Source organism: Macrotis lagotis, chromosome 1, assembly GCF_037893015.1.
Source record: "Macrotis lagotis isolate mMagLag1 chromosome 1, bilby.v1.9.chrom.fasta, whole genome shotgun sequence".
In the NCBI taxonomy this organism is placed as follows: Eukaryota; Metazoa; Chordata; class Mammalia; order Peramelemorphia; family Peramelidae; genus Macrotis; species Macrotis lagotis.
The window spans coordinates 380997889-381069977 of record NC_133658.1 but is presented as its reverse complement, the minus strand read 5'-3'; the positions used below and the strand labels follow the sequence as shown (position 1 = coordinate 381069977).

The 72089-nt window shown below is 33.9% G+C and overlaps 1 pseudogene; it reads right to left on the bottom strand.

The window, feature by feature from the left end:
• Nucleotides 1-70133: 70133 nt before the first annotated feature.
• On the bottom strand, nt 70134-71137 carry LOC141518085 (large ribosomal subunit protein uL10 pseudogene; annotated as a pseudogene).
• Between the last annotated feature and the right edge of the window lie 952 nt (nt 71138-72089).

Below are 72089 nucleotides of genomic sequence, written 5' to 3'. Positions count from 1 at the left end.
AAGCTGGGAGAAGAATACCTATGAGGACCATCTGTCTCAGAGGACCATGGGTGAACCAAAAGACAAGAGCAGAGAGTCAGCACAAGGACAACAGCTGTGGGAAGCCAGAGAGCCTGCCTCAGCCATAAATATTTCGGTGAGTGGAGGGTGTGAGATCCAGCCAGGGGAGAGGAGCTACAGGAGGTTGAGTTCCAGCACAGAGTTTCAGAGCATTCTTGGAGAACAGCTGGGTTGGGGATCTGAGCTCCATACTTTCAGTGAAGCCCTTTACCCAGAACAAACAATAAACAACTGCCCCTAAGGTTAAGGGTGGGCAACAGAGTTCACTAAACTAGAAAGAGTTTAACTTCCTCCCCCAGGGCTCAGCATATTATTCAAGGTCAACTTAGACCATGCTGCTAAGGTTTCCCAAACACTCCAGAAAAAGAAACCAGTGCTACCTATTGATTGGCCCTTGGAATTACTAAGTCACGTGACAGCCAGACCCCCCCCCTCAACACAAGATTCCAGAAATATGAAGAAAGGCCAGCGATAAGGGAGCCCATAGAGAAATACTTAGAAGAAATAGATTCTAACCCAGAGAGATCTAGCACTTCCGAGGAGAACATGAATTAGTCTCCAGCCTAGAAGGACTTCCTTGAGGAAATCAGGAAGCAGTTTAAAAATCAATTGAAAAATTTGGAAAATAAACTCAAGAGAAAATTAACACCTTGCAACAAGAAAACAAATCCATGGAAAATACAATTGGACTAATACAAAATGAGAATAACTCTCTAAGATCTTCAATTGGGCAAATGCAAAAAGAAAATGAATTTCTCAAAACTACAATTGGACAAATGGAAAACTCCTTCAAAAACAGAATTGATCAACGGGAAAAGGAGTTGCAAAAGGTAAATGAAAATTCTTCTCTAAAAAAATGGAATCAGTGAAAACTAATGACTTCATGAGACATCAATATTCTATTAAACAAAACCAAAAGATTGAAAAAAATAGAAGAAAATGTAAAATATGTCATCAGCAAAACCACTGACCTCAAGAACAGATCAAGAAGGGACAACCTGAGAATTAAAAGCCTTTGTGAAAACACTGAAGAGAAAAAAAGCCTGGACTTAATATTACAGGATTTAGTGATGGAAAATTGCCCTGATATCAGCAAACCAGAGGGCAAAATAGTTATTGAAAGCATATATAGATCCCCTCTGGAAAGAGATACTAAAATGGAAACAGCAAGGAATGGTGTGGTCAAATTCCAGAAGTATCAGATAAAAGAGAAAATCTGCAAACAGCCAGAAAGAAACATTTTAGATACCAAGGAGCCACAGTAAGGATTACACAGGATCTGGCAGCACCAACATTAAGGAATTGTAGACCCTGGAATGACATATTCCCAAGAGGAAGGGAGCTTGGAATGCAGCCAAGAATCCACTATCTGGCAAAGTTGTGTCTTCTCTTCCACAGAAAATTATGGACATTTAATGAAATAGGAGACTTCCAATGTCTTCCAATGACAACACCAGAGCTAAATAGAAAATTTGGAGATCAAACAGGAGGCTCAAGAAACACACAAAAAGGTAAAAAAAAAAAAGAAAGGGAAAAGGAAAAAAACTGCATTCCATAAGATGAAACTGGCTATATACCCACTTGGAAGAAAGAGTCTTATAATTCTTGAGAATTTTAACTCTATTAGAAACAATATACTTAGTCAGAAGTGATGGACACTCAGAACTTTTCTGTGACTCAGAAAGAATGATTTGAAAATAATACAAGTAAGGAGACAGGAGGATGGAGGAGAATGGATGTAGTAAATCTCATTACAAAAAACCTATTGTAATGGAGAGGAAGAAGGGAGGAGGTGAGAACCACCTGAATCTTCCTCTCATCAGACTAGGCTTAAGGTTAATTTAGACACAAACAGTTCAGTTAAGAAGCTTATCTTAACCTTTCAAGTATTAAAAGGGGGAAAGGGGAGGGGGAGGGGGCAGGGAGAAAAAGGGGAACTAACAGAAAGAAAGGAAGGAGGGGAAAAGGGAAAGGGGAAAGAAAGGGAAGAGGGGTTGATATAAGAGTGCAAAAACTCTGAAGGTGGTGGTATTTAGAAACAAAAAAACTGTAGAATATGGATAAAGAGAAAAGTGGGTGGAAATACAAACAGAAGGAAGATAGCATGGAGGGTAATAAAGAATTAGTAATTATAACTTTGAGTGTTAATTGGATGAACTGTTCCTTAAAACATGAGCAAATAGTAGAGTGGATTAAAAACCATAATCCTTCAACATGCTGCTTACAAGAAACTCATTGGAGCAAAATATTTTGCCTTAGATGAAGTGAAAAAAGGAGAGGAAGCAATTATTATTTCAAAGCAGCTGAAAAAATAGGTAGCCTCAAAAGGGAGAAGGAAGAAAACTATATCCTCCTAAAAAGGTATCATAAGCAATAAACAATTTCAATACTAAATATGTATGTATGCAATGGTATAGTATCCAAATACTTAGAGGAAAAGCTGAAAGAGCTACAGGAAGATACAGACAGTAAAACTCCACTAGTGGGAGATTTCAACCTCCCACTTTAAGATTTAGATAAATTGAATCATAAAATAAACAAGAAGGAAGATAAGGAGGTAAACAGATTGGTAGGAAAAGTAGATATGATAGATGTATTTAGGATTTTGAATGAGGATAGAAAGGAATGTACTTTGTTTTGTTAGTTATATAATGGCACTTACCCAAAAATGACCATGTACTAGGACATACAAATGTATTGAACAAATGTAGAAAGGCAATACATCTTTCTGAAATCATAATGCAATAAAAATCATATGCAATATTGGGCCAGGGAGGTATGTACCCAGAACCAATTGTAAATTAAATAACCTCATTTTAACAAATGAGTGGATCAAGCAAAAAAATATAGAAAGAATTACTTCAGCCTAGATAATGACAATAATGATACAACATACCAAAACCTTGAGTGAAACACTCATGGTGTCTTTCAGGGGATATATTATACCTTCAAAGGCTTACATGAATAAATTAGAGAAAGAGGAAATCAATGAAATAAATATGTAAATAAAAAAAATAGAGAAAGAACAAATTAAAAGACCCCAATTAAATACCAAATTAGAAATTCTAAAAATTAAAGAAGAAATTAATAAAATGGAAAGCAAGAAAATTATTGACCTAAAAAAAACAAAACCAAGAGTTGATTTTTATAAAAAAACAATAAAATTGGTAAACCTCTGGTTAATTTGATGAAAAAAAAGAAAGAAGAAAATCAAATTACTAGTAGCCTAAATGAAAAAGGTGAAATCACATCCAATGATAAAGAAATTAAAGCAATAATTCTAAATTATTTTGACCAAGTCTATGCAAATAAATTTGACAATCTATGTAAATTGGATGAATATTTACAGAAATATAAATTGTCCAGATTAAATGAAGAGGAAATTAAAAACTTAAATAAATAACCCTATCTCAGAAAAATAAATTCAACAAGCCATTATTGAACTTCCTAAGAAAAAATCTCCAGGGCCAGATGGAGTCACAAAAGAATTCTTTCAAACATTTAAGGAAAAATTGGTTTCAATTCTGTATAAACTCTTTGGAAAAATAGGTGAAGACAAAACTCTGCCTAACTATTTCTATGACACCAATGTGGTGCTGATACCTAAAGCAGGAAGAATTAAAGCAGAAAAAGAAGATTATAGTCCTATTTCCCTGATCAATTTAGATGCAAAAATCTTAAATGAACTTTTAGCAAAATGATTACAAGTTATTATTAGAATAGTATATTATGACCAAGTAGGATTTATCCTAGGAAGGCAGGTTTGGTTCAATATTAGGAAAACTGTTACTGGAATTAATTATATCAATTACAAAACTATCAGAAATCATATGATCATATCAATAGATGCTGAAAAGGCTTTTGACAAAATACAGCACCCATTCCTACTAAAAACACTAGAGAGTGTAGGAATAAATGGATTGTTCCTCAGGATAGTAAGCAGTATCTACCTGAAACTATCAATAAGCATTATATGCAGTGGGGGATAGGCTAGAGGCATTCCAAATAAGATCAGGGGTGAAGCAAGGATGGCCAGTATCAACACTACTATTCAATATTGTACTAGAAATATTAGCATCAGCAATTAAAGAAGAAAAAGAAATTGAAGGAATTAGAATTCTGAAAGAAGGAACAACACTTTTACTCTTTGCAGATGACATGATGGTATACATAAAGAATCCCAAAAAGTTATCTAAAAAATGACTAAAAATAATTAGCAACTTTAACAGAGAAGCAGAATATAAAATAAACCCTCATAAATCCTCAACATTCTATATATGACTAGCAAGATACAGCAGAAAGAGCTAGAAAGAGAAATCTCATTCAAAATAACCTCAGACAATATAAAATACCTGGGAGTCTACCTGCCAAGGCAGACTCAAAAACTTTTTGAAAACAATTACAAAACACTTCTCACACAAATAAAATCAAATTTAAACAACTGAGCAAACAGCAACTACTCATGGATAGGTTGAGCTTACATGATAAAAATTACAATTCTACCCAAACTAAATTAATTGTTCAATGCCCTACCAATCAAAATTCCAAAAAAATTACATTAATGAATTAGAAAGAGTTGTTAGTAAATTTATATGGAGAAATAAAAGTCAAAAATTTCCAGGGATTCAATGCAAAAAAAGTGCAAAAGAAGGTGGTTTAGCCTTACCACATCTAAAATTATATTATAAAGCATAAGTCACCAAAACTGTTTTGTATTGACTAAGAAATAGAGTGGTGGCTCAGTTGAATAGACTAGGTGCAATATCAGGAAATGATTATAGTAATCTGCTGTTTGTTAAATCCAAAATGTTCAACTATTGGGATTAAAAACTCTCTCTTCAATAAAAACTGATGAGGAACTTGGAAGTTAGTATGGAAGAAACTTAAAATAGACCAACACCTCACACCCACCACCATGATATGGTCCAAATGGATAAAGGATCAAGACATAAAAAAACAATATTATAAGCAAACTAAAAGAACAAGGAGAAGTTTTCCTGTCACATCTATGGAAAGGGAAGCAGTTTATGACCAAGGAAGAGATGGAGAACATCATTAAAAATAAACTAGAAAATTTTGTCTGCAATAAATTAAAAAGCTTTTGCACAGACAAACCCACTGCAACCAAGATCAAAGGAAATGGAGTAAATTGGGAAACAATTTTTGCAACTAGTATTTCTGACAAAACTCTCATTTCTAAAATATACAGAAAACTGAGTCAAATGTTCAAAAAAATGCCATTCCCCAATTGAAAAAATGGTCAAAGGATATGCAAAGGCAATTCACAGATGAGAAAACCAAAGCAATCCATAGTCATATGAAAAATTACTCTAAATCATTACTTAATAGCGAATTGCAAATTAAAACATCTCTGAGAGACTACTTCACACCTCTTAGACTGGCCAATATGACCAGAAATGACAATGATCAATGTTGGAAGGGATGTGTGAAATTTGGGACACTAATACATTGTTGGTAGAGCTCTGAACTCATACAAACTTTATGGAGAGAATTTGGAATTATGCCCAAAGTGCAACAAAAATATGCATACTCTTTTATCCAGCAATGCCCCTACAGGATATAGGCTCTATATCCTGAAAAGGGTAAAAAACATCACTTGTACTAAAATATTCATAGCAGCCATATGTGTGGTGGCAAAGAATTGGAAATAAAGTGAATGTCCTTCAATTGGGGAATGCCTTAACAAACTGTGCTATATGTATGTCATGGAAAACTCTTGTTCTATGAGATACCAGGAGGGATGAGAATTCAGGGAAGCCTGGAAGGATTTGCTTGAATTGAGGCTAAGTGAGATGAGCAGACCAGAGAAAAATTATACACCCTAACAGCAACATGGGGGTGATGATCAAACTTGTTGGACTTGCTTGTTCCATCAATGCAACAATCAGGGACAATTTTGGCCTATCTGCCATGGAGATTACCATATGTATCTAGAGAAAGAATTGTGGAGTTTGAACAATGACCAGAGTATTACCTTCAATTTAGGAAAAAACCTGTTATCTTATGTAATTTTGCTATCTCTTATACTTTTTTTCTTCCTTAAAGATATGATTTCTCTCTAATCACATTCACCTGAGATCAATGTATATCATGGAAACAAGTAAAAACTAACACAATGCCTTCTGTGGAGTGATGGGGGAGAGGGAAGCAAGAACTGGGGAAAAATTGTATAACTCAAAATAAATAAAATCTTTCTAAAAGAAGATAAAAAATAAAAGTAAAAATAACCAACTGGAAAGAGAAACACAAAAACTAATTGAGGAAAATGAAACCCTAAAAATTAGAACTGAATAAATAGGAACAATGAATATACAAGAATCCATCAAACAACAAAAAAGGCTGAAAAAATTGATGAAAATGTAAAGTACCTTTTAGGGAAAACAAATGACCTGGAAACTAGATCCAGGAGAGATAAATTATCAGACTTCCTGAAAGCCTAGTTCAAAAAAAAAAGAACTTGTAAAACATCATGCAGGAAATTATAAATTAAGCCTGTCCAAATCTACTAGAACAAGAAAACAATATAACTATTGAAAGAATCCTTCAAAAAGAAACCTGAGGATTATAACTCCAAAGGCTGTTATAGCTAAATTCCAAAACTCTCAAAGGAGAGAATACTGCAAGCAGCAAAAAGAAAACAAGTCAAATACATAGGAAATACAATAAGACTCACACAGGACTTATCATCTTTAACATTATAGGATAGGAAGACCTGGAATATCATATATTGGAAAGGAAGGGACCTGGGATTACAATCCAAATTATACTACCCGCAAAATTCAGCATGTATTGTCAGGGAAAAAGATGGATGTTCAAGAAAATAGAGGAGTTCCAGAATTTCCTGATACAAAGACCATAATGGAACAGAAAATTCAATTGTCAAAAACAGGACTTAAGAGTTGCCCGAAGAGGTAAATGAAAGGGTGAAGGATAAAACAAAACAAAAAATGTTGGTCAAGACCATCAAATTTTATACAACCGTAAAAGGGAAGATAAAACACTTCTAATTCTTTAGAACTTTAATTCTCTTAGGATAATTAAAGGATCAAATATCATTGAAGAGAATGGACTTAAAGGATATGGGTGCAGTTGGCTCTATTTTATCCATTGAAGAGGTCCAAGATGACATCACTATGTTTGAGACAAAAAGCCCTGAAGAAAATCAGGGGTGTTAACTTTAAACTTAAGTATCTTATTATCCTTTGCCCACTTTAATTCTACTATGTTAAGCACTTTGTCTAAAGAGGGCATCAAAAACTTCAAGGTCCTGAGTCAGTGTCTCCAATAACTTACAATCATTTGTAAATTTCTCAGGTAAGACTTCCATAGCTTCCCAGAACTTAGAGTTTTGTAAAATTCATGTAGTTAATTAGATCTGAGTTTGACTAAACCCATGCTACCACTTAACAAGAGATTAAGAACCCTAGGCAGGGAGGAGGAGGGGTAAAGTGGGAGAGAAATTAGGCCTTATTTGTTTAACAAGGGGTTAAGTACCCTAGGTGGGGATGTGGGCAGAGGGTGTAAAATGTGACAAAAAATAGGCCTTGGGGGAGGGGCACAAATACCTCAAGAAATGATATGGCTTTTGATAATACTTTGGCTTATGAGGAGGATTGTGTGTACTTGGAGGGTATTTGAAAAGGGGATAAGGTAAAAAATTATGACAATTATAATTTAATGTAATTTGAGACAATGCCATGTATCAAGCAGTCAGGCCAGCAATCAGTGATGATACCTTGAAAACAATATGAGCTTATCAAGCAGTCAAATAATCAAACTTAGCAGCAACTATATTGGAAGCTCGTAGGGCTTGGAATATAATATACCAGAAGGAAAAAGAGCTTAGAATGCAGCCAAGAATGAACTACCCAGCAAGGCTGAATGTCCTCTTCCAGGGAAAAAAGATGGACTTTCAATGAACCAGGAAATTTCAAATGTTCCTTTTGGAATGGCCAGAGCTGAACAGAAGGTTTGATCTTCAGATACAGGACTCAGGTGAAGCATGGAGATTGGAGGAGAGGGGGGAAAATATGAGGGACTTAATGATGATGAACTGCATGCATTCCTGCATAGAAAAATGACACTGATAATACTCATATGAACCATCTCAGTCAATAGAGCAGGTAGAGGGAGCTTTTTATAATTGAAGCACAGGAGAAAGCTGAATTCGAAGATAAAATATGGTGTAAAAATGGAGTCAATAGAACAAAAGGGAAATGTAATGGGAGAAAGCAAAATGAGAGGGGGAATAAGCCGAGATATTTCATATAAGTTTTTTTCTTTATTACAATAAGCTATTGCAATGATATGGAAGGGGGAGGCAAGGGGGAATGAGGAAAACTTTGATCTCATCAGAGGTGACTAGGAGAGGAAACAGCATATATACTCAATGGGGTATAGACATATGGAGTAAGAAGGAGGGGGGGAGCAGGGGGAAAGGGTGGGGATGTGAATAAAGGAGGAGAGGATGGACCCTGGGGGAAGAGTGGTCAGATATAACACATTTCCTTTTTTACTTCTTGTAAGGGGCTGGGATTGGAAGGTCTGTCCAGGACCATAGGGCCAGGTGGATTCTGGGCCTAAAGGGCAGTATGGGGGCTCAGGGCTTCTTGGCCCCAGGACCAGGGATCTGTCTGCTGCGCCACTCAGCATCCCTACAGCAGACTCAGAGTAAAAGGAAAGAGAAAATCTAATAAATGGTAGTGGAGAAATAAGAAAGGAGGGAGTTGCAATCAGCAATGGCAATGTTGGAAAAATATGGAAGCAACTTTTGCATTGGACTTACCATAAAGAATGCGATCCACCCATGACAGAGTTGTTGGTGTTGGAACAAAGACTGAAGCACATTTATTATTATTATTATTTGGGGGAGGGTGCAGGGCAAATGGGGCTGGGTGGCCTGCCTGGGGCCACATAGCAGGGTGAGCTTTGGGTGTCTGAGGCTGGATTTGGACCCGGATGCTCCTGGCTCAAGGGCCAATGCTCTGTCACCCAGCCACCCCTACTATGATTACTATTTTATTTTATTTTGGGTCTTCTTTTTTCTTCTTTTTGGTTTTTGCAGGGCAGTGGGGATCAGGTGGCTTGCATGTCAAATGGCTTAGTGATTGTTTGGTCTATGGGGCTGTATGTGGGTTCCGGTGCTTGTGGCTCCAGGGCTGGTGCTTTGTCCATTGCACCACCTGGCCATACCTACAATTATTACTATTATTTTTTTATTTTATTTTTTTCTCTCCCCTTTACTTTATCGCCCAAGCAAATCTATATTCATGGGGTGAGGGCTATTTTGTTTACTATTAAACAAGAATATTTTATTAATGTAAAAAAATTGTACAAAATGAGAATTAAAAAACAAAAGAAAATAAAAAGATAAAAAAAGAAAGTATAAGAGGAAAGGAACAAGAAAATATAAATGGAGAAAAATAGCATGGAGGGAAATACAGACTTCTGCAAATGTGAATGGGATGAACTGTCCCATAAAATGGAAGCGAATAGTGGAATGGATTAAAATACAAAATCATACAATATGTTGTTTATGAGAAACACATTTGAAACAGTGAGATGGATACAGTATCGCTAAAAGGTTGGATCAAAATATATAATTCCTCATCTGAAGTAAAAAAAATCAGGGGTAGTGGTCCTAATCTCAGATAAAGTAAAAGCAAAAATCAATCTTAATGAGATAAGGAAGGAAAATATATCTTCTTAAAAAACAACATATGTAATGAAGCTATATCATTACTAAACATGTATGCACCTAGTGGAATAGCATTCAGATTCCTAGAGGAAAAGCTGAGTGAATTACAAGGAGACAAAGAAAGCAAAACTTTAATAATGGGAGACCTCCTCAGAACTAGATAAATCTAACCACAAAATAAACATGAAGGATCTTAAGAAGATGAATGAAATCTAAGAAAAGTTAGATATGTTATACCTTGGGGGAAAACTTGATGGGGAATATACCTTTATTCTCTGAAGTATATGGCACATATTCCAAAATCAACCATGTACTAGTTCAGAAAAAAAACCTTAGAAACAAATACAGGAAGGCAGAAATAATAAATACATACTTCTCAGACTTCAATGCAATAAAAGTTACATGTAATAAAGGGTCATGGAAAGATAAACCTGGATAAACCTAGAACTAATTGGAAATTAAAAAATTTTATCTTAAATAATGGGTGGATCAAACAGCAAATAGTAATAATAATAATAATAATGAGACAACCAAAATTTATGGGATGCAGCCAAGGCCGTTTAGAGGGGAAACTTTATATCTCTAAATGACTATATGAATAAAATACTTAAAGAGGGGATAAATGAATTGTTTATGCAATAAAAATGCTATCAAAAGAACAAACTAAACATCCCCAATTAAACCCTAAATTAGAAATTCTGAAAATCAAGGGAGAGATTAATAAAATTGAAAGCAAAAAAATCATTGTTCTCATAAATAAAACAGAGTTGGTTTTATGGAAAAGCCAATAAAATAGACAATCCTTTGGCTAATCTGATTTAAAAAAAAGATAACCAAATAACCAGGATTAAAAATGAAAAGAATTAACTAACTACCAATGAGGAAGAAATTAAAGAGATAATTTGGAGCTAATTTGCCAAATAGTCTGACAGTACATTGGATAACCTGAGTGAAATGGATGAATATTTACAAAAATACAAACTGCCCAGATTAACAGAAGAGGAAATAAATTACTTAAATAATCCCATTTCAGAAAAAGAAGTTAAATAATCCATCAATAAATTCCTTAAAAAATGTCTCCAGGTCCAGATGGATTTACAAATGAATTCTACCAAATATTTGAGGAACAATTAATTCCTATTCTACATGAACTCTTTCAAAATAATAGGAGAAGGAGTTTTTTGAAACTCCTTTTACAACACCAATATTGTACTGATACCTAAACCAGGAAGAACCAAAACAGACAAAGAAAATTATAGACCAATCTCCCTAATGAATATTGATGCAAAAATCTTAAATAAAATGTTAGAAATGAGCCTACAGAATGTTATGGCTAGGAAAATACTCCATGATGAACTAGGATTTATATCAAATAGGCAGGAGTGGTTCTATATTAGGAAAACACTTAACATAAATAAGCATATCAATAACAAAATCAACAGAAATCTTATGATTATCTTAATAGATGCTGAAAAAGCCTTTGATAAAAAATACAACATCCACTCTTATTAACACTAGAAAGTTTAGGAATAAATGAAACTTTCCTTAAAATATTAAATAGTATCTCTCTAAAACCTTAAACAAATATTATATATATATATATATATATATATATATATAATTTATATAATTGGAATAAGCCCAGAGCATTACCAATAAAAATGAAACAAGGATGCCCATTATTACCATTACTATTCAATATTGTATTAGAAATGTTAGCTATAGCAACAAGAGAAGAAGAAATTGAAGGAATCAGAATTGCAATAAGGAATCAAAGCTTTCATTCTTTGCAGATGATATGAAGATATACTTAGAGAACCTGAGAAAACCATCTTAAAACCTCCTTGAAACAATTAAATAATTCACCAAAGTAGCTGGATATAAAATAAATCCACATAAAATATCAGCATTTCTATATATGAACCACAAAGTCCAAGAGCAAGAGATAGAAAGAGAAATTCCATTTAAGATAACTATAGACAACATTAAATATTTGGGAATCTACTCAAGGAAAACCCAGAAACTGTATGAACACAATTAAAAAGCACTTCTCACCTAATAAAATGAGATGTAAATAATTGGGAAAATGTCAAAAGCTGATGGTTAGACTGAGCTAATAAAATAAAAATGACAATTCAAATGAAATTAAATTACTTATTCAGTGCTATACCAATCAACTACTAAATAACTACTTTACTGAGCCAGAAAAAATAATAACAAAATTCATCTGGAGCAACAAAAGGTCAAGAGAACTGATTAAAAAAGATGTAAAGGAAGATGGCCTAGCTCCAGCAGATCTAAAGCTATACTATAAAGCAGAAGTCATCAAAACTGGCTGGTACTGGTTATAAAATAGAGTAACGGATCAGTGGATTGGGATAGGTTCAAAAGAAACTACAGTAAATAAATACAACAATCTACTATTTGAAAAACACAAAGACATCAGCTTCTGGGAGAAGAACTCATTATTTGACAAAAATTATTGGGAAAAGTGGAAAATAGTATGGCAAAAATTAGGCATAGATACACATCTCACACCCTGTACCAAAATAAGGTCAAAATGTGTACAGGATTTAGACATAAAGAGTGATGCTATAGATAAATTAATACACCAAGAAATTATCTATCAGATCTATGGAAAAAGGATAAATTTATGATCAAACAATAATTAGAGCACATGATAAACTACAAAATGAATGATTAGGGTAAATTTACTTGCACTAATAAAATCAGTATTGCCAAAATTAGAAGGAATATAGAATGCTGGGAAACAATTTTCATAACTAGGACTTCTGATAAAAATCTCAATTCTAAAATATATAGAGAATTGCATCAAATTTATATGGTTACAAATCATTCTTGAATAAATAATCAAAAGATATGAACAGACAGCTTTAAAATGAAGAAATTAAAGCCATTATATGTAAGCATTTGAAAAGTGCTCCAAATCATTATTGATTATCTTACACTTATCTGATTGACCAAGATGAGAAAAAGAGAAAATGATCAATGTTGGAGAGGTTGTGGGAGGATCGAGACATTGCTACATTGCTGGTGGAGTTGTGAACAGATACACCCTTTCTGAAGAGCAATATGAAACTATAACCAAACAGCAATATGAAATTGTAACCAAAGAGCAATAAAATTCTTCCTACTGTTTGACCCAGCAATTGTAATTGTAGGTCTATATCCAGAAGAAATGATAAAAAAAAAGATAGAAAAGTCCTACATGTTTCAAAATATTCATAGTGGCTCGGTTTGTAGTGGCAAAGAATTGGAAATTGAGGGGATGCCCATCAATTGGGGAAGGGCTAAAGTAGTTATGGTTCATGAATGCTTTGGAATATTATATTCTATAAGAAACCTTAAATGATCAGGCTCTAGAGAAGCATGAATGACCTACAGGATCTGATGCCAAGCGAAGGGACTAGAACCAAGAGAACAATATAGACATTAACAACATTGTGAGATGAACACCCTTGATGGAAGCAGCTCCTCTCAGCACTTCAGAGAGCTAGGAAAACTGTATTAGGCCAGATATGGACTTTGCTATTCCCCTCCAAAGGAAGAAAATCAAAACAAAACAAAATGAAACACACACACACACACACACACACACACACACACACACACACACACAAACACATCACAAAACAACAACAGCCAGAACAACCACAACCCTTCAGGAACTGATGAACATCATATAAAAAAAATCTCTTCTGTATCTCTTTCCCCTAATCCTAATTCCTCATGCTGAAAATAACTAATCTATAAACATATTTATTAAAAAAATATGTATGTACAATGCTAACCTGACTGTTCAATGCTGAGGAGAGAGGAGTGCAAAGGGGGGGGGGATTTTATAACAAAAAATACATGAGCATATGGATGAAAATAAATTAATTAAATTTTTAAAACCTTGAATATTTACAGAAAGCAGTATATATAAATAGTTATAGCCAGGAATGGATTTAAATCCCCCCTATAATTTTGCATATCAATTGGATTTAAGTTTCTCCTAAGTGTGGCTTGTGTAAATTTGAGATATTATGATAATAGAATAAAGCAACATAGGTCATTGCCCAGCTATATCTTGTCACCTTAGAAAGCAAAGAGAGAGAGAAGGGGTATAAAGTGATAGCACATGAATGTTGAGTTCTATTTCATACATTTTACAAAGCATATCAATTAGATTCAAGGAATACTTAATGGAGCAATAAAATCTGATAATATGTATGAATCCCTAATGTATTTTACAAAATTAATTAGTAAAAAGCATATATTTATTAATCACCTACTTTGTGATCAACACAATTTTGGAGGACTCCAGAAAGTTTTAAGAGAAAATCATTGCCATCAGAAAGCTGACTCCTTTTTTACTTGTGAATATATGATCCCATAGCCCTATTATTTGAGAAGATATTTTCATGATATAAGTGAAAAAATGCAGGACAGAATGTTGATTGACTACAATAGTCACAGTGGAATTCATGCTCAAAGTTCTCACAAAAGGGGATTGATGACTAATGCATTATAAATATATCAGGTATTATGAAGGAGGCATGATATGAAGTAGACTTTGAAGACTAGGTAGAAGGCAGATAGATAGGAAGGATGAATTGTGACCACATGTAATCCTTTAGAAGGTTTTATAAATAATTGAAGAATTGGAGCAATATACTTCATTAACACAATTAGCTTGACTCTTCCAATGACAATGCCTAACAGCTTCTATTTTTTTTTACTATGACTGAGAAAAAAGGATTTTTTAGGCAGAAAGAGTATTCTATAACTGTTAAAACAGTTTTCATTCTTTTCCAAAATAATGTTGGAGAGAGAGCAAGCTTTAGAAGGTTTACATTGCTCCTTGGAGATAAATGGAAAAGAAACAGGATGGTTTGGCAAAAAACAGACAGAAGTAAGATGTATATCTTTTACTAGAAATACAGTGAATCTGTTTTTCTCTCCTTCTCTCTTGAATTATTATATGATTATTTGGAACTTATATTTGGATCAATATCATTATTAAAACTGTTAATTCTTATTGGCAACAGTTTTTTATATTGTATATCATACTTTGCAAAATAAAATCACATTTTTTAAAAATCATTCCATCTCTTCCTGGAATTCTGAAAAGAACCACCTTACCTGCTAAGTGAAAGTAATGGTGAAATTTCTATTTGTTGAAATAAAGCAAATGTAAGTTCTATTTGAAACTTTTTAGGATCAGAAATATTTCCCATCTGGGATTCTGACTCAATTTGGTGTGTTATAATCAATGATATGATGAGATTCTTTAATATAATGATATGATGAGATTCTTTAATATAATAGATCAGATCAAATAAACTAAAAACATTCTACTGGAGAACAGTTTGATGACAATATGAAATACATTTATGTGCATAAATACACACATGCATGCATATATATGTACATATCTATAAATTACATGATAAAGAGAGAGGTAAGGGAGAGAGAGAGAGAGAGAGAGAGAGGGAGAATGAGATTATATGATGGAGTTTCATTTCAGACTCATTATAACCATAAGTACTTAGAATTATCTAACTCCATATTAGGTTTATTTGGTTTCCATATTTAACCCCAATTACTTAGTGCAGGGGAATTCTTTCAAAAGTTAATTCCCCCCTCACTTTTTTAAAGCTTCTGCAAGCCTTTTTTTTCTCATATAAATTGCAGCAGGTGCACAAAATTGAAGACATCACAATTAAATGTAATCAAATATTTTAGGCACTAATGAACAGCTCCAGGAAAACAAGTCAAAAGAAAAAAAAAGGCTTTAAGTGAGTGGATTTTCAAACACCCAAGGCACCATAGGACCAATTAAGGGAGTCAGATACCAGGACACATACTGACATTAATTATCTTTGAGTTCAGGGAAATAAAAAATAAAAGCAACAATTATCATAATAAATCTCCACACAGTGCTTGTAAGTTGTGCTAATCTACAACACACCTGGGTTTCAGATATTTAAGGAGAATACTCAATCAGTTGGTAATGACCTCACAGAGGGGCTCATGGGACATCTTTTCCTTCCTGTGATATGCCAATCAGGCAGAGGGGCTAAAATAATGTCCAACAGCTACATCAGCTTTATTCTTTATCACTCAAATAAGTTGCTGTCTGAAAGACCACATAATTTATTCAATAAAGGAAGTCACAAAGCTGTTCTCTTTAGGTTATGTTTACTCAAAAAGAAAAGAAAAGTCAAAAGAAGGTACTCAAGGTAAGACTTTGAATCACTAGTTCCCCAAGTCCCAGGAAGTCTCTGTAATATTTTCTATAAAGCCAGGAAAAATACAAATAAAGAGAATGAATATTTCCATTTGGGAATAAGATTTCTATTTTGTATTTTTTAAAGTTAAGTCAATGTGGAGTACGGGGTGTAGAGAACAAAAAAAGAACCTTTTGTCCAATAAACTAGAAAATTAAAAAAAAGAAATATTTAGTTGTTATTAAAAATTGATGTCTTTGATATTTTGTGTTACAGTATCTCCCTTTTTTGCATTTTCTTCAAGGAAGGAGAATATGTTATGTTTTTGATATTCAATTAAGAAAGTATTAAACAATATATTGAATTTTAGAAAAAATTGCATAAATTTTAAGAAAAAATGCAGTTTACTTTTGTCCTCCAACACTTAAAAAAAAGACAAACATAATTAGATGCAATATTCCCTATGTATAGGGAGCTACTAGTAAGGCATTGTCTTTGTCAATGCAGTTTAATAGCGACTTTTTAAATTATTAATTTTTGAGATACCTGGGGACAACAAGAAGTTAAATTACTTGATCATACTCACATAGAAAGTATTTGATTAGGTGGATATTAAAGACAGCTCTCCCTGACTTTGAAACTGGCAACCACTTCTCTATGTCACCCTGTTTCTCCTCCCTCACTTAGGGTAATGATTTATCATTACCATTTTGTAGTGTAGGGCATATCTATCTGATATACTTAGAAATATCAGTGACACATAAATAAGACTATGTCTCAGTGTTGTTGATAGTTTATGATAGTTGATGTTTTTATTCCTTCAGAAAATGCATTTTCAAATCCATGCAGTAATGCTGAGGAAATGTAGATACTTCTAGGACATAAAACTTCAAATCAAATTTATATTAGTGACACTGAAATATATCTTAAAAACATAAATTTTCAGTTGTTAAATTTCAAAGTTAAAAGGAATTACATATATATATATATATACATATATATACTATTACCATATATTATGAAGCACATTTGTAAAGATAACAAATGTGTCTTCTTAGTAAGGATTTTATATATGTATATATACATATATATATATATATATATATATATATATGTCCACCTCAACTGAAAAATACACATATGTATATATGCATTATACACACACACATATACATATATATATATATATATATATATTATCAGAAATCAGTAATTGGTGGGCATTAAAAAGGACCTTTAAAAAAGTTTTTTATTAAAATTGATTTTAGATAAGTTAATTTATACAGAATTTATTGTATACATAACTTTTTGTGGTAAATTTCTAATCACGATAATCTCTTCAAACTCTTGGAAAATGCATTAGGTTCTGAAGGCAGAAAAAATTTGAAAGAAAAAATACTACCTAGATTTCAATCAACCCAATAAGAATTGATAAAAATATTTTTGGTTCAGTCTTTCAAAAAATAACATAAAAGGAGCTTGGCAACTGTATGATGCTTAACAGAGATAATACAACTCATGAAAATTGAATAAACAAATATAGATCTTAGAATATAGATTCCATATTAATCCAATGATCATTACCTACTTTGGACATATGTTGAATTAATGAGTAAAATAACATTTATTATGGTTTAAAAGTAAGCATAAAAATTAGAACCATTAGTCAGTTTAATGTGTGTCAATGGTTAAATGAATACAATTTGCTGTTTTGTTCATCTATGTTATGAATTTCCATGAATCAATTGTGATCAATTTTTTCATAGTATCTTATACTAGTCATGATTGAGTCAATCAAATCTATAAAACATAAATAAATGCCAATGAACCAATGAGTGCCTAGTACTCACATAGTTTGACTAGAGCATTATATTTGAAGAGAGGGATATCTGGGTTTGATTTCTTTCTCAGATACTTCCTAACTAAAAGAAGTAATAAAAAAAGTTACTTCCCAAGGTAGCTGTGAAGATAATATTAGATAATGCTAATAAAGCACTCTTTTAATATTTAAAACACTATGTAAATACTAGGTTTTATTAATATTATTATTATTATAGAAAAGACACAGTATATCATTAAAGTTCTGACTATCCTGTCAATGTCAATGGAGATGTTCATTGCTTCTATAGACATTTACCTATCAGGAAAGAGCCAAGCCAAAGTTAGATGACATTTTCTATCTTTAATCTTGTTATTCTTAACCTGGTTTTTCTAGTCATATTCTGTAATATAATTCAGCAAAATAGTCATCAGTCATTTAATAATTTCTAAAATTTTGATGTCAAATGAGAATACAGATGAATAAATGGGATGATACATAAATATATACATAGAAGTAAATATCACTATTAAATCTAAATTTTGCATCAATAGATATAATTACATTAATATAAATATTTGCATTTAATAGTATTTAAGAAGATTAAATTTATTTCATATATACATAATATTTTATATTTAATATTCCACTGAAGTTTTAAGCCTATGTTATCTTTTTTCAATTAGATTAAATTCAATATATGTATAGTAAACGTTTGTCATGTACAGAGCATTGTGTTAGATATACCCTGAAGAAGATATGCCATGGTCTCCTTCCTCAAAGAAATATCACTATAAGGGAAGATAAAAAAATTCATATATAAAGGAATTGACCTTCCCTGCTTTCCCTTTTCCCTCCTAGAATTTTAGAGTAGAAAGATTGCACTGCATCCAAAGGTTCCCCTTAACCAACAATTCTATTTAAAAAAAAAGCTCGTTTTAGAACTTATAAAAAAGGATTCATGTTTTTGATAAGGGTTAGTAGGATAGCAGAAGTCTGTTTCATGTTACTTATTTATTGTCTTGCTAAATTTTCAATGTCGACAAAAGGATCAGTAAAGTATATGCTTGATCCTGTTTATCTATCTAGAGCTTTGGTTATTTGTTTTTTAATAGTTAAAATTTACTTTACTGTTAACAAAGATCAGTCTTCTCTCCTCACATTTTTTCCATCCACCTCCAAATGAGAAAACAAGAAAACTAAAACTTCTGTTACAAGCATGTAAAATTAAGCAAAACAAAATTTTGCATTGACTGCATCTCCTATAGATGGATACATAGATAGACAGATAGATAGAGTTCCAAAGCTTACATATATTTTCTAAATTTTTCCCCCAAATACTTTATTTAAGCTGCAACAAAAACACTTTAGCCCTCTTGCAACCTTTTAAAACTCTTGCTTCATCTCTTTAAGGAAATCTAATTGAGTTTGACCCCAAGCTATATTTTTTTATTGAGGCTTTTCCTGTAGATGTTTTGAAATTTCTCTTTTCTACATCTGTGACTTGATGATCCCTAACACCGTGGTAGATTATTTGATGGGGATCTGTTTTTCCAACACTCACTCCTTCTCCAATCTAATTCCTAACTCTGAATAATATATTATTATTGGACTCTGTAGTACTTTTGGAGGGAAAGTCTGATTATTGTCTTATTGCTACTTTCTTAGGATATTGAGATTTTGTTCTTCCGTGATCAAAGGGACAATTCAAGCCTGGATGTGACAGCAAACTTTCAGTACTTCCAAAGTGGTCTGATACAGGAAAAATTCTGATGGATGTTACCCTGATCAGATATTAGCAAGTTCCTTATCTGTGTTTGGATCTGCAAGTGTAGACTACTACTGGACTCATCTGCTACCAGACAGTAAGAAAGTTTTGTTTCAAAGAAGCAAAACTAGGGGCTCTCCTTTTGTCTAAAATGTCCACCTTGATTATATAACTATAGGCTGGGCTACACACTGACATTCTTTGTCTCTGAGATTTGAGCCAAAATACTGCTATTGCAGCTTTGGACCTCTGAAATTTTTCAATATGCTGAATAACTGGATATATAATACATAACCAGGTAGTGGGTGATACCAGTGACAATTCCTACCTACCTCCTTTCCAATGATCCAATAGAAGTCTGAAGATCAACAGTTTGGTCTGAGACTTTATTTTATCCTAATGCATTACCTCTCTCTACCGAGTTCAGTATTATAGTCTCCTCAGTAGATGTAACCTACAATCCACAGATCTTCATGTTTGTCTTCCTATGCTGAGAAAGAGGAGATAAATGATTCACTGTGACTTTTTTCCTAGTTTTTTCACAATAAATTCAACTTGCTGTATTTTCTAAATCAGTTTTTCACATCAACATTATGACATGAACAACCTTGATGGAAGCAACCCCTCTTGGCAGTCCAGAGAGCTAGGATATATAAATTTGACAGATTTATGGATGATATCATCCCCAACCAGAGGAAGAAAAACAAAACAAAATACACAGAAAAAAATGCACCCTCCTGAATCTGATTAACATTTTATAAAAATTATCTCTTATACATATTTTCCCCTTAATCCTAATTCCTCATGACAAAAACTTCTAATTTGCAAGTATGTTTAAGAGAATATGTATGTAAAATGCTAACCTGCCTGTTCCCTACTGAGGGTAGGGGAGTGGGAAGGGAGGGTGGAAGGAAATTTTGTTCTTTCAAGTAGTATTTTAGATGATTTTCTTGGGTTCTTTAAGTACACCATCATATCATCTGCAGGATGAAAATTTTGCTTTACATTCCCAATTCTAATTGTTTCAATATTTTTTTCTTCTCTTACTGCGAAAGCTAATATTTATGACATTATATTGAATAATAATATTGGTAACAGACATACTTGTTTCAGCCCTGATCTTATTGGAAATGCTCTTAGTTTAACCCCATTATATATAATATTTGTTGATGCTTTTAGATAGATACTATTTATTATTTTAAGGAAAACTCCATTTATTCCTATACTCTCTAGTATTTTTGATAGGAATGGATGCTGTATTTTGTCAAAGATGTTTTCAGCATCTATTGAAGTAATCATTTGATTTCTGTTGGTTTTGTTATTGATATGTTCAGTTATATTAACTGTTTCTCTAATGATGAACTATCTCTGCCTACCTGACCATGGCTTCTTTTCAAGGCTTGATTTAATGTTGTTTCTGAGGGCAACTGGGAAAATTCAGGTAACTTTCTAGGTAACTTCTCTCCACCAACTTGGTTTCTGCCTATCCATGTTTTTAAAAGGTATTATTGTGCCTTATTGGCTCAGATTCATTACACTGTGGTGGATTAGATCTTAAAAAAAAACAACTATTATCTAATCTGGGTCCAGTTATTTTTGCTTTGCTGAGAAACTTTTTCATTCTTCATTATTCCACAGATAATAATAATAATAATTGTAACCAATTTCCAATTTAATTAAGGTTTATTTTACTGATAGTCCCATGATCTCTTTTCTGTGATTTTTCAGTTGTATCTGACTTTTCATATCTTGGCAAACTTGCTGAAGTGGTTTGCCATTTGTTTCTCTATCTTTTTAAGGATGATTAACTGAAGTAAGCAGGGTTAAGTTATTTACCCAGAGTCACATAGTTAGGAAGTGCCTGAAGTCAGATTTGATGTGAGGAAAATAAATTTATTTGAGCCCAGGTCCAGCAATCTGTCCATTATGTCATATACCTAGCTGGTGCTCTTAGTTATTGTCAAGCATTGCAAGAAATATAATTTTATTAACAAATCTTTTCTTTTTATTTAGCAAAAAAACTTAGAAATACATTCACAAATATGAAAAACAAATATTTAGCTAAATAAAAATCATATAAATAATTATTTATAAATGATAATTAAAATTAAAGATATATTAATATATATGTGTGTGTATATTTTTCTCAGCAAATATAGTCAACCAACAAACATTTTTAAGCACTTATAATGAGACATTGTGATTGAAATGAATTTAGAGAAAAAAACAAAGTCCCTTCCCTAAAGGATCTCACATTCTAAAGCAACTAATATGTCTCATTTCATTAAAGGCACATATTTCTTTTAAATCTATTTGTTTATTGGAGGTTTAAAGCTATTCCTAGAATGTATATTATAATAGCAATGATAATGATCAATTTTATTATGAGTGACCATGCATTTTCTTTTTAAAAGAAAAAAGTACTAAATACTGTTATGACCATCTTTTTGCATTTTGTTTTAATTTTACTCTGGAAGAATAATGGGGATTAAGGCAAAATGTATACAGGGGAGATTACATTCCCTTGAATATTTTATTTTCTTAAATGGCAAAAAATACTCAGAGCACAGGGAAGCTAAAAATTAAATTGGTCATTTTTCCCACATTTACTATATTCTCTGCTTATGGAAGAAACAAAAATAGTATTAAATCAAACTTTTATGTAATGTTCTAATATAGTTCTTTATAAAATCACAGTATAATATATTTAGACCAGGAAGGTGCCTCAGAGTCAGTACATCCACTTAGATCATACATGAAGAAATTGAGGCACATAGAGGACCAGGATTGACCTAGAGTCATAATGTTACGAAGTGTCCAACTCAGAATTAGTTCTTTCTCAGTCTAAGTATTAATTCCATCTGGAAAATTAGGATGATTCTAAGAAAACAATCATACCTTTTTTTTCTATTAAAGATTTTACTTATTTTGAATTTCACAATTTTTCATCTAATCTTACTTCCCTGCCCACCCCACAAAGAAAGCAATTTGTCAGTCTTTACTTTGTTTCCATGTTATACATTGATCCAAATTGAGTGTGATAAGAAAGAAACCATATCCCCAAGGAAGAAACATAAAGTATAAGAGATAACAAGATCAGACAATAAGATATCAGTTTTTTTCCCCCTAAATTAAAGGAAATAGTCCTTGGACTTTGTTGAAACTCCATTGCTCTTTATCTGGATAAAGATGGTGTTCCCTATTGCAGACAGCCCAAAAATTCTCCCTGATTGTTGCACGGAAGAAATGAGTGAGTCCATCAAGGTTGATCATAGTCCCCACGTTGTTGTCAGGATGCACAATGCTTTTCTGGTTTAGTTCATTTCACTCAGCATCAGTTCCTGCAAGTTCTTCCAGGCTTCCCTGAATTCCCATCCCTCCTGGTTTCTAATAGAACAATAGTGTTCCATGACATACATATACCACAGTTGACTAAGCCATTCCCCAGTTGAAGGACATTTACTTGATTTCCAATTCATTGCCACCACAAACAGAGCTGCTATGAATATTCTTGTACAAGTGATGTTTTTACCCTTTTTAATAATCTCTTCAGAGTATAGACCCAGTAGTGGTATTGCTGGATCAAAGGGTACACACATTTTTGTTGCTCTATGGGTACAGTTCTAAATTTCTCTCCAGAAATGTTGGATGAGTTCACACCTCCACTAACACTGTAATAGTGTCCCAGATTTCCCACAATCATTCCAACAATGATCATTATCCTTTCTGGTCATATTGGCCAGTCAGAGAGGTGTGAGGTGGTACCTCAGAGAAGCTTTAATTTGCATTTCTCCAATAAGTAATGATTTAGAGTCATTTTTCATATGAATATGGATTGCTTTGATCTCCACATCTGTAAATTTCTTTTGCATATCCTTTGACCATTTGTCAATGGGGGAATGGCTTTTTTAAAAAAATGACTCAATTAACTGTCTATTTTAGAAAAGAGTCCTTTGACAAAAACATTAGCTGTAAAGATTGTTTCCCAGTTTACTACATTTCTTTTGATCCTGGTTACAGTGGTTTTATCTGTGCAAAAGCTTTTTAATTCAATGTAATCGAAATCATCTAGTTTATTTTGAGTGATGTTCTCCATCTCTTCCTTAATCATAAACTGCTTCCCTTTCCATAGATCTGTCAGGTAAACTAGTGCTTGATCTTCTAATTTGCTTATAATATTGCTTTTTATGTCTAAATCCTGTATCCATTTGGATCTTATCTTGGTATAGGGTGTGAGGTGTTGTTCTAATCTAAGTTTCTTCCATACTAACATCCAGTTTATCCTGCAGATTTTATCAAAGAGAGAGCTTTTATCCGCAAAGCTGGACTCTTTGGGTTTAGCAAACAGCAGATTACTATAATCATTTCCTGCTCTTGCACCTAGTCTATTCCACTGGTCCACCACTCTATTTCTTAGCCAATACCAGACAGTTTTAATGACTGATTCTTAATAATATAACTTTAGATCAGGTAGGGCTAAGCCCCCTTCTTTTGCACTTGTGTTCATTGAATCAGTGGAAATTCTTGCCATTTTATGTTTCCATATGAATTTATTTACAATTTTTTCTAACTCAAAGTAATTTTAAAAAATTTTTATTTCATAGGCCATTAAACAAATAGTTTAGTTTTGGTAGAATTGTCATTTTTATTATATTAGCTCTACCTATCCATGAGCAGTTGATGTTTACTCAGTTATTTAAATCTGATTTAATTTGCATGAGAAGTATTTTATAATTGTTTTCAAAATGTTTCTGAGTCTGCCTTGTCAAATAGACTCCCAGGTATTTTATATTGTCTGAGGTTACTTTGAATGGGATTTCTCTTTCTAGCTCTTCCTGCTGTACCTTGCTAGTCATATATAGAAAAGTTGAGGATTTATGAGGGTTTATTTTATATCCTGCAACTTTGCTAAAATTGCTAATTGGTTCCAGTAGTTTTTTCGGATGATTTCTTGGGATTGTCTAGGTATAACATCATGTCAACTGCAAAGAGTAAGAGTGCTGTTTCTTTCTTACCAATTCTAATTCCTTCAATTTCTTTTTCTTCTCTAATTGCTGATGCTAACATTTCTAATATCATTTTGAATAGCAGTAGTGATAATGGGCATCCTTGTTTAACCCCTGATCTTATTGGGAATGCTTCTAGCCTGTTCCCATTGAATAAAATGCTTGTTGATGGTTTCAGATAGATACTGCTTAGTATTCTAAAAAACAGTCCATTTATTCCTACACTCTCTAGTGTTTTTAGTAGGAATGAGGGCTGTATTTTGTATTTTGTCAAAAGCTTTTTCTGCATCTATTGATATGATTGTATAATTTCTGGTAGGTTTGTTGTTGTCATATTGATTCTACTGTTTTCCTAATATTGAAGCAACCCTGCATTCCTGGGGTGAATCCTACTTGGTTAAAACGTATTATCCTCATGATAACTTGTTGTAATTGTTTTGGTAAGATTTTATTTAATATTTTTGCATCTATATTCATTAGGGAGATAGGTCTATAATTTTCTTTCTCTGTTTTAACTCTTCCTGGTTTAGGTATCAGTACCATATTAGTTTCATAGAAAGAGTTAGGCAGAGTTCCATCTTCTCCTATTTCAACAAAGAGTTTATATAGAATTGGAATCAATTGTTCCTTAAATGTTTGATAGAATTCACTTGTGAATCCATCTAGCCCTGGAGATTTTTTCTTAGGGAGATCAATGATTGCTTGTTTAATTTCTTTTTCTGAGATAGGGTTGTTTAGGTATTTAATGTACTCTTCATTTAAACTGGGCAACTTATATTTTTGTAAACATTCAGTCATTTGACTTAGATTGTCAAATTTATTGGCATAGAGTTGGGAAAAATAATTCCAAATTATTACTTTAATTTCCTCCTCTTTAGTGGTGAGTTCACCTTTTCCATTTATGATACTAGCAATTTAGTTTTCTTCTTTCTTTTTTAAATCAATTTGACCATAGGTTTATCAATTTTATTGGTGTTTTCATAAAACCAACATTTGGTTTTATTTATTAATTCAATAGTTTTTTTTTGCTTTCGATTTTATTGATTTCTCATTTAATTTTAAGAATTTCTATTTTTGTATTTAATTGGGGATTTTGAATTTGTTCTTTCTCTAATTTATTAGTTGCATTTAGTTCATAGATTTCCTCTTTCTATAATTTAGTCATGTAAGCATTTTAAGAAATAATAAATCCCCTGAAAGCTGCTTTGAGTGAATCCCATAGGTTTTGGTATGTTGCTTCATTATTGTCATTATCTAAAATAAAACAATTAATTCTTTCTATCATTTGTTGTTAGATCCATTCATTCTTTAAAATGAGGTTATTCAGTTTCCAATTAGTTCTGGGTGTATATCTCCCTGGCCCAATATTGCATATGACTTTTATTGCATTGTGATATGAGTAAGATGTATTCACTATTTCTGCCTTTCTGCAATTGATCATTAGGTTTATATGCCCTAGTACATGGTCAATTTTTGTATAAGTGCCATGAACTACAGAGAAAAAAGTATATTCCTTTCTATCCCCATTCAGTTTCCTCCATAAATCTATCATATCTAATTTTTCTAACAATTTGTTTACCTCCTTAACTTCTTTCTTATTTTATGACTTGATTTATCTGGATCTGAGAGTGGGAGTTTGAGGTCTCCCACCAGTATAGTTGTGCTGTCTATATCTTCCTGTAGTTCTTTCAGCTTCTCCTCTAAGTATTTGGATGCTATCCTATTGGGTGCATATATATTGAGTATTGAAATCACTTAATTTTCTATGGTAACTTTTAGGAGGATATAGTTTCCTTCCTTATCTCTTAAGGCTATCTATTTTTGCATCTGCTTTTTCTGAGATAAGAATTGCTACTCCTTCTTTTTGCACTTCAGCTGAAGCAAAATATATTTTGCTCCCACCTTTTACCTTTACTCTATATGAATTCCTTGCAAGCATCATATTGTAGGATACACTCTGCTGTTCATTTATATTTTAAGAGAGAGTTCATCCCATTCACATTCAAAGTTATAATTACTAACTCTTTTTTGCCCTGAATGCTATCTTTCTTCTGTTTGCATTTTTCTCCTTCACCCCCTTATCAGTATTCCCCAGTATTGTGTTTCTGGATACTACCCCCTTCAGTGTGTTTACCCTCCTATATCCACCCCTCACCGTTATTTCCCCTTTCCCTTTTTTCCCTTTTCCCTTCCCTTCCTTCTGTTAGTTCTCCTTTTTTCTCCCCCTCCCTTTCTCGACCTCCCCCTGTTTCCCTTTCAGTATTTGAAATGTTGGATTTTTTTAAGCTGAGTATGTGTATAAGTTAACTTTAAGCCAAATCTGATGAGAAGAAAATTCAGGTGTTTCTCATCTCCTCCCTTCTTCTGCTCTATTACCATAGGTATTTTGTACCTTTTAATGTAATGATATTTACTCCATTCAATTCCTTCCCTCCCTCCTCCCATCTCCTTCCTGTCCCTCTTGTTAAGGAGGAGGTGTTTTTAAATCATTCTATCTGAGTCATAGAAAATTCTGAGTATCCAATACTTCTAGCTAAATACATTCTACCTAATAGAGTTACAATACTTGAGAGTTAGAGTCTTTTTCCCAAGTAAGGTTATAGCCAGTTTCATCCCATTGGATAACAGTCTCATGGATAAGTCATGAGTGTCCATCACTTCTGGCTAGGTATATTCTCTCTGTTGGAGTTACAATTCTCAAGAGTTATGAGAATCTTTTTCCCATGCTGGGATATAGCCAGTTTCAACTTATTGGATAGCAGTTTTTTTCTTTACCCCCCTTTTTTTTTACCATTTCATCTGTCTCTTGAACCTCCTGTTTGATGTCCAAATTTTCTATTGAGCTCTGGTCTTTCCATCAGCAATTTTTGGAATTCTTCCATTTCATTCGATGTCCATCTTTCCCCCTGCAAATAGAAGGCTCAGTTTTGCAGGATACTGGAATCTTGGCTGCATGCCAAGCTCCCTTGTTTCTTCTAGTTCCAGGCACTTTGATCCCTTAATGTTGATGCAGCCAGGTCCTGCGTAATCTTTACTGTGTCTCCTTGGTATTTAAATTGCTTCTTTCTGGCTGCTTGCAGGATTTTCACTTTTATTTGATAGTTCTGGGGTTTGGGCACAACATTTCTTGGTGTTTTCATTTTAGGATCTCTTTCTGGAGGGGACTGATGTATTCTTTCAATAACTACTTTGCCCTCTCATTCCATGATATCAGGGAAATTTTCCATCACTAGATCCTGTAATATTACATCCAGCCTTTTTTTCTCTTCAATGTTTTTAGGAAGTCCAATGATCCTGAGGTTGCCCCTCCTCAATCTATTCTCAAGGTCAGTGGTTTTGCTGATGAGGTATTTTACATTTTCTTCTATTTTTTCTATTTTTTGGTTTTACTTAACAGGCTCTTGCTGTCTCATGAAGTCATTAGTTTCCACAGACTCCATTCTTTTTTTAGAGAGGAGTTTTATTCATTTACCTTTGGCAAGTCCTTTTCCAATTGGTCAACTCCGTTTTTGAAAGAGCTTTTCATTTGACCAATTGAGGTTTTGAGAGAGTTATTTTCTTTTGGCATTTCACCAATTGAGGTTTTGAAAGAATTATTTTCTTTTTGTATTTGTCCATTTGAGGATCTGAGAGAATTATTCTCATAGTGTATTTGTCCAATTGTATTTTCCAATGATTTATTTTCTTGTTGTAAGGTGTTAATCTTCTCTTGGGTTTCTTTTCCCAAATTTTCAAATTGATTTTTAAACTCCTTTCTTATTTCTTCAAGGAAGTCTTTCTCTGCTGGAGATCAGATCATATTCTCATCAGAGGTTCTAGGTCTCTCTGATGTAAGGTCTTTTCCTTCCAAGAATTTTTCTATGGATCCACCTTTCCACTGACCTTTCTTCATTTTGCTAAGACCTTGAGTTGTGGTGGGGCTGGTTCACAGAGGTTTGGTGTTGGGATACCTAGAGGCTTTATTTACTGAGTGTAATATCTCCAGCTGACTAGTAGGAGGTGCTGGTTGCTTTCTCTGGAGTGTCTGTGACCTTGACTGAGGCCTTCTCCCTTAGCCTGGAGGGAGCTATTGAAGTTTTTAAATCCTTTTGTCTTCAATCAGTGGTGGGCTCAACCCTGGGGTGCTCATCCCTCTCCCTATTGTCAGCTGAGTTGGTTCTTCTGCTCTCACACCTTTGCCTGGGGCAGAAGTAGTCTGTAATTGTGTTTGTTCTGGGAAGAGGCTTTAGCAGTAAAGGGGGTGTAGACTTGGAGTTCCTCAGGCCAGAGGAGCCCAGGGATGATGTCCACAGCATTTCTGCACCCAGCCCTGTCAGCAACTCCAGATGGTCAGCACCAACACTAATGCCTCTGCTCCCTAGTTGACCCAGTCCCCACTGGTGTTGACCAGGTTCTAGCCCCACTGAAGTCCAGCTCTTGGGCCCTCAGGCTCCCAAGATTCCAACCCTGCTGCTAATCAGGCTGATCCCTGGCTGCTCTGCCCTCTGCATCTGGACTCACCCAGGACCATGGAAAACAAATCCTGAGATAGATGTTCTTTGTCCTGGCTTTTCTTTCAGGGTTTTGTGGATTGAATTTCTATTAAGAGGTTTGTTTCCTATCATAGATGGGAAAAGATCAGGAGACTTTAGAACCCTGTCTGTCTTCTCTCCACCATCTTGGCCAGAAGTCAATCATACCTTTTTTTACAATTATATTTTACTTATTTATAAATATGTTATAAGGTTATAATATGCAATGATAAAATATAATTTTTATGATTAGAATGTATTTAGGGAAAAATAAAGATTACTAAATATGACACAAAATATAATCTGATATAAAATTTAATTTTTAAATTCTATTTTTAAATGGGCATGCCTTGAAAAATTAGTAATGCACACTTTGAAATATACATGGATAAATGACATACATATCTTCTCAAATAAACTGATCTTTTTTATCAAAAACTGTGGCTTCTACATTTTTTAAGAAGTAAAAAAAATAATTCTTTGGTTATCAAGGTTAATTCTTATTTTTAAATATAAATTGTTTCTCTAGATAAAACTGGAACTCCCCAGGGAATTCTAGAACCCTCATACTTGTGTGTGCAAAAATACTTGAAGAAGTTATCATTTACTGACTTGGAAATTCTTGAAATTGTTCATGGATAAATAACTCTTCAATGACTTAATAAATAATTTCCAAAGTGCAATCTAAGGATCATGGACCTTAAGTGACTGACTTGAGGACATACAACCAGAAAAGTGTTAAAGATAGATTTGAATTTAGGTCTTCTCATCTTTAAACTTAATTTTCTAAATCACACTGCTATTTGTATTTGCATGCCATTTGTATTTGAATGAGAACATTTTTAAATTTTGGACTCTTTTGTTTTGTTTTCTTTCTTCAAATGAAAAACTCTTTAAGGGGAAAAATTCTTCTGAAACATAACTGTCTTTTTGAAGACATTTGATTAGCACAGACTATGTTTACACACCATCAACAAATCAATAATAAACTAAATAAATTATTAATCCAAATATTTTGCATGTAATGTTAAACTTCTGGGGGATTCCCACTTTTAGCTACATGTTAGGTATCATGCAGTCATCATATCTAAAACTGACTAGAATCAACTCCTCTTTTCAGAATCTTAAAATTGACATATCAGAAGAATGAGATTCAAAATTGACCTTGATTAAGACAGCACTTATAATCAGTTCTCCAAACCATTTATACAATAAAAATTATGATTTATTAATATCATGAATAAAACATTTCTTCATTTCACATGCACACAAAGTAATGCACACATGCTCACATATACAATTTACTAGGTCTAACTTCTATAATTTTGGTACTCTCAAATATCTGTAAAAAAGGCATGCTTTTAAAATGATAGCTAGAGCCTAATTTACCAACTCTTGTATAAGAACATTAAAAGAATAAAGTTTAAAAAATCTATAATTCAGTTTAGCAGAGGGAACTGAAAATGGTCTTGGAGTAAAGTTAACCTGAGTTCAAGTCCCATCATTCATATAACCTTTCAGTTCTCTAGATAACTCTGTTATGATTAGATGTGTTAAAATATTCATAGATATTTTTTGGTAAAGGAATTGTAGTAGATTGATAAAGGCATCTAGGTCTATTTCTTTCCAACCCATATCCTCCCAAAAAAGTTAAGTGAAAAAACAAACCAAAAAACCCCTCAAAAATCTAGCATGATAAATAGAAAGAGAACTATTTAATTTCTTCATTATAGATGTGAATTCTATTTTCTCATATTAAAGTTGAGCTATGTTTATAAAGTTTAATATTTCCTCCTTAGGTTAAATTTTGTCATTCCAAACAATGTAATAATCCTATATGTAGCTATATCTGCTTTATTAAAATTTATTTTGGTTGTTTTTGCAAGGCAATGGGGTTTCGTGACTTGCCCAAAGTCACACAGCTAGGTAATTATTAAGGGTCTGAGCCTGGATTTGAACCTGGGTCCTCTTGATTCCAGAGCCAGTGCTCTATCAGCTGTGCCACCTAGCTGCCCCAGTTATACCTGCTTTTAATAAGTATTACAATTATTGTGGAATCCGGATATAATAAATATATGGAAATATTTTGTGGATAGAGAGAGAGGCTTCTTCTCATATAACAGAATTGTGAAGTTACTTTTGGTGATTTTATATATCAGTTATTACTGTTATTTGCTCCTATGCAGCACAGAGATTATAAATTGACAATACATGGAAGCACATTTGTTTAATAAATTAATTATATTATTTGGATGAAACAAATTCAGTTACTCTATTATCTTATAAAAGAATGCAAATAGTATAAAAGTATGTGCTCAGGATCATGAAAACAAAAAAAAAAGAGGAAAAAGGAACCAATGTTTCCGTTTAAAAAACAGAAACAAACAAAACAGGAGGAATTTGTGGAAAATTTTTGATACAGTTGCAAGCTTTCAGAGGATCCTTCATCAATGTCAATTGTAGAAATAGAAGGTGGAGCATCTTATTAACCTACATAAATATTTGCTCCTGGTTCTCTGAATTATTAATCCATTCAGTCACATTAATTTCATATTTAAGGCTTCCTAACTATTTCTTTTTTTTCCCCAGAAGCTATACCAGGTTGAAGTGCTCCTAGATCAAATTGTTTTTAAATATACAACTTCTCCAGTATTAAATATTCAAAATAAAGAAATAATAAAATGCTCTTTCTTATTAAAAATTTACATAATACTCTAGAGGCTTCATAGCGCCAGATGTAGAAGATTTCCCATAAAGCCATATAGAATCTCTCACCTCAAGCAAGTTGTTCTATTATCCTTTAGAAATCTGTAACAATTTGCTAGAAGCTCTCCTCCAACTGTTCATACTACATGTTCATATCTATTTGGTTTACCTTTTTTTTTAATCAGGTTTCAGACCTGAGACAGCAAGATCTGACTACTTTATTTTCTAAAAACTAATTAATCTTTTTTTTAATGTCCACGTTAAAACCAATGAATTGTTCAACTTTGTACAAATTAGTCTTAGGTGATTGTAAATTTTCATAAACTGTTTATCATATTGTTTATTTGTTTTAATATTTTGTTTTGCTATTTTCTTCCATATCTTATCATGCATCTTTGCACAAACTAAGATGAATAACTAGGCAGATCCTGGTAAATCATTACAAAGCTCCTAAATCTTATAACAACTTATACTATTAACCTAGATCTTCAGTTGTGATACTCACAGACATAGAAATCTATTGAGAAATATAGAAAGATGAATTGTTGTTTTAAAAGCTGGGCACTATGGCCTTTACTGGGAATTGGTGGCTATGGCATCTTCTGACTCACACATGATCAAATTCTGTTTAGATACCAATAGCAAATATCATATAGCCTGCACATTTATATTAACCTTCCCAAATGGTAAAAATTAGTTCTTTTTTTGATCATGTACATCAACAAATATAGCCCTTTCAAAAAAGCACATTCAATAAATTCTTTTTTATTTTTATTTATTTATTTTAAATTTTACAATTTTTCCCTAAACATTGATTCCCTACCCCCCCACACACCCCACAGAAAGCAGTCTGTTAATCTTTACATTGTTTCCATGATATACAATCGATCTAAGTTGAATGTTATAAGAGAGAAATCATATCCTTCAGGAAAAAAATAAAGTATAAGAGACAGCAAAATTACATAAAAAGATAACAGATTTTTTTTTTAAGTTAAAGGTAATATTATTTGGTCTTTGTTCAAACAGCACAATTCTTTCTCTGAATGCAGATGGTATTCTCCATCACAGATATCCCAAAATTGTTCCTGATTGTTTCACTGCACATCCAATAATTTCTAAAACTTTCCTGATATTGTCATAAGTTTGAGCATGTCATGCCTTCCTCTTATATCTGATTGGCAATGTTTTGTCTCTATTTCTTAATTTGAAGTGAATAAATATAAAATAATTTGTCAAAAGAGTTAAAAGAAATATTCTTTTCATTTTCACAATGTATTTGTGCATAAACCCTCTATTTTTTAAAAAAATTCTATATCATTTGACTATTTGAAGTGCTCAAAGCTTCTATTAAATTTACATGCTTACTTAATGATTAATATTTCTGACAAGGTGCCTTAAATATAGTGAGGTAAATAGAGTACTCCTGATTATTGAGTTCTCCTTTCACCCAGATAATGAACTACCAGATAAGGCTGGTAATAAAGTATTAATATCTTAACACAAAGATCAAAACAATTTTCATTTAAATCGTGTCTTTTTAAGACATATTTAAGAGTACTCTTTGAAAGGATTCAAAGGAAACTTGCAATTGACTGACTGAAAAAACAGTAATACCTTTGGTGATTTTCAAGATTCATCTTGCCAGTTCCAGAAATAGTCAATTAGGAAAGTACTTATGGAAGAAAAATTCATCTTTTCACAAGAGATCACTTTGGACTTCAGGCCAAGATGATGGAGAGAAGACAGGCACAGTTTTAAAGTCTCCTGATCCCTTCCCCATCTATCACATGAAACAAACCTCTTAAAAGAAATCCAACCCACAAAACCCAGAAAGAAAAGCCAGGAGAAGAACATCTACCTCAGGATTTGTCTCCAGGAGCAGCTTTAGACCAGTTCGGGTGGGTGAGTCTGGGCTTGGAGGGAGGATCAGCCCTGGATCGGCCAGATTGGCAGCTGAATTGAAACCAGGAGTCAGAGGGCCCGAGAGCCAGACCTACTGGTTCAGCAGTAGGGCTGGAAAACAAGGGCTTGGGTTGGCAGGCCAGCAGAGGCACTGGTGTTGGTGCTGTCCACCTGGAGCTTGAGGACGGGGCTGGGGGCACAGTTCTGGTGCAGGAGAGCTGCAGACCCCATCCCGGTGCTCCTCGGGTCTGAGGAACTCTAAGTCCACCCTCCATTGCTGAAGGGGCCTCTTCCCAAGCAAACAAATGCAAACTACTTCTGCCTCAGGCCCAGGTGTGTGAGCAGAAGAACCAGCCCAGCTGAGGAATGACCTCAGGCCAGGGTAAAGCCCACCATTGATTGAAGGCAAAAGAATTCAATAGCTCCAACTCCTCCCTTCAAGTAAAGGAGAAGTCCTCAGCCAAGGTCACAGTCACTCCAGAGAAAGCAACCAACACCTCCTACTGGCCAGCCAGAGAAACTGCACTCAGTGAGTAAAGCCTTTAGCAATCCCAAGCCCTGGTGAACCAGCCCCCCACCCACATCTCAAGGTCTTAGCAAAATGAAGAAGGGTCAGCGGAAAGGTGGATCCATAGAAAAATTCCAGGAAGGGAAAGACCCTAACTCAGAGAGACCTGGAACCTCTGAGGAGAATACAGTCTGGTCTCCAGCACAGAAAGACTTCCTTGAAGAAATAAGGAAGGAGCTTAAAAATTTGGGAGAGACAATTAATACCTAACAACAAGAAAAGAAAACCCTAGAAAGTACAATTGGACAAATGCAAAAAGAGAAAGAATCTCTCAGATCATCAATTGGACAATTACAAAATGAGAATAAATCTCTCACAGCATCAAATGGACCAATACAAAATGAGAATAAATCTCTCAGGTCCTCAACTGGACAAATACAAAATGAAAATAATTCTCTCAGATCCTCAAATGGGCAAATGCAAAAAGAAATTGAATCTCTCAAAACCTCAATTGGACAAATGGAAAGCTCTTTCAAAAGTAGAATTGACCAATTGGAAAAGGAGTTGCAAAAGGTTAATGAAGAAAACTCCTCCCCCCGAAAAAGAATGGAGTCTACAGAATCTAATGACTCCATGAGACAGCAAGAGTCAGTTAAACAAAATCAAAAAATAGAAAAAATAGAAGAAAATGTAAAATATCTCATCAACAAAACCACTGACCTCTAGAATAGATTGAGGAGGAGCAACCTGAAAATTATAGGACTTCCTGAAAATATTGAAGAGAAAAAAAGCCTGGACTTAATATTACAGGATCTAGTGATGGAAAACTGCCCTGATATCATGGAATCGGAGGGCAAAGTAATTATTGAAAGAGTACATCAATCCCCACCAGAAAAAAGATCCTAAAATGAAAACACCAAGGAATATTGTGGCCAAACTCCAGAACTATTAGATAAAAGAGAAAATCCTGCAAGCAGCCAGAAAGAAACAATTTAAATATCAAGGAGCCACAGTAAGTATCACTCAGGACCTGGCTGAATCAACATTAAGGGATCAAAGGTCCTGGAACAACATATTTTGAAGATCAAGGGAGCTTGGAATGCAGCCAAGAATCTACTTTCCTGCAAAGCTAAGCCTTCTCTTCCAGGGGAAAAAAGATGGACATTTAACGAACTTGAAGAATTCCAAAAATTTCTGATGAAGATACGAGAGCTAAACAGAAAATTTGGACATCAAACAGGAGGTTCAAGAGACACATGAAAAGGTAAAAAAGGGGGGGGGGCAGTAAAAGGGGAATCAAAGCAATCCACAGCCATATAAAAAATGCTCTAAATCATTAATTATAAGAGAAATGCAAATTAAAGCTTCTCTGAGGTACCACCTCACACCTCTCAGATTGGCCAACATGACCAGGAAGGATAATGATCATTGATGGAAGGGTTATGGGAAAGCTGGAACACTATTACACTGATGGTGGAGCAGTGAAGTCATCCAACCATTCTGGACAGCTATTTGGTGCTATGCCCAAAGGGCAACCAAAATGTGCATACCCTTTGACCCAGCAATACCACTACTGGGTCTGTACCCTGAAGAGATGATGAAAAAGTGTGAAAACATTACTTGTACAAAAATATTTATAGCAGCCCTGTTTGTTGTGGCAAAGAATTGGAAATCAAGTAAATGTCCTTCAATTGGGGAATGACTTAGAAAACTGTGGTATATGTATATCATGAAACACTATTGTTCTATTAGAAACCAGGAGGGACTGGATTTCAGGGAAGCCTGGAGGGATTTGCATGAAGTGATGCTGAGTGAGATGAGCAGAACCAGAAAAACACTGTACAACCTAACAGCAACATGGGAGTGATGTTCAACCTTGAAGGACTTGCTCATTAAATCAGTGCAACAATCGGGAACAATATTGTGCTGTCTGCAAAGGAGAGTGCCATCTGTATCCAGGTAAAGAGTTGTGGAGTTTGAACAAAGATCAAGGACTATTCCCTGTAATTTGGGGGGGGGGGTCAGATATCCTATTGTCAGATCTTGTTATCTCTTGGACTTTTTGTTCCTTCCTTAAGGATATGATTTCTCTCTCATCACACTCAATTTGGATCAGTGTACAACATGGAAACAAAGTAAAGCCTGACAGATTGCTTTCAGTGTGGGGGTGAGGCGAGGGAAGTATGATTGGAGGGGAAATTGTAAAACTCAAATAATATCTTTAATAAAAATATATTAAAAAAACAAGAGATCACTTTGTCTTTAATTTTAGTTGTCTCTTTTCCATACCAAAGAAAAATAATATTCATGTTCCTCATAAGCAAATCTTTAAGTAGACAAGACTAGATTTCTGTGCCCTTCATCAAAGCAAACAGGTGTTAAAGATTCTAAACAGTTTCTTCCAGATAAGTATTTCCATTTTTTTTATCATCTCAGTCAAACCCATTTATTTTACATGTAAAGAAACATGATCATATATATGAAATGAAATAATAATTCAAGATAATAAGTGATAGAGTCAAGACATCAGAGTTCAAATATAGCATGCCTTAGTGTAAAGACTTTTGTTTTACTCTGCTTTTCTTTAATTTCATTTCATTAACTTAAAAAAGTTTCATGTATTCCTTTGAAAAGTATTCTGATTGTACTTCCTTCTAAAACCCATCTCTGTTCATCCTTGAACATTAAAATGAAAAGCCACAATTGCTTGTAAAGTTCAAAAGTTATTTCTCTTGTTACTTCTTCAACAGTAATGATAAGTCCTCTTTCCCGAACTTTCTATAACTGTCTCCTCATTAACAACCGGGGAGAAGAAGAAAAGAAAAAGAAAAATATAGTCCAAGAAAGCTAAGTGTCTTGTCATGAGTCACACAAATAGCAAACCACACAAAGGGGATTTGAAGCTAATCAGTATTTTCACTAAGTGTTGAAGACACCAGAGTAGACCCTGGGGATACAAAAGAGAAATAAAATGTGACTTCATCTTCATGGAGTTTATTGTCTAATGAGGGTAAAAATACCAACTAGAGAACATTGTTGAAAAGTAGTTAAGAAGTTATCCTAAGTTAGGTGATCTTCTATTGTCTAATCTCTCTTTTGTACTTTCCATAAGCTCTTTGAAGACCTCATATTTTATAATAGATTACTTACAACAACCTGTTTCCCCAAAGATTCCTAAGTCAGGCTTATCTTGTTCTCTCAAGTCTGCCATTATGGTTACCCAAAGTATTGATTCAAGTGTGAGATGAACTGAATTGGGGGGTCTGTCTCTGCTGAAATTTATTTTATCAGATTTGGACTTCTCAGCACCAGAAATTTCCTTTTCATCTCAGACAATCTTATTAAAAATATATACTTTAAACCCATGTGCTCAATCCTAGTCACTTGTACTCTAGGCTAATTTGGAATTCTTTCCTTGTGATATTCAAGCAAATATATGGGATACTTGCTTTTAAATTAAACTATTAAACAATATTGCTAAGTCCGTAGACCTATATAATAGTTATTTTCAAACAAACACTACCTTCCCAGACTGGATATCTCCAAATGTTGCCAATGACAGGTAGGATTTGTCTCCCAAATCCAATTGCAAATTTCAGTGGACTATGAGTGGCTCTTTAAACTGTAAAATTTTGATTTGAAGGAATCTCTATTACTACCTATGGGTTAGGAACATTATAAGTTACACATTTACATTTTTCTCTTTTAAATCACTTCAGTCTTAATGAAGTAACACTTTTGAGCTTTCCTGGTGATAAAATTCAATTTTTTTCTTAATTTCTGAATTCTACTTTGTGAAATAAAACTTAGTTAAGAGTTGCCTCAATTGCAGTTAAATTTATTAAATGCCTACAGTTTGTACTTAAGGTCAACACTGTTTATTTTGTATATGTTTCAGAATACATGGTCATGCATACAAGTAAATATTTCTTCTGCAGTAAAGTAAATATTTCTCACACAAAAATATTTTGGTAATTTATTAAAGAACATTAAAGAATCTGTGGTTTCAGGATTTTAAAGATATTTCTATGGAAATAACTTTTTAAATTCCCAATTAATAATAATTATTTTACTTAAGTGATTCATTTAGCTTAAGTGATTTTCCTGATACTTGTCATCTAGAGAATGCAATAGACTTCAGACATTCTTCCCACCCCTGATAAGCAAATAAAAGTTGTTTTAGTTTGCTCATCATGTTTAAGGCAAAAAAATAACCCAAATCTATCACCTTAAAAATCCTTCCTGTTGCTTTTTTTTAAGTGGCTCATATCATAGAATTTTAAGATAGGAGAATGCTTTCTAATCCAATTCCCCTCATGTTTGCAGATGAGGAAACAGAGGTCCCAAAGTGTAATTTTGCACAAGATCACACAAATAGTAAGCAGCAGATTCAAACCCAGGTCTTTCTAACTTCTAATGCAGTGCTTTTCACACTATGGTGTAAATGCATGCAGTATGTTCATTCTAGCTTTGTCTTTGACAGTTTACCTAGTATCTCATGTATCCTTAATCTAATGAATTCCTCTAATCCATAGTGAGTAAGTCTAATGAGTTGCTGTTATCAAAAATATTCATTCTCTGATATGCTCAGAAGTTTTACCTAGGCCGAACTTTGAATGGAACTAAATCTGAGCTCAAGTCTTTGCAGCTTAGAATGAATCTGGTTAGTGTTTGCATTCTATTGCTAAAGTCTTTGAAAATATAAAGACAAAAAAAAAGAAAATATAAGGACACTTCCACGCCCCCATGAAACATTAGCACATTTGGTGGCATTTTGCCAAATAAGAGTAAAATATGTATGAAATTTGAGATGTAAAGAAATGGGAGAAAAATTGAGACTGACTTAAGTAGAATTAGAGACTTAAAAGGGCAAAAATATTAAAATTATAAAAGTTTGAAATTATATTCAGCCTGAATTTAGAGCCATTATACTAGAGTTATTTTTCTTTGTTCCTGAGGGAATAATGAGTTAGTTTTTACATTGTTCTTTTGAATAATCATATTTCTATGTCTTGCCATGAAAACTTTGAATTAAAAGACAAGACTGAAAAAAGAAAAAAATAACTTCTAATAAAGGAAAAGGAACATTAAAAACATATTCAGTTTGATCATATTCCAAATATGAAACTGCAAAACGAGTCATCTTAAGTTCTCTGGAGATGTGGTTGGTCAATGAAGGGACAGAATCTTTTATCATTACAATTTACAGTGTCTATCACATAGCGATAAACACTTATTGACTAACTTTACAATTTGCTCTCCTCTAGTTCATTGATCTTTTGGTTCTGTCCATTTTATTCTGCAAGAGTTCATATTACTAAAGAACTCTTAAATTTTCCTCTTTTATCATTTCTTGTATTTCAGTGATATCATAACTCATTAAAAAGACACATGTTCAGCTATTCCTCAATTTTCCAAGACACTAAGACATTCCCTCATATTCTATTTCTTTTTTTTACTCTTTCCTTTTTTATATATCCCCTTTTAAGATTGGGAAATTTGTTGCCTGACTATTCCTTCCCTCATATTCTTCTTCAACTCCCACATTCTCACCCCTACTCCATCACCCCCAAATTCTCCTTGTTTCTCTTTTAGGGGGAGGGAGGGAGGGAGGGGAGAGGAGAAGGAGAGAGAGAGAGAGAGAGAGAGAGAGAGAGAGAGAGAGAGAGAGAGAGAGAGAGACAGAGAGAGAGACAGAGACAGAGAGAGACAGAGACAGAGAGAGACAGAGAGAGACAGAGACAGACAGAGACAGAGACAGAGACAGTTTTTATGTTTTCAACTTTATTTATAAAGATTATCTAATTCTGACTTCCCTATACCTTTCTCTCTCCTATATTTGCTTATTTTTCAGATGTACCCAAATTATAAACAAGAGCAAGTTTTACTCCTCTTCTTTTCTATATCAATATATTTGTTGGCGGGGGTGAGGCAGCTAGATGGTGCGGTTGAAAGAGCACGGACCTTGAAGTCAGGAGGGTGGAGGTTTGAATCTGGCCTCAAGCCCTTAACATTCACTGGCTGAGTGACTTTGGGCAAGTCACTAAAAACTAATCACCTCACATCCAGGACCATCTCCAGTTGTCATCATTCATATCAGGCCACTGGACCAAGATGGCTCTAGAGAAGAAAGTGAGGCTGGTGACTAAGCACAGCCCCCCCCCCCCCAGTCTAATTCACATACTTGGCAGGTCATCACTTCTTTAATGTCATGATCTTTTTCAACAATGAAGGACAAACATCATCATCATCATATTAATGTATTATTTTCCTCTCTTGGCATTCTCCATCACAAGTCTTTTAGAATGTTGCTGTTGATCTGTACAGAGAAGCTAGGTGGCATAGCAGATAGATCACTGCTTTTGGAGTCAGGAGGATGAGAGTTCAAATTAGACCTCAGACAGTAGCCACTTTGTGATGTTGGGCAAGTCATTTTTTACCCCTTGCATCCAGGGCCATCTCCAATCCTCCTGATACATATCTGACAACTGGACCCAGAAGACTCTGGAGGAGAAAGTAAGATTGGTGACTTAGGCCAGAATCCCCCACGATCAAATTTGATTCATGTGTTTGATATGGCATTATTTCCTTGATATCTTGGTCTTCTTCAAAAATGAAGGACAAAAAACCCCCCACATTATTAATATTATAAACCTTCAGGACCAAACTAATTCTTTCCTGGGTCTGCTTTTAAAATTTAATAACTTGTCAAGGCATTAATTTTTACAAAATTTTTCAAAATATTAATTTTCTTAAGGAACACTTAGGTCTCCTCATTTTAAGTTCAAGATAAATCATTAGACAGGATAAATTTATCATTTGAGGTTTCTCTGCTCTCTTTGTTTTATATTCTTTTTCTTCTTTCTTAAAGATTTTCTTCATTTTGAGTTCTACTCTTTTCTCTAATCTTACTTCCCACCCCCCATTCCCCACAGAAGGTGACCCATCAGTCCCTACATTGTTTCCATGGTACACACCGATCCAAAGTGAATGTGATGAGAGAGAAATCATATCCCCAAGGAAGAAACATAAAGTATGAGATAGCAAGATTAGACAATAAGATATCAGGTTTTTTCTAAATTTAAAGTAATAGTCCTTGGTCTTTGTTCAAATTCCACAGTTGTTTTTCTAGATACGGATGGTATTCTCCATTGCAGAGAGCCCCAAATTGTCCTTGATTGTTGCACTGATAGAATGAGCTAGTCCATCAAGGTTGGTCATTGCCCCCATGTTGCTGTTAGGGTGTACAGTGTTTTCTGGTTCTGCTCATCTCACTCAGCATCATTTCATGCAAATCCCTCCAGGCTTCCCTGAATTCCCATCCCTACTGGTTTTTGGTTTATATTCTTAAGTTCCTTCTCAGCTTTGACGTTTTCATCAGAAATGCTTGAATATCTTCTAGTTTATTAAAGGTCAATTTTTCCCCTTGTAGGATTTTACCCAACTTTGCAATATAAATTATTTTTTTTATTTTAAGTCTATCCATGTTTTGAATTTTGAAATATTGTTTCATAAGGCCTCTTCTCAGTTTCTTTGGTACCTGAACTCCTTTCTACATCTTAACAGTATTTTTTTTAATTTGAGAGCTCTAGATTTTGGTTATGTGAAATTCCTGGGTTTTTTCCCATTTGAGGTATTTTTAAGAAATAATTTGTGCATTCTTTTTATCTTTCTTTAATCTCTGATCCTAATCAATCTAGACAGTTTTAAATTTCTCCCTTCATGAAAAATAGTGCTCAAATTTTTTCTTTTAAAAAATATCCTTGGGGGCAGCTAGGTGGTACAGTCGATAGAACTCTGGTCCTGGAGTCAGGAGTACCTGAGTTCAAATGTGGCCTCAGACACTTAATAATTACCTAGCTCTATGGCCTTGGGCAAACCACTTAATCCCATTGCCTTGCAAAAAAATATATTCTGGCTTTCAGGTGGTCAAATTATATTTAAAAAAAAAATAAACTTTGATACATTCTATTGTTGCATTGATAAAATTTCTCCCTTTATCCCTTAGCTCCCGTTCAGAGAGAAAGCTTTCCTATATAAAATAAATATTTTAAAGGGTAAAAATTAGTAACGCCAATCAATACATTGAAAATATCTAAAAATTACAGGTTTTATACCTGTGAGCTTCCTACCTTTGCAAATTGTTCTTCACAATTTTGTAACATTCACTTTTTATTATTTTATTGTTATTGCTTTTTATTTACATTGTTTATAATCATTATATATATTTATATATTGTTTTCTTGACTTTGCTTGTTCTCTCTATATCAGTTCATATGAGTCTTTACAGACTTTTTCAGTATTTATGTTTATATTTGTGCAAGCCACAGCAATATTACATGAGTACAAATATTTATTATATTGTATGCATATAACAGAATTCATTTCTTCATTTCCCAATTGAAAAGTATTTGTTTCAAGTTCTTTACCAATACAAAAAAAGCACAGTTATAACTTTTTTTACATATATATGTGACCTCCTTGGGATATATATTGGGATATATATTCCTAATGGTCAAATCTTCAAGCCAAAAGTCTGATAGTTCTTAAAATATAACTCCTGACCTGTTTTTTTTAGTTGTTTTTTTTAGTTTTTTTCAGTTTTTCTTCAGTTAGGTTGATTTAATTTGAAATTCTTAAAACATTTCAATATTTGTTTTTGATCTTACATTTCTATGCCCTTAAGGAATTCATCTGTTTGAAATAATCCAGTTTTCAAGGAGTTTGTTTTTATGCTACTTATGTTTCTTCAAAGTTATTTATTTTACTTTTATTAACTTCGTCATTTCTTCTAGGTTATGAACATAGTCCTTGTTGAAAACTTTGTTTCCTTGGTTGTTACAGAATTACTTTCTTCTTTGTTAAGAATTTCAAGATTTTTAAAGTAATATTAGATAATAATTGATTTCTTATTTGATTTACTCATTTCTATTTAGCTTTCATTCCTGAACTGAGGTTTTGTTACAGGACGATATTTCAACCACTGTTAAAATTTTAAGTGTGATTCTGCTTGGCGCTAGGATCTCAAGACTGTTTTGATGATCTGCATCTCTCATCCTTAGCCCTCCCCCCCCCCCAGAATCTTGAAGTTTCAGAATAGTGGATCTTCAAGACCCTCTCTGTGTCTCAGAAAACAGCACTAGCAACCTTAAAGTCCCAAGACCGTTATTGCTTATTGCCCTCTACTAATGATCCTCAAAATTTAATGACACCCTGCTGTGCCACTCAGCTACTCTATAGCACATTTAAGAAGAGGGACAGAGTGAAAGGAGAGAGAAAATATAGTATATGGTAGTGGGGAAGTACGAATGTAGAGTTGTGATCATCAATGGCAACAGTGGAAAAATATGGAAGTAGTTTTTGGGATGGGCTAATCATAAAGAATGTGATCCACCCACAACAGAGCTGGAGATGTTAGAACAGAGACTGAAGCACATTTTTTATTCTTAGTCTTATTCTTATTTGGGGGGAGGAGGTGGCAGGACAAGTGAGATTGGGTGACTTGCCTAGGGTTGCACAGCTGGGTGATTGTGGGGTGTCTGAGGCTGGGTTTGTACCCTGGTGCTCCTGGCTCCAGGGCCAGTGCTCTGTCCGCTGCATCACCAAGCTGGCCCTATCATTATTATTATTATCATTATTATTATTGTTGTTGTTGTTGTTGTTGTTGTTGTTGTTATTGTTATTATTATATTATATTTTATTTTATTTTGGTTTGGTTTTTTGCTGGGCAGTGGGGTTGGAGTGGCTTGTCCAGAGTGACACAACTGGGTGATTGTTGGATGTCTGGGGCTAGATTTGGACTTGGGTGCTCCTGGCTCCCGGGCCGGTGCTCTGTCCACTGAGCCACCTGTCTGCCCCTATTATTATTATGATTATAAAATTTTAATTTTTTCTCTTTCCTTTACTTTATTGCTCATGAAGGTCTATATTTTTGGGAGGAAGGGGTATTATGTTTACTCTTAAACAAGAATATTTTAGTAATGTATAAAAAAGCATCATTTGTACAAAAAATAAATAAATATAAAAATTTTAAAAATTAAAAAAAAAGAATTCAATGACACCAATCCTGGGAATTTCTCCAGAGAGCCACATATCCTTTTTAAATTTACTTTTGAATTTTTGCCCCAGTTTAATGGTAAATGCATATATTTCAAAACTAAGCAATCCAGATAGTAGACATTAAAATTTCCAAACCTGAGGCCTGAGATTTTTCTTCGTAGGTCAAATAGTGTTCTGTAAAATAATGAACAAAGGTAGAAAAGGGGTTCTCATTCCTCTACTCCAATTCTAGTACCATCCTGACCTCGGGGTTTTTTCTCTTTAAAGATCAAAACCTCAGAGTGAATGAAGTGTTGATGTTTCTTTTGTTTCTATGAGTTTTTGCCTGGTCTCTTCTCTGACATACCCAGGGTCTCTTGGATCAGTTCTTTTTTTTTTTCAAGAAAGATTTGATTCATTTTGAGTTTTACAATTTTACCCCATGCTTCCCTCACCCCACCCCTCACAGAAGGAAGTTTGTTAGTCTTTGCATTGTTTCCATGGTATACATGGATGAGAGAGAAATCATATCCTAAAGGAAGAAAAATAAAATATAAGAGATAGCAAAATTACATAATAAAATAATGGGTTTTTTTTCCCTAAATTGAAGTAATAATATTTGGTTTTTGTTCAAACTTCACAATTCTTTTTCTGGATACAGATGGTATTCTCCATTGCAGATACCCCCAAATTGTCCCTGGTTGTTGCACTGATGGAATGAACAAGTCCAACAAGTTTGATCATCACCCCCATGTTGCTGTTAGGGTGTACAATGTTTGTCTGGTTTTGCACATCTCACACATATTCACTTTATGCAAATACTTCCAGGCTTCCCTGAATTCCCATCCCTCCTGGTTTCTAATAGAACAAGTTTTCCATGATATATTTATACCACAGTTTATTAAGCTATTCCCCAATTGAAAGACATTCACTTAATTTTCAATTCTTGGCCACCACAAACCGGGTTGCTATGAATATTTTTGTACAAGTGATGGCTTAACTATTTTCATAATCTCATAGACTCAGTAGTGGTATTGTTGGATCAAAAGGTATGCACATTTTTGCTGACCTTTGGGTGTACTTCCAAATTGCTCTCCAGAAAGGTTGGATGACCTCACAGCTCCACCAGCAATGCATTAGTGTCCCAGATTTCCCACATCCCTTCAAACACTGATCAGTGTCCTTTCTGGTCATATCGGGCACTTTGAGAGGTGTGACATGGTATCTTAGAGATAGTTTAAATGGTATTTCTCTAAAATGTAGTGATGTAAAACAATTTTTCATATGACTGTGGACTGCTTTAATTTCCCCATCTGTAAATGGCTTTTACATATCCTTTGACCATTTGTCAATTGGGGAATGGCTTGTTTTTTTTTTCTTTGAGAAGTTGACTCAGTTCATTGTATATGGTAGAAATGAATCCTTTGTCAGAAATACTAGCTGCAAAAATTGGGTCCCAATTAAATACATTTCTTTTGATCTTGGTTACAGTGGTTTTATCTGTGCAAAAGCTTTTTAATTTTATGTAATCAAAATCATCTAGTTTGATTTTAATGATGTTCTTGATCACTTATTTGATCATAAACTGCTTCCCTTTTCATAGATCTGACAGGTAAATTACTCCTTAATCTTCTAGTTTGTTTATAATATTGTTTTTATGTATAAATCATGTATCCATTTTGATCTTATCTTGGTGGAGGGTGTGAGGTGTTGATCTAATCCAAATTTTTGCCATATTAACTTCCAATTTTCCCAACAGTTTTTAATCAAAGGGGGAGTTTTTATCCTAATAGCTGGACTCTGGTTTTATCAAACAGCAGATTATGATATTGATTTCCTATTGTACCTAGTCTATTCCAATGATCCACCACTCTATTTCTTAGCTAATACCAGAAAGTTTTGATGAATGATACTTTATAATGTAATTTTAGGTCTGGTAAGGCTAAGCCTTCTTCTTTTGCACTTTTTTTTCATTGAATCCCTGGAAATTCTTGACTTTTTATTTCTTTGTATGAATTTACTTATAATTTTTTTCTAACTTATTAAAGTAATTTATTGGGATGTTGATTAGTAGGGTGCTAAACAAGTAGTTTAGTTTTGGTAGAATTGTCATTTTTATTATATTAGCTCGACCTATCTATGAGCAGTTGATGTTTGCTCAGTTATTTAAATCTGATTTGATTTGTGTGAGAAGTATTTTGAAATTGTTTTAAAAAGTTTTTGAGTCTGTGTTGACAGGTAGACTCCCAGGTACTTTATATTGCCCAAAGTGTTGAGGATTTGAGGGTTTATTTTATATCCTGCGACATTGCTAAAGTTGCTAATTATTTCTAGTAGTTTTTTAGGTGAATTTTTGGGATTCTCTATGTATACCATCATGTCATCTGCAAAGAGTGAGAGGGTTGTTCCTTCCTTCAGAATTATAATTCCTTCAATCTCTTTTTCTTCTCTAATTGCTGATGCTAACATTTCTAATACTGTAGTGGTGATACTGGTTATTCTTGTTACACCCCTGATCTTATTGGGAATGCTTCTAGCCTATCCCCATTGCATATAATGCTTGATGGTTTCAGATATATATTGTTTATTATTCTGAGGAACAATCTATTTATTCTTACACTCTCTAGGGATTTTCATAGGAATGGGTGCTGTATTTTGTCAAAAGCATTCTCAGCATTTATTGATATAATCATACAATTTCTGATAGATTTGTTATTGATATAATTAATGATATTAACAGTTCTCCTAGTATTGAACCAACCATGCATTCCTGGGATAAATATCACTTGGCTGTAATGTATTATCCTAATGATAACTTGTAATCATTTTGCTAAGATTTTATTTAAGATTTTTGCATCTATATTCATCAATGAGATAGGTCTATAATTTTCTTGTTCTATTTTAATACTTCCTAGTTTGGGTAGAACACCATATTGGTGTCATAGAAATTGTTAGGCAGCTTTTTTTCCACCTATTTTTCCAAAGAGTTAATATACAATTGGAACTAATTGCTGCTTAAATGTTTGATAGAATTCACTCATGAATCCACCTGGCCCTGGAGATTTTTGTCTTAGTGAGTTCAATAATGGCTTGTTGAATTTCTTTTCCTGAGATAGGGTTATTTAGGTTTTTAATTTCCTCTTCATTTAATCTGGTCAATTTATATTTTTGTAAATATTTGTCCATTTCACTTAAATTATCAAATTTATTGACATAAAGTTGGGTGAAATAATTCCAAATTATTACTTTAATTTCCTCCTCATTGATGGTGAGTTCACCTTTTTCGTTTATGATACTAGAAATTTGGTTTTCTTCTTTCTTTTTTTAATAAAATTAACCACAGGTTTATCAATTTTATTGTTTTTTCATAAACCAGCTCTTGATTTTATTTAATAGTTCAAAATTTTTCTTGCTTTAGATTTTATTAATTTCACCTTTAACATTTAGAATTTCTAATTTGGTATTTAACTGAGGGTTTTTAATTTGTTCTTTGTCTAATTTTTTTAGTTGCATATCTAGTTCAATTATTTCCTTTTTCTCTAATTTATTCATGGAAGCATTTAAAGATATAATATATCCCCTGACAGCTTCCTTGGTTGGATCGCATAGGTTTTGGTATGTTAGTTCATTATTGTCATTATCTAGGATGAAATAATTAATTCTTTCTATAATTTGTTGTTTGATCTACTAAGTCTTTATAATTACTTTATTTAGTTTCCAATTAGTATTGGCCCAGTATTGCATATGATTTATATTTCATTATGATCTGAGAAAGATGTAGACACTATTTCAGCCTTTCTGCAATTGATCATTAGGTTTTTATGCCCTAGTTTTGGTGTAAGTGCCATGTATTGCAAAAAAATAAGTATATTCCCTTCTATCCCCATTCAGTTTCCTCCATAAGTCTATTATATCTATGTTTTCTAACAATCTATCTGCCTCCTTAACTTCCTTCTTGTTTATTTTATGATTAGATTTATATATATCCAACAGTGGGAGGTTGAGGTGTCCCAATAGTAGAGTTTTGCTGTCTGTGTCTTCCTGTAGCTCTTTCAACTTCTCCTCTAAGTATTTGAATGTAAATTATTGGGTGCACCATATATATTTAGTATCGAAATTACTTTATTGTCTATGGTACCTTTTAAGAGGACATACTTTCCTTCCTTATCTCTTTTAGTACTATCTATTTTTGTAGCTGCTTTCTCTGAGATAATTATTGCTTCCCCTGCTTTTTTCACATTAGCTGAAGCAAAATATATTTTGTTCCAACCTTTTACCTCTACTCTCTATGTATTTCTCTGCTTCAAATGACTTTCTTATAAGCAGCATATTGTAGGATTCTGCTGTTTATTAATACACTCTGCTATTTGTTTATGTTTAATGGGAGAGTTCCTACTATTCACATTCAAAGTTACAAGTACTAATTCTTTATTGCCTTCCATGCTATCTTCCCTCTGTTTGTATTTCTTTCATTTTCCCCTTTATCCATATTCCCCAGTACTTTGTTTCTGGCTACTACCACCTTCAGTGTGTTTGCCCTCCTATATCAACCCCCTCACTTTTCTTTCCCCTTTCCCTTTTCCCCTTCTTCCTTCCCTTCCTTCTGTTAGTTCCCCTTTTTCTCCCCCTCCCTGTCCCCCCTCCCTTTTTCCCCTTTTATTATTTGAAAGGTAATAAAGTTTTTTAACTTAACTGACTATATGTAAGTTAACTTTAAGCCAAGTCTGATGAAATGAAGATTCATGTGGTTTTCATCTCCTCCTTTCTTCCCCTCCAGTACAATAGGTTTTTTGTGCCTCTTGATGTAATGAGATGTACCCCATTCAGTCTCCATCCTCTCATCTCCTTACTGTCCACCTTTTTAAGGAGCTAATGTTTGTAAATCATTCTGAGTCACAGAAAAGTTATGAGTGTCCATCACTTCTAGCTAAGTATATTCTCTTTGATAGAGTTACAGTTCTCAAGAGCTATGACAATCTTTTTTCCTTACTGGGATATAGACAGTTTCATCTTATTGTATAGCAGTCTTTTTTCTCTAACCTTTTTTTTTACCTTTTCATGTGCCTCTTGAGCCTGCTATTTGATGTCCAAATTTTCTATTTACCTCTGGCCTTTTCATCAGGAAATGTTGGAAGTCTCCCATTTCATGAAGTGACTATCTTTTCCCCTGGAAGAGAAACCTCAGTTTTGCTAGATAGTGAATTCTTGACTGCATTCTACAATTCCTTCCTCTTCAGAATATCTCATTCCTGGCCCTTTGATCCCTTAATGTTGATACAGACAGGTCTGGCATAATCCTTACTGTGTCTCCTTGGTATCTAAATTGTTTTTTTTCTGATTGTTTGATGGATTTTTTCTTTTATCTGATAGTTCTGGAATTTGGCCACAACAGTCCTTGGTGTTATTTTAGGAGCTCTTTCAGGAGGGGATCGATGTATTCTTTCAATAACTATTTTGCCCTCTGGTTCCATGATATCACAGCAGTTTTCCATCACTAAATCCTGTAATATTAAGTCTAGGATTTTTATCTCTTCAGTGCTTTCAGGAAGGTGTATAATTCTCAGCTTACCCCTTCTTGATCTATTCTCAAGGTCAGTGGTTTTGCTGATGAGGCAATTTATATTTTCTTCTATTTTTTTTGATCTTTTGAATTTGTTCAACAGAATCTTGTTGTCTCATAAAGTCATTAATTTCCACTGATTCCATACTTCTAGAGAAGAATTTTCTTCATTTACCTTTTACAAGTCCTTTTCTAGTTGGTCAGTTCTGTTTTTGAAGGTGTTTTCCATTTGTCCATGTGTAGTTTTGAAAGAATTATTTTCATTTTGCATTTGCCCAATTGAGGATTTGAGAGAATTAATCTCATTTTGTATTTGTCGAATTGTATTTTCCAAGGATTTGTTTTCTTGTTGTGAAATGTTAATTTTCTCTTGCAAATGTTAATTTTCTCTTGAGTTTCTTTTCCCAATTTTTCTAATTGATTTTTAAAGTCCTTCCTGATTTCTTCAAGGAAGTCTTTCTGGGCCAGACACCAATTCATATTCTCCTCAGAAGTGCTAGATCACTCTGGGTTAGAATCTATTTCTTCTAAGTATTTCTCCTTGGCCCCACCTTTCTGCTGGTCTTTCTTCATCTTCCTAGGATCTTGTGTTGGGGGATGGGCTGGCTCTTAAAGGTTTGCTTTTGAAAATTCTAGAGGTTTTGTTCATTTGGCTTAGTAATTCCAAGGATTGGTCAATAGCGGGCACTGGTTACTTCCTCTGAAGTGTTTGAGTCCCTCAGCAGCAAGGTATGAGTTGACCTTGAACAATGGGCTGGGCCCTTGGGAAGGGAGTTATTCTCCCTTTCAGCTGAGTGAACTCTGTTGTGCAAACCTGAGCTTGAGGGGTGTGTGGGTAAGGCATTACCATTTGTTCTGCAAAGAGGACTCTGCTCAAAGTATGGAGCTCATGTCCCTTGCCCAGCTGGTCATTTTCTAGGTGTGTGCTCTGAGATTCTCTGTGTTGGAATTTGCTATACAGAAGACTGGGGCTCACCAGAGCTCCCCTCCCCCTGCCAAAGATTCTACGACTAAAGTTGGTTCTTGGATCTGCCTCTCACCAAAGACTCTGTGGCTGAGGCCAGTCCTCTGGCTTCCCTCAGCTGCTGTCCCTGTGCTGGCCCTCTAATCTCTGCTTCTAGTTCACCCACAGTCCCCTGAGACAGACTTTGTTGATTGGTTTTCTTCTCCTAGCTTCCCTTTCTGTGTTTTGTCAATTGAATTTCTGTTAAGAGGTTTCTTTCATGTTATTTTTAAGGGGAACCAGGAGCACTTAATACATTGCCTGTCTTCTCTCCACCATCTTGGCTGGAAGCCTTTTGGATCATCACAGAATCTTTCAAGCTACCTGATTAATATTTCTTTTCATGCTAGCAGGCTATCCTATCCTGTCCATGCTATTGACTATGGACTTCTGAATGGCTTTCTGAAGTTATGGACAGAAGAAGTTGTACACTCTTTGAATTTTTTCTTTTTGGTTCAAACTTCATGTTTTTGCTTGCAAAGTTATGTACAAGCTGAAAGAACTTTCTCCAATAGATTCCTGATCATGATTCCTGATCTTTACTTTCCCCCTTACACTTATTACTTTGAGCATAGAAAGTATAAGTGGGATTCCTCTCTCTTCTCCTTCCCTCTGTCAACCATGGAGTTGGACCAGGAGCTATTTGATCAATTCAAAACAGATCATGCAGCTTTTATCAATAGATAAGAGAGTAAAATATTGAGTTAAAAGATAATTTAGCCTGATAATCAGGAGATGAGCTGAAAAAGGAAATGGAAAAGGGAATCTAATCCAGCCTGCCTAGTAGAACCACTGAATTCAAGATAGAAAGATATGAAGGCTAAAACGAGATAAGAAAAGATAATGCAGTCCAGGAATGCAAAATGCATGGATTGCAATATTTCCTAGTTATAGCTGTATCTCTCTATGAGTCTACTCTATGTAGGTCCCAACTCCTCCCACTCATGATCATTTTTTTTTGTGAAAGAGTATGCCCTAGGTTAATGGAGGTAGTTACTGTTCTTATCATTATGCCTTAGTAAATTCTATTGTTTTGAGCTATTTCTCCTGGCTAAGTATTGAAAAAAAGTACATTTTACATAACCCCAGAGATTCTTTAATTTACAACTAGTCAATCATCGTTCTGAAGACCTAATCTAAAATGTGAGAGTGCTGACTTTGAAGCAAGTTCTCAGAGGTTATTCATAATAATTGAGGAATATTCTCTATTCCAAATATTTGTTATCTATATTCAAGATTAAACTTACAATCTCTTTGACAAGAGCCTCATAGAAAGTTAATGGAATTAAGGCACATTACATCATTATAAATTCAAATTTTTACATAAAAAATCTTATGAGTAAAAATATTTTCAGTATCAAATCTTTTAATTTGAAGGCATATGTACTTATATGTACTTGAAGTTATAGCAATATATTCAGCATATCCTTCCAAATCTATGAGCTAAGAACATGTTATACCCATTAAGCTAATTATTCTTGATAAAAGAAATATACATAAAACATAGGCCGGACATTGACATTCTTCTGCTCAAGAAGATTCAGGAATTCCTTCTTAACTAATAGGATAAAATACAAATTCTGATCTGACATTTAATCCTCTATTTTTTGGGATGGTTTCACATTATTTCTCCTCACACATTTCAAATACACTGCATACTGTCTAAAACAGGATGTTCTATTTCCCACCTCCATGCCTTTTACAGACTGGCCTCTATATTCTAAATGTGTTGTCTCCTTCTTTCTCATGGATATATTTTTTTCCAAAGTTTACCTCAAGTAACATCTTCTGGTTAAGGCCTATCCTGATACCTCACCTATCTGTCTGTCACACCTTCTTGAAATTACTTTGTATATATTTCATACATAATTATCTTTGTATATGTATCTCCCTTCCATAGAATATCAGCACCTTAGTATAGGAAATACCTATGGTAATTTTTTTTGTTCTTTTTTTTATTCCTAATGTTTAGCACAGTACCTAGAACATAGTAAGTACTTTATAATTACTCATTGAATTTATTATTTTTTAGTGTTTTTTTGGAAGGCAACTGGGGTTAAGTGACTTGCCCAAGGCCACACTGCTAGGTAATTAGTAAGCGTCTTAGGTCAGACTTGAACTCAGGTACTCCTGGCTCCAGGGCCGGTACTCTACCCACTGTGCCACCTAGCCACCCCTGCTCATTGAATTTAAACAAAGAAAATCAGTTCTTCAGTTTCAACCATTTTCTAGAGCAATTTGAAACTTTACCCAAAGGGCTATGAAAGCATGTATACTCTTTGACTTAGAAATATCACTACTAGGTCTGCATTCTATAAGAGGCATACAAAATAAGAAAGGGATCTATATTATAAAAATATTTATATCAGTTCTTTTCTGGTGACAAAGTATTGCAAATTGAAGGGATGTACACCAACTGGGGGATAGTTGACCAAATTAAGGCATGTGATTTTGATGGAGTACTATTTCTGCAATAAGAAATGATGAGCAGGATGTTCTCTAAAAAATCTGGTAAAAGATTTACATGAATTGATATAAAGTGAAATATATTATGCAAAAAGTTACAGTAATATTGCAGTATGATCAGTTTCGAATGACTTCATTACTCTCTCAGCAATAAAATGATCCAAGACAGCTCTTTATTATGAAAAACGCCATTCATCTCCAGAGAAAGAATTGATAGTGCATGAATACAGATTGAAGCATTCTTTTGTTTTACTTTAATTTTCTTTCACATCTTGACTATTATTGAAATGTTTTGTATGGCTACACATGTATAGTATATACTATTCTTGCCTTCTCAGTGTGTGGTATGGGAAGGAAGGAAGGAAGGGAGAAAAATTCAAATTCAAGTTTTAAAATGAATGTTAAAATTGTTTTTACATGATCCAAAAATAAAATATTAAATAAACTTAAAATATTAAAAAGCAGTTCAAAAAAAGAATTTTTACAATAATTCTATGGTCCTGGGTCATTTTCACTTTTTATTTAAAATGTTTTCTTACTTTTATTTGAGAAAATTTAGATCATAGAAAACTTTGAAAAATACTTGAAATATTTATACTATATTCTATATTAAATCTCATTGAGTGTATTTGGTTGATACAGAGCTATCCTGCTTTTAAGGTATTTCTTTTCAGTTTGTAAGTACATTTAGGTCTATTTCAATAGATCTAGACCTGTTAGGTCTAAGAGATGAATAAGTGCTAGGCCAGAGTTATATCTACTTTTCCTTATTTGATCTTCCTTAAATTTTGGCTAGTAAACTTTAGTTATATTCAATTCAATATAGACATATTGGATTTCTACTTTGTGTAAGTCAGTGTACCAGGTAATAAGGATGCAAAGAAAAAAATGTCCCTTATCCTCAATGTGTTTGTATTTGACTGGAAAATAAAGAATACTATCAACAAACATTTATATATATATATATATATATATATATATATATATATATATAGATACATGTAAATATATAAAACATTATACAAATTAATTTCATGAAAGATAAAGCACTACAAATTAGAATATCAGGAAAGTCTCATTTAGAATGTTGTAATTGACTTGTGCTTTGAGCTAAGGAATTCTGCACAGAGGAGCTAAGAATGCATTCATGATATAGGAGACTATTTTTATACAGACATGGACATTGAAGATAGAATGCAGGATGCAAAGAATATGTAGCAGGTCAGCTGGATTAGAAGGGGGAATAATGTAAAATAATAAAGATATCAACCAGAATATAGAGGACTTTAAATACCAGAATGATGATTAAGAATTTATGCCAGAGGCAATTTGCTAGTCCAAGCAAACTGAAGCTTTTTTGGTTTGATTTGTTTTAAGCATGAGAACTGAAATGTTCGGTTTATCAGCATATTATCAATATGGAAAACGGATGGAAGGGAGAAAAGATTGGAAACTGTAGGTCATTTAGGAGGTCAGTATGGTAGCCACATGTAAGGTAAAGAGAACTTGAAGTAGGATAAAGACAAAAGGACAAATATAAGGCATACTATGTAGTAAGGATTGATGGATGTAGCAAAGGAGTCAAGGATGACTCCAAGGCTCCAACCTTGTGGTAACTGCTAATCACAACAATTAATAATAATGGGTTAGATTGGAAAAGCTGCATGCTCTTTTTGGAGAAAATGAGATTAATTTTTGTACACTGAGTTTGAAAAGTGTAAGGAGAATCTAGGCTGATATGTACAAAAAAGTAGTTGATAATATTGGTAAATTAAGTTCAAAAGAGAGATTAAAGTCAGCTATATTGATTTGGGAATCATTCACATAGAGATGAAAATTAAACATATATGGGCTAAGAAGATCAGTGAAAGAGAGTAAATTAAAAAAAGAGAGAGAAATACCAAGAGAGAATTCACACACTTAACTGGACAGGTGGGAAGATTAAAATCCAGAAGGAGTTGACTGAAAGGACAAAGATAGCATTGTCATAAAAATTAAGGGAAAGGTATGGAGGAGAAGGGTGTGACTACAGTTTCAAAATCTGTAGAGTAATAAAAATGGTTGAGTGAAAAAAATAATAAATTTTGTAGATATGTTATTTATAGTTTGAAAGTAGGAGTTTCAGTTCAGTGGTATATGCAAAATGCAGGCTAGAAACAATGGAGAAAAATAGTGAAAAAGGGTGAGGGAAAATGGAGGTGAATGTAGTCAATATTCTCCAGCTGCTTGGTTGTCAAACTGAAAGGAATATAAAAATACTGTTTGAAAGAATGAGAGGATCTAGGGAAGGTTCATTTTGTTTTTTAAGAGGAGGGAGATACTATTATGTTTGCAGTCAACAAAGAATGAGAAAGTGAGAAATTGAAGATTAAAGTGAGGATAAGTTGGTTGCTGAAGTCCTTTGAAATTCCAAAATTCTGTGAGTTTCCCTTAGAACAAGGATCAAATGAAGAAAACTCAAGTCTCAATAGGGTAGGAGGAGAGAGAAAAGGAGAGAAGGTAATATGGAAATCTGAGGAAAGAGAAGAAAGTTTGTGAAAACATGACATGGAAAATGGGAATGGACAGAGGAAAAAAAAAGAAAATAACTTTTAACCAGATAATTTGGCTTCTTTCTAGATCAGCTGAAAGATTTTATGAAGGAGATTTCATTGTTGGTCCTTGAATTTTTGCCAGATGTTACCACAAATAGTTTAATCACTGAAATTTATATTGTTTTCTTTTTGTCTCTGGTGAAAAATACATATTCTTTGAGAATTCAGTTCCATACATAAGTCTTGTTTTCCTCTTCGTATCTATGTTTTTCTCTTCTTATCTATTGGTTCTCCATATATAACTCTAAGGTTATTTTCTTCAATTTCTTCAAATCTGTTGTCTGTTCATCTGAAATAGGCAATTCTCAGGTCTTAAAATGATATCTTGTCAAATATCCTCAAATGACTATGACGCAATCTTAGAAATACCTTTTCTGGGGAACAATTGAGATATACTGAGAATTATTGAAAGCAATGGATAAGCTTTAAAAATTATAAAACTCTAGAGAAATTCATTATTCAGAGGGATTCCAGGCACACTTTCCTGTGGGAAATATTGTAGGCTTATTATAGTAATACAGGCTGGTAACCTGCCAGATTTTTGTACTTACCCTATTTATATGTTTCCTTTTAATGGTGCTTGCTTCCTTGATTTTCTCTGAGTCAAACCAAATGTTTTTATACCTCTTATTGTCTCTCACAAAGGGTACCTAAACTTAGGCTCATATCAATATCTGGCTACCTAGCAGAACCCTAGAATCTTTATCAAAACAATTCAACAGACAGTTTTTAAATATTTCTTTTGTATAAGACACTATGGTTTGACTCTAGGAATTCAATGATGAAAAATAAAGCAGTCTGTGACATGAAGGACCTTATATTTTAATAAAGAAGGAGCATATGTTCAAAAAAATTAGTACTAGTTTTTTTTTAATTGCATAAAAAGATCAAGTAGAATGTCATGAGTGTTGAAAAAGGAGAAATACTAGAGATAATCTAATGTAACTTCACATACAGGAACCTTTATTTTACTGTTCCTGACAGGCAGATATCAAGACTCTATTTGAATGATTCTACTAACAGAAGTTTCAGTATAAACCAAGGGAACCAGTTTTAAGATTGAATAAAAACTTAACATTAGATATTTTTTCTTTTCAAAAATTGTCTGTCACCTCCACTGACTTATTAAAGAAATATGGCACATGAAATGTTCCACTTTAGGTATGTTTGTCTGAGCTCATCCAGTTAAGCATATTCTTTAACAGTTTCAACTTAGAAGTGTGGATATTGAGAGAGAAATTAGCAATAGAATTGGCACTTTGGAATCATATGCAGTGAAGCAAGACCTGAAGCTGTGGATTCAATAAATTGCCAAGGGAGAAAGTTTAGAGAGAAGAAAAGAGCACCACATAGAAGTGATGAAGAAACAAAGAAGGAACAAATAAAAGAGTTGCAGGACCAGGGAAATACACTACTGCTTATTGTAAAAGAGATGTCAGTGAACAAGATGCCATAAATAATATCAAATACTGAAAAAATTAAGGGATTTGAGATTGAAGACATGCCAAAAGACATTGTATATTAGGAAATAATTATTAACCTTTGAGGGAGGTCATTTCATCAGATAGTGGAGAACAATTACAGATTGCTAGAGATTCAGGAAAATATGGCCAATTAGAAAGTTGAAAACATAACCTAAAAGTTAAAATGTGTGACTATGATGAACAAATGAAAAGTGTTATGGTAGATAGCTAGAAGGGATTTAAGGTTAAAGGAAAGAAAATTTTAGAAATGAGATTATAGGAAAACGGGAAGGATGCAAGGAAGAGGGAGATAGAAAAGATGTATGAAAGGAGACAGAAACAGAGAGAGACAGAGAGTGACAGAGAGACAGAGAAAGACAGAGACACAGAGAGAAAAACAGAGAGACACACATACAGAGAAAAAGAGACAGAGAGACAGAGACAGTACTAAAGTAAATATAGAATTTGAAGTACTAAGGTAAGTACAAAATGGAATGTTCAATGATAGCTAGTTCCATGTTAAGATTACAATATTTTAAGTACATAATCTGGAAGGGTATAGAGGAAGATATTATTTGAAAAGGAATTGACATGTGTTGAACTAAATATCTAAAGGAAGACACTATTGAAGAGAGAACCATAAGATCTACTCTAAGAATTTAACATCAGCAGACCTAAAGGTAAGACAAGCAGAAAGATGATCCAAAATATATCCAAGTCACTCTTGTGAAAAAAAGTTAGATTTGAGAAAAATTGGAAGAGAATAATAGGAGACACAGAGAGACAGAGACAAGAGACAGAGATAAGCATGGAGAGACAGAAACAGAGATGAGACAGAGAAAGATAGCAACAGAGACAGATAGAAAAGAGTCAGAGAAAGACAGAGACAGAGTGATAAATAGATAGAGAATAATATAGAGGAGCCTAGATTCATTTAAGTCATTTAGAAGGTATACATTTTGGTTTTGTTGGTCCATATTAGTGATTTCCTATGTATATAACAATCCAATTGTGAAAACTTCCTCCATCCATGAAGATAGGCAACACGTGCTATTTTCTGTCATAGAGAGCTTTCTGGAATACTAAGAGATTATTAGACTTGTCTATGCTCACCCAAATTGTGTCAGAAGCAGGACTTGAGTTCAAATATTATTCTTCCATTTTTCTACTGTACTTGATATTCTATCTCTTTAACAGTTTGCAGTAAAGCTAGAAAGAAGTCTTGCTAGGCATGCAAATTTAAATTCCAAATTCTAATGTATGACACTATTTCCTATTTTCTTCCCTTCATAAAACATTCACAAAGATTATTTTTCCCTTCAATTACTCTAATTGCCATTCAAGATCAGTCTCAAGTCCACTGATTATTATTGTATTTGACATTGTTTTGTATGAATGCAAGAAATAAAAAGTAATTATTAATTATTTCATATATACCATATACTAAGTGTTTGAGATACAAATAAAAAAAAAGAAAAGAAAGTCCCTACATTCATGAAACTTGAATTTCTTTAAAAAGAGACAAACTATAAAGAAGTAAAATATAAAGAGGTGCGGTTGTCTGGGAAGGGTATCTTGTTTTCAGAAATTATAAAAACAATGGAATAGAATAGTAAAATGTCATTATTGAATTTATGCTAGTTTCAGAACTAAAAAGTAGTACGTGTGTATGTGTGTGTGTGTGTGTGTCTGCATGTGTGAATATCTCTGTCTTTATCTGTGTGAGTATATTTTCCTGGTTAAGGGTAAAGTAATGCCAATGACCTGTAATTTGTGACTGGGGAATAAATTGAAACATGTCTAGAGATAAACAAGATATTTCTACCCATTGTACCAATTCAAGGTCCAAACTATGTCACTTTCAATTCAGTCAGTCAAAAAAAATTTATTAAAAAATGTCCTTATGTTAGACACTGTGCTAAGCACAAAGGATGCAAAGAAAGGCAAAAAACACTCCTTGTTCTTTAAGGGATCATAATATAATTATCTTAGCAACCACTTTTTAACTTTCTAATATATATATATATATATATATATATATATACACATATGTATATATATATATACATTTATATGTGTGTGTATGTATATAAAAACATACATGCATATACACATATATAGTATTTTTCTAATTAAGATAATTTTTAAACATTCATTTTTATAAGATTTCAAGTTCCAGTTTTTATTTCTCTCTCTCCTACCCCTCCTAAGACAGCAAGAAATCTGATATAGTTTGCATATGTAAAGTCATGTTAAACATCTTTATCACCTTGGGCATCTTGTGGAAGATGAATCAGAACAAAAGGGAACAACCACAAAAAAGAAAAAAAAAGCTAAAATAGCATATTTCATTCTGCATTCAGACTCCGTAGTACTTTCTTTGAATGTGGATAGCATTTTCCATCATGAGTTATTTGGAATTGTTTTGGAACATTGTATTTTTGCAAAGAACTAAGTCAATCACACTTAGCCATCAAACAATGTTGCTGTCACTGGGTATGATGTTCTATTGGTTCTGAGCACTTCTCAGCCTCAGTTCATGTAAGTTTTTTCAAGTCTTTCTGAAATCTAACTTATAGTACAATAGTGACTTGTAGATATTTTGAATCAACTTTTTGCTTATCTTACCTTTATTTCTGTTGATGTTAAATTCTTAGAGTAGATCTTATGGTTCTCTCTTCATTAGTGTCTTCCTTATAGGTATTTAATTCAAAACATGTCAATTTCTTTTCAAATAACATCTTCCTCTATACCTTTCAATACTATAGTCTTAACATGAAACTAGCTATCATTGAACATTCCATTTTGAAGCTCTAACCCTTAAATTCTGTATTTACTTTGGTATTGAAATCAAGCCTTTTCTGAACCTAGAAAATGAAGATTTTTTTTTCCCCCTATAGCTTCAATGACAATTTGTAGAGTTAGAAACATGTTGAGATGTTGATCAGATTTTAATAAAAATCTATCTGGCCAAATTATCAAGTTTCTAGATTTTGTGCAACTAAGGGGAATAACCAAGATGATTTAATTATAATTATGTTATAGACTTACAAATCAAAAGAATTAGCATAGTACCTAGCATGCAATAAGTACCTAATTTTTTAATGCCTGATTGACAATTTTAGGATGTAATAATAAACTGAAGAGATTTGCTGTTGTTATAATTGATACTATTTTATTGTTTTGCTCTAGATCTGGTATTACATTGATCTAGGAAGCTTATTAAGGAATTTTCTTTACCAAAGCTGGTAGGGACCTGATGTTGAATTTATTGTCTTAAAGATTTTTCTGGAATCCCCAAGAGATTGAATGGTTTGTCCCTAATTGTCCAAAAAAAGGAAATGTCAAAGATAAGCCATAATCCTCAGACTTCATGACATCAAGGCAAGCACTCAATCTATTATGCTTTACTGCACTGATTGAAGTAAATAAGATAAAATTTAACTGATATAAAATCATTCATTTGGATTCAGAAAATCAAGTATTTGGTGAGAAATGTTTAGAATCAATTTGGAATGGGACAGAGAGGAATAATTCTTGATGTCAGAGATTGTAGTATAGCTATAAGCAGAGAAAGATCAAGCTATAGCCAATTTAAAAAAATGGTCTTAGATATATAATTATTCAGAATTTTCATGCATTTATGTACTTAATATTTCCACCAAGAAGGGAGTTTGGAAGTAATTGACATGTAGACCTTGGTAATAAATGAAATGCATTATATCTTAACAGATAGTAATTGACTAATACTGATTCTTGAAGATGTGATTAGTGTGAGTAAAATCACTGATTTATTAGAACAGAAATCAAAATTGATAGAAGTCAAAATTTAAAAAGAGGATTCTGAGAAAAGAAATAATTGCAATCTAACCTTTAAGCTTATTTAAACTTAACACAATATAGTCTCATCTCTAAAAAATAGAAAATATAGAAAAAAATGCCATTTATCACCATGTCCTCTACATTGAGAATGACAGATTTTAAGAGGAGGAAGGATTCCCTCTAGAGTGTGATTTTCATTATGTTTTCTTGTTTTCTCATGCCATTGTCCTGATTATAATGAGACCTGAAACAATGTAATGCCTCCTGAGTGAGAATCACTGAAGTTTCCAAAGATCAGTCTAGTAATTCATATTAAAAAAAGTTAAAGAGTACAATTTACCCAGTTAACACATTATTGGGTTGACAGATATAATCTGTTGCTTGACAAAGAGCTAGGCACATAACTTAACAACAGGAAAGAAAATAAATGAATTGCATTTAGAAAATAATTATATAGTACTTTTTAATATCCCAACAGTCATCTAAAAGTTTAAAAATTTTAATGATACTTTTTATTTTTCTATAACCCATAGTTCTCAATGTATTGCTCTTCTTTCTCTCTCTCCTATATCTTTATTTCCCATAACAAGAACAAAAATGAGGGGGAAATATTGCAATTAAGCAAAATTGAAAATATACATGACTATGTTATGATAGTATATATTATTATATTATAGATGACATTTTGCAGGATTTCAAACCCATAGTTTATACTTCTTCAAAAAAGTGGTACAAAGAGGGAAGAAGGTACCTTTTCATGTCCTTTCTTTGCTTCCAAATTTGTTTATTACAATTTTCCGGCATTCATTTTTGATTGTTTTGCTGATTTCTACATTTGTATTGCTATAGTGATAGGGCATATTATTTCGTTGCTTCTGCTTATTCCACTTTGCATTAGTTCATATATATCTTTGCATAATTCTTTCTATACATTATACTCATTGCTTCTTAGTTGGATAAAAAACTTTGAATCATAGGTTACAATCCTTTTTCATTCATGTACGACAGAGCTTTCAGATATTCTTCAGGAAAAGGGCATCCATTTTTCCCCCAGTTCTTTGTTCTTCAAAAAATCTTGCTGTAATTATTTTTGTGCATGTAAAGCTGCTATCATTGTTAATGAACTCCTTCAAGTATAGAACTAGTGGAATCTCTGTCAAATGTTATAGGCATTTTAGTCACATTTTTGTATAATTGCAATTTTACTTGCCAAAATGATTGGACATATTCATCCTTGCAATGGTGCATTAGTGTGTACAATTTTCACATCTCTTCCTACACTGACAATTCTTATTTTTCTCATCTTTCTCATTTTTCTAGGTATTCTGAAATAGACCCTCAGAATTGGTGCCATTTGCAGTTATTTCCTTAGAAGTAGTATTGCAAGTTTGCCCTTCTCTTGAAAATTGTCTGATCATATCCTTTAACTATTTATCTGAGAAAGAATGGCTACATCATCAGCCCATGTAGTCTACTAAATTTCTCTTAAATGTCTTGATGTCTTTGATATCTGACCCATATCTGAAATATTTAACATCATTTTTCCAGTTGACTATGAAACCTATATTTTGTATGTTCACTTTCTCCTAGTGATATTGTGTATATCACTGTATATTATTATACATTGCTGTCCAAGTGGAATTAAAATTTTAAGATCATTGGAAAGATTCATGATGGCTTTAAGTAGATGGTGGGGTATTGCATATATTTAGGAACAAGTATTGAGGCAATATATATAAGTGAGTAGGTTATTGAACTTAAATTCAGGAAACTCTTGATTCAAATTTGCCTTTGCACAATTCCTAGGTATATGAACCTAGGCAAGTCTTTACATATCATGCCATTGTCTCTTCATCTGAAAAAGAAAAGATATGAAATCAATGACCTCTAAGATCGATCTCTAAATTTCTGATTGCGTAAGACACTAAAGTGACAAATGACTGGAAAATATATTTCTTTGTTATGTATTAAGAATGAACAATAGAAGAACAGTAATCCATTTGGTGCATTAGCAGTCACAGAATTTAAAAAAAAAAGAAACTGAGAGGTAAACTTTGATACACTAACTTCTCTATGAAAGATTTTTATCAGAACAAGGATAAAAATCAAACAGATGTGGAGGTGTGAATGCATGCCTACACCAATGGAAAGAATATTTCCACTGATGAGACCACAGATGCATTGATGATCATTTGGTTGACATACATTAAGAATGTAACAGACACAGATCTTAAGATATTATTCAGTTAAGTCATTTCCAAAGTCAATGCTCTGCTAGCTTCTATTTTTTCAATTAATAATTTGTACCTTTTTGCAGTATTCTAATTTTATCTCCACTAACTTTCATCTTATTAATTTTAGCCCAGCATAATAGTCTCTCAAGACTGTATATTGTTATTTTCCTAGCAACTACTACTTGCAGCTCTGCAGTACATGATAAATTTTATTCATATGTCTTCATTCAATTCATTTTTTTAAAATGATATACAGAATTGGACAAGGACATAGCCCTGTGATAATCACTTAAAGAACTCCCTCTAGGTAGATACACAGTGATATAGTTATTACCTTAAATTCATCTAACAATAATGTCTGACCTGTTTCACCATGGTTCACATAAAGAAATCATGAGTGACTATATCAAATGTCTTCCTAAAATTAAGACTGATGTTATCTTGGCTATTTTTCTGATCATCCCTATCAAAATATTAAATGAGGGTAGCTTGGCAAGATTTTTTTTTCCTTAATGAATACAGGATGAGTCTGACAAACATTTTTGTTTTGGCTAAATACTTCCAAATGATTCATTTTATAATTGATAGTTTGTTTTATAATTTTCTTACAATTCCATAAAAAGGTAAGCCAGTTGTAGTATTTTTTTGTATTTTATAACCTTGCTCAACTTTTATTCCAGTTTTCTGGCAACTCTTCCCATTGACTCTGAAATCAAGTCTGCAAATTGTTTCAGTACCCTGGAATCTATTTCACTCATTCCTTAGAGATTCTATTTGAATATTGAACTAAATATTCTACTCAAATCAAATCATCTAAACTAGATATGGAGACTCTCACATTCATAGAATTTTAGAATTGGAAAGAATCTTAAATATCACTGAGTACCATCACCTCCTCTTTTTCACAAATGCAGAAACCCAGCCCAGAGAAATAATAAATTTAACTCGAGGTAATAAAGATACTTGGTGGTAATAAAAGTTCAAACTCAAGTCCCAAGTTTTTTAAGTTCCAACATTTTTCCATATTACTTCCTACAATGAATGTGAAATAGAACTTTTAGCAGACCAAAACAGCACCAGGCTAATTGAGAAATTTGAATTACATACATACACACATATGTGTATATATGTATATATATGTGTGTGTGTGTGTGTGTGTGTGTGTGTGTGTGTGTGTTTGCCTCATACATTAAAAATTTTACTGCATTATGATGCCTATTTCATTGAATTATAACTGGAAAGGACACTGGGCTTGGAATCAGAAAGCCATGTTCATGAATTCAAATCTGACCTCAGACACTTAATAGCTATGTGACCCTTAGCAAATCATTGAACGCTGTTTGCTTAAGTTTTCTCATCAGTAAAAGCATCTGAAGAAGAAAAAGACAACTGAATTCTGTGTGGTAACCAAGAAAACTCCAAAGTGGAGTCATGAAGAGTCTGACACTTCTGAAATTACTCAACAGCAACACCATATCCCAAGTGAACAAAAAACAATACTTCATTGCTTGGTTCTACCTCAGTCTTTCTCTTTTCCAATCCTTACTCTCTAAAATCAAGTTTTCTTGGATTTATATGGTTATATTATTAATAATAAGACTGTGTTTTATTCATTGCTACTTGCAGAACCACACATGTTATGCATACCATCCCTTTTTCCTACTGCTTTTAAAGTCATTCAATTTTCTTCCTTGCATCTTTAAATAGGTTTTCTGCTATGTCTGGGACACATGCTAACTAACCCTCCTTATCTTTCCATTTAAAAATTACTATTTCCTTCAATATTCAGCTCAGATAGTGCCTGTTCCATTATATCTTTCTAGAGTCTTATCTTCTTGACTCAGTCAAAATTATTTCTTAAAAAAACACAGATAGGGAGGGGTGGATCCAAGATGGCAGCATGAAGGCAGGAATTCCCATAAACTTGTTCCTCCAAAAGCCATCAAATTGTAACTCTAGCAAAAATGTAGAGTGACAGAACCCACAGAAAGACTGAGTGTTACTACTTCCCAGTCCAAGACAGCTTAGAAGATCTGAAGAAAAGGTTGATTCACCATGACCATGGGGTTGGAAAAAGTCACAGTACAGCCACAGCCACAGCACAGAACAGCCAGGCCAGGTGTTTGGGTCCGTGGCAGAAAGGGTGGTTTCCAGACCTCTTGGCCCACGGATCATTGGGGAAAGCCAGAAGTGGTAGTGAGAGAACTCTGCTGCATCAGAATGAGTGCAGAACAGAGGGCCAGCCTCAGAGCAGTCCTGAATTGAAAACCTACAGTGGGCATCAGCAGTCATTCAGTACTTCCAGAGTTCCCAGCCCATAGATGGTAAGGGGTTCAGGGGAGACTGCTCTCTTGGACTCAGCTGTTTACCCACACTCAGATCCAGGTTAAAGTCTGGCCCCCCTAACACCCAAAGCCAAGCAGGGATACTCCTCACAGCTCCAGGGCAGAGGGGGGAGAGATTGTGGTCAGACCAGAACACAGGCAAGAGAGCAGTCAAAGATTTTCATAAGACCTTGGAGGAATCAAAATCCCTGTGAGTTGTCCCAACACACCCCTGCCAAAGCCTTGGAATTGCAGTAAAACAATCATAGGCTGAGGAAATGAGCAAACAATAGAAAAAGAAGAACCTGACCTCAGAAAATTGCTTTGGTCCCATGGAGGATCAAAATACATACTCAGAAGATAGTAAAGTCAAAACCTCTGTATCTAAAGCTACCAAGAGAAATAGGAAATGGGCTCAGGCTATGGATGAGCTCAAAAAAGACTTTGAGGGGTAGCTAGGTGGTGCAGTGGATAAATCACCGGCCCTGGAGTCAGGAGTACCTGGGTTCAAACCCAGTCTCAGACATTTAATAATTACCTAGCCATGTGGCCTTCCACTTAACCCCATTGCCTTGCAAAAATCTAAAAAAAAAAGACTTTTAAAAGCAATTAAAGTAGGCACAGGAAAAATTGGGAGGAGAAATGAAAGCAATGCTGATATATCATGAAAACCAAGTCAGCAACTTGGTGAAAGAAACAGAAAAAAATAGTGATGAAAATAAGATGTTAAAAATTATTTTCAGCCAAATGGAAAAAGCAACACAAAAGGCAAATGAGGAGGAGAAGAATATCATAAAAAGCAGAACTGGTCAGCTGGAAAAGGAGATAAAAAAAAACTCTCTGAAGAAAATAACTCCTTCAAATGGAGAATGGAACTAAAGGCAGCTGATGACTTTAAAAGAACTCAGGAAGAAATAAAATTATACCAAAAAAATAGAAGAAAATGTGAAATATTGCATTGGAAAAAACAACTGACCTTGAAAACAGATTCAGGAGAGATCATTTAAAAATTATTGGACTACCTGAAAGTCATGAGCAGGAAAAGAACCTAGACTTCATTTCTCAAGAAATAATACAGCAAAATTGCCCTTAGATCCTAGAAGAAGAGGGTAAAATAGAAATTGAAGAAATTCACCAGTCACCTCCTGAAAGAAATGTCAAAAGAAAAACTTCCAAGAATATATAGCCAATACCAAAACTCCCAAGTCAAAGAGAAAATACTAAAAACTTCCAGGAACAAACAATTCAACTACTGTGGCTCTATAGTCAGGACTACACAGGATCTGGCAGCATCTACATTAAGGGTTTGGAATATGATATTCCAGAAGGCAAAAGATCTTGGTTTACAACCAAGAATTAACTACCCAGCAAAACTGAACTATCTCTTTCAGGGCAAAAGATACTTGCAATGAAATAGGGGACTTTCAAACTTTCCTATTGAAACAAGCAGAGCTGAACAGAAAGTTTGATCTCCAAGTACAACACTCAGGGGAACCATAGAGGGCATGAACAAGAAGGATTATGAAGCGGGAACCTAATGATGTTGAGCTGTTTGTATCCCTGCAAGGGAAGAAAATACTTATAACTCATGAACTTTCTCATTTATAAGAGCAGTTAGAAGGAGCATCTATAGACAAGGCACAGGAAGGGATTGAATATAATGGTATAATAAAAGAAAAAGATGGAGTTAATGCATGATAAAGAAAAGTACTGGGAGGAAGAGAAAGGAGAGGAGGAAGGGGCTAAGATATTTCAAAGAGTAAAGAAGAAGCTTTTACAAAGGAGTGGAATGGGGGAAGGTGCGGAGGAATGAGTGAGCCTTCATTCTCATCAGAAATAACTCAGAGAGAAAATAACATACACACTTAAGAGGGTATAGAAATCTATCTTACCCTAAAGAAAAATGAGAGGAAAGGGATGGGAAAAGGAGGAATGGGGGAAATGGGAGGGGGAGTAGGTGATAGAAGAGAAGGAAGATCATGGGAGTGGGTACTCAGATATAATATGCTTCTGAACAGTGAAAGGGTGAAGAGAGAGAATGGAATAGATGAGAGTGAGGATGAATAGAGTAGAGGAAAATACAGCTAGGGGTAGCATCTCTGGGAAAAATATTGAAGCAACTTCTCTGGTGGCTATGATGGGGAAGGCAACTCATCCCAGAGAGATTATTGTAATAATATAAAATAAATAAACAAAAAGTATATAAAAAACACACACACAACACAAAACCATTTATAATTACACATGAATATTTGCTGTTTCTCCAAAGAATGTAAGTTCCATGAATACTGATACTATTTTATTTTTGCCTTTATGTTTTTGATAGCTGGTACAATACTTTGTATACTCTAGATGCTTAATATTGACTGATCTCCTCACTAATGTTAGGACCAATGGTATTTCTATTAACTTCATTGTAAAGTTAAATGATTTCAGCTATAATACATGTTTTGTAGACTTTTGAGGGTTAGGAAGAACCTGATCACCATTTATAATATTGTTTTCTACAGAAAGCTGTTATAAGTTCTAAGTAGATGACTAAAAAAAAGCATTTGGAGTCTGGGCCAGTTGTTAGAAACTCCCTTTATATGGTTATTCATTAAAAGCTGGGACCTAGTGTGGTAATGATGATTCCCTTGAGAGTTGTTCAGTTCTCAAAAGAGGAAATATTTTTAAAAGATCCTTCCCCTGAAGGATTATTCACTGGAAGTAAAATTATTCACCAGAAGTTAAAGGACCTTCTCACCTTGGCACTACAAATAAATGGAGATTTTTTCATATTGTTAAATTAGAGTAGATGGAAGTATTGGGCATCTTGTCATGCCCCAGAACCATCAGCATAGATAGGTGGCACAATGGCTAGAGCACTGATCTTGGAGTTAGGAGGATGAGAGTTCGAATACACTTAATAGCTGTGTGACCTTATGTAAGGCACTTAACCCTGATTGCCTCACATCCAGGGTCATCTATAGTCATCCTGATTCATATCTGATCACTGGACCCAGGTGACTCTGGAGGAGAAAGTGAGACTAGTGACTTAACACAGCACCCCCTCATTCAAATCCAATTCATGTGTTTGTCCTGACATTACCTCACTGATGGCACAGTCTTCTTCAAGGACAAAGGACAACCCTCATCATCATCACCACCACCATCACTGATATAGATAAGTGTCTTTCTTTGTGTGTGTGTGTGTGTGTGTGTGTGTGTGTGTGTGTGTGTGCCTGCATGCACATATACCCTAAATGACAGGACATTTTCAAGGTGTACACATATTTAATTTCCTTTCATTTAGCAATATCCTATTTTCACACTGATAGCATATTGCTTAAAAAAAAATATTACATTCAATAATTACCTGGCTGTGTGGCCTTGGGCAAGCCACTTAACCCCATTGCCTTGCAAAAAAAAAAACTGGAAAAAAAAAAAGAATCTTTCGGGGCAGCTAGATGGCGCAGTGGATAAAGCACCAGCCCTGGAGTCAGGGGTACCTGGGTTCAAATCTGGTCTCAGACACTTAATAATTACCTAGCTGTGTGGCCTTGGGCAAGCCACTTAACCCCATTTGCTTTGCAAAAAAAACTAAAAAAAATTACATTTGTATATGGTCATCCAAACCTGTATTTAAGATGTGAGTCACTTAATTCTTACTCCAGCTAAGGAGGTTGAAAATAAGTGAATCACAGATCTTCTGGGTTACTCATTATCAAATAAAAGACCATAAATTCTTTATATGAAATTCTGAGATTATGATCACTGTTTTATTGTTGATAGCATTAGTGGTGGAGTGCTATTATATATAGATACGATACTGTTGTGGATTTACTGGGGAGAAATTTTCATTAATAGTGTGTCTGAACAAAATGAAAAGTCATAAAATTTGCTACTAGTGCAGCTTTCATCTAGAAGATCATTGAAATGTTTGGGTAAAGTTTTATGCCAGAATAAGTAAAGTTTCTAAAATCTTATCTTGGTTGTTGGGGGATCCCTCTCCATCTCCTCAAAGAGGATGGTATATTAACTCAAGTATGGTATTGTTGAATTTAATGATAAACTTTACTATTTTAATTTCTTTGATAACCTTTTGTTTCTTATAAGACACCTATTAGAACGGAATATCTTACTAGTGAATTAAAGTCATTCTTTTCATAGAACTGGAGAAAGATTTGTATATACAAACAGCATCCTCCATGCTTATAGTACTGGCTCATCTTTTTCTATATAGGTGAATTCTATGCATATTTTCATATCAAGTTCATATTCTAATTTTTCAATAGTGTTGTCCTTATTCATCCCATTGTCTTCCCCTAACAACCCTGGTAATAAGAATATAACATTCATTTTCAGGGTAACTGCTTTATTTTTATTTTTTTTTTCAGAGATAATGAGCATTTTTATTTCTTTGTTCCACAAATAAACTGACAAAATAGTTGTATCCCATGGGCTAATCAAACAGACCAACTCCCATATCTTCATCGGACTCTTCCGACTCTTCCTTGGCTTCCACTTTGGCTGGTGCAGCAGCAGCTAGAGCTGCAGCTGCAGGGGAAGCCACTGCAAAGGCTGAAGGGTCAGCCAGAAAGGCCTTCACCTTTTCAGCAAGTGGCAAACTACTCAGTCTCCACAGCTACAGCCAAGACCCGCTTGTACCCATTGATGATAGAGTGGGGCACTGATACAGCAGTTGGGTAGCCAATCTGCAGACAGATGCTGGCAACATTACAGACACCCTCTAAGAAGCAAAGGTGCAAGGTCTCCTCTGTGATGTCCAGCACTTCAGGGTTATAGATGTTGCCATTGTCAAACATCTGCTGAATGATCAGCCCAAAGGAAAACGGGGAGATATTCAGCATGTTCAACAAGGTGGTCTTGCTGGCGTCCACTTTGTCTCCAGTCTTAATCAGCTACACATCACTCAAAATTTCAATGGTGCCCCTGGAAATCTTGGTAGTGATACCCAGAGCTTGGAAGAAGGAAGTCTTCTCAGGACCCAGACCAGTGTTCTGGGCTGGCACTGTGACATCACATGGGGTGATGGAGCCAGCATGGGCAGCAGCTGGTACCTTATTGGCCAGAAGCATATCCCTAATCTCAGTGAGATTTTCCTTGGTGAACACAAAGCCCACATTCCTGCAGATATGAGGCAGCAGTTTCTCTAGATGCCCACGAATGGCTTTGGGCATCATAGTATTTTTTCCCATCAGCACTACAGCCTTCCCACAGAGGGACATCCAGATCTGTTGCATCTGCTTGGAGCCCATGTTGTCTGCTCCCACAATGAAGCATTTTGGATAATCATCCAAACGTTGGATGATCTTGAGGAAATAATTGGATTTCCAGGTAGCCCTGTCTTCCCTGGGCATCACGAAGGTGCTTCAGGGATTGCCACTTGGGGTTTAAAGATGATGTCACTTGCATGAGGACGCCTGGAGAGAGCCTGCTTTATTTTTAAAAAAGCAATTTTTTTGCACGTTGTCTCCCCAGATAGACCACAAGTAGCCTGAGCGTAAGAGCATTATTTCATATTGGTATAGTATTCCCCAGAGTATCTTTTTTTCATTTGTTGGTTTTTGCAAGGCAGTGGAATTAAGTGACTTGCCTAAGGTCACAAGGCCAGGTAATTATTAAGTGTCAGGCAAAATTTGAACTCAGGTTCTCCTGGATCTAGGGCCAGTGCTCTATCCACTGTGCAACCTAGCTGCCCTGTCATAGTGTCTTAAATATGATAGGTTTTTAAATAAATTTGTGATAGAGAATTAGAAGCTACACAGAAAGTAGTCATTTTAATTATGTAGTATCCTAACTGAAAAAGGATTGTTGCATAAGCATTGCCTATTTATTTTCATGCCTTTTCATTGTCTAAATGAGTCATTTTTATTCAGTATTAATTTTAAAATTTGATTTCATTGTTAAGCTCAGTTTGTTTTCTAAAGAGACTTATAATCATACGTTACAATTTAACTACTGCTCTTTCACACAGTTTATAATGTTCTTTTTTATCATTTATAAATGCTTATTTCAAATTATATGGAATCCATTATTTAATTTGTTCAGATATTGAAGGGAAATATAAATATGATGATGTGGTATATGTCCTAATGGAACTCAGAATCTAGCAGGGCAGAATAAAAAATGGAATCAAATAACAATTTTATAATAAGAATGTATTATAATATAGTCAATTTCTAGCAGTCAAAACTTGATCAGAGACCTTCCTTTTAAATTTTTTAATTTACATTTTTATTTACACATTACTAAAATAGTCATGTTGTAGGAGTAAACATCATCCCCCTCCCCCAAAAAATAAAAAAAAAAAAATTCACAAGAAATAAAGTGAAAGAAAGAGAAAAA